Below are 72,089 nucleotides of genomic sequence, written 5' to 3' on the forward strand. Positions count from 1 at the left end.
GCCATCACTTTATAGCATAATGTCCCCCATAGGGTGACGAAAGTGGTCTTCTTTACATCTTCGGGTGCCATCTTTATTTGATTATACCCCGAGAAACCATCCATAAATGAGAAAAGGGCGAATTTGGCTGTATTATCTACCAATATATCAATGTGTGGCAGGGGAAAATTGTCTTTAGGACTCGCTCGATTCAAGTCCCGGTAGTCTACACATATTCGAACCTTGTCGTCCTTTTTCGAGACTGGGACAATGTTGGACACCCACTCCGGGTACCGCGCCACAGCTAAGAAACCTGCGTCAAACTGCTTCCTTACTTCTTCTTTAATTTTTAAAGACATCTCGGGTCTCATTCTTCGTAACTTTTGCTTAACCGGGGAAGACCCAGGATTCAAAGGCAACTTATGTTGCACAATGTCGGAATCCAGACCGGGCATGTCTTGATATGACCACGCAAAGACATCTTGATACTCTTCAAGAAGGGTTATCAAGCCTTGGCGGATAGGCGCGGTCATACCGGTTCCTACCTTTACTTCTTTCTTTTCCTCCGTGGTCCCCAAGTTTACCAATTTGGTTTCTTCTTGGTGAGGCTTCATTTCACGTTCTTACTGAGCGACCAACCTCTCCAACTCTGGTGACAGGACGTCCTCTTCCTCTTCCTCGTTTATCGTTTGGCTTATATCTCGATCGAAATCGATTGTCAAACCCTCATTGTTAGGATCCTCAAAGAATCGACCCTCATATCTATACCAAACAAGACAAAAGAAACAAAAACATGCAAAATGATATGAGAAAAGGTGGAACTGCAAGAACAGATGAAACAAGATCTCTTTGTTTATTTAATAAGGTAGGTTTCACAAAACAAAAGAGAAAGGAAATCTATAGGCTCTAATTACATTGAATCAGCGGTATAGACTTCTGACTGGCTTATCACGCGCCAGTTCCCCACTTGGGAATCAGGGTGGCATGGTTGCACAAAACTTGGTGGGTCTTGAGGGAACTCCTCTTCTATTGCGGCCACCTCTTCCTCGGACACCATTCCAGCGCTGGTGAAACACTGGCTAATACGGCCGGGCCATACCCTATCCGCCCGAAATCTTGATGGCACGTTCCTCCTCCCCGGCATCCCGGGTTCATACCCTAATCCATATTTGTATGGATTTCCCTTGATATTGACCACATCGGCATTTCCGAGGCCGTCCTTTCCTAGACCCATTCCCGGCTCAAATCCGTTCCTGAGCATAACACGCGCCACCATTATGGCCGCGTTGGAGAGAGAAGGCAGCAACGAACTTGGTTCCACAGAGGCGCAGCTCACCACTTCGAAGGATTGGAAAGCCATTTCCAATGATTCTTCTGCCGCTTCTACGTATGGGGCGGAGGAGGGGCAACTCACTAACATATCCTCTTCACCCAACACTATCACTAAAAGTCCACCCACTGCGAACTTCAATTTCTGGTGAAGCGTTGAAGGGACCACTCCCAGCGCATGAATCCAAGGTCTTCCCAAGAGACAGCTATAGGCGGGATTTATATCCATTACTTGAAACACCACATTGCAAGTGTGGGGGGCTATCTGAATGGGAATGTTGATTTCCCCCATCACTTCCCGCCGAGTACCATCAAAGGCTTGCACCACCATCGAGCTCGGTTTTAAATGTGACGCACTAAAAGGAAGCTTTTCCAAAGTGGTCTTCGGCATTACATTCAAACTTGATCCATTGTCGATAAGCACCTTTGCGACAACATGGTCCATACACTTTACCGACACATGAAGAGCCTTGTTGTGTCCTCTCCCCTCTACGGGAATCTCTTCTTCCGCAAACGCGATATAATTATTGGTGGTTATATGATTAACGATGCCTTCGAAACCCTCCACTAAGATATCGTGGGCTACATGGGCATCATTGAGGACTTTTATCAATAGCGTACGATGAGGCTCGGAGTTTATGAGCAGTTCAAGCAACGAGATCCTTGCTGGAGTTTTATTCAGTTGCTCGACTACCTTAAACTCGCTTTGTTGGATGAGGCGAAGGAACTCATGGGCCTCTTCCAAAGTCACTGTCTTACCTTGAAGACCTTCTTTCTTTTCAGCCCCTCTTACCACTGGAGGATCTACTTCTTTCGAGCGGGTGGCTACGTCTGTGGGCTCTTGGACCATGGGCGCTTTTCCCTTGGAGGGCAACTCCACCGGGTGAGGGGAAGCGAACACCTGACCACTGCGGGTTATGCCATTGAGGCCGGTGATGTTGGTCACCTTAGCTGACAGGGAGTCAACTTCGGTCGCAACTCTTTCACTGAACGCGGGAGGGGTATACTTCCACGGAACGGCCTTATTACTTTGATATGCAAATGGCATTGTCTTGGGCGCTGTCCGGGGATACATGGGTGTGGAGCCGGCCCCTTTCCTAGTAAAACATATCACTAGGGCCTTCGGGGTTAGAGGAACCTTCTTCTCTTCCGACTGCATGCAAATTTGTGGTTCTTCCCTCCCTCCTATGGACACTTCAAGCTGCCCGCAATCCATGAACCGCTGAAGCAATTCTTCCACCGCGGGGCAGGTTTCCATGTCATGCGACTCCCCGAGGTGAAACAAACATTCATCCCTTTCGTCTCCACCACGGGAGACCATGCACGCCGCTTGCAGTGATTGATAGATGAAGCGTCTAGAAGTAGCCACCTCTCTTAATCTCTTTGCCCGCGATGGCCCATCCTCTTTGACGACGTTCACGCTAGCCCCTCCATGACTAGCTAGCGGGTTGGTTTTAACATTTGGGCCTTCCTCCTGAAACGATAGCCAGCCGGCACTAATCAGGTGCTGCACCTTATACTTGAACGGGATGCAGGAGTCAATGTTGTGTCTGGGAACTCCACTATGGTACGCACACTTGGCACCCGGGTCATACCACTTGGGGTAGGGTGGCTGGAGGACCTTCCCGGGTATGGCCACCACCAAGTGATTCTCTAATAATGAAGGCCATAACTCGGAGTATGCCATGGGAATAGGAGAGAAGTTATCTTTCGGGGGCGGGAGCTGTGCATATTTATAGCTCGCGCCGGGGGCTGTATTATTAACTGGCCGGGGAGTGGCTGGAGCTGTGCGTTGGGTCGGCGCTCTTTCTGTTGCGGGTGGTCCTTTTACTTGAGTCGGGAGGGAATTCCCGGCTCGGATTAAAAAATTTTGGGGATTGGGCTGGTATGAGCTTTGGATATTTTGGGGTGCTTTCATCCACGTCAGGGCGGTGGTGACCGCGTGGGCATCTCCTTCCTTTTTCCTCGCGCCCACTACTGGGGCTCTTCTGTTGTTGTTGGGGGCCACATTGGAAGCATATTCAAACTTGCCTTTTCGTAGTCCAAATTCAATCCTTTCTCCGGCGAAGACGAGATCCGCAAAGTTAGCTGGCATGTAGCCTATCAGCTTTTCATAGTAGAACGTGGGTAACGTATCTACCATAATTGTGATCATCTCCCTTTCCGTCATGGGCAGTATGACTTGGGCTGCGAGATCTCTCCATCTTTGGGCATATTCCTTAATGGACTCATGCTCTCGCTTAGTCATACTCTGAAGCTGGTTCCGATCGGGAGCCATATCCGTATTGTACTGGTACTGCCTAATGAAGGCAGTTGCCAAGTCCTTCCATGATCGGATCTGGGAAGCTTCCAGATTGGTATACCATGCTACAGCTGCTCCGGCCAAGCTGTCTTGAAAGAAATGGACCAACAACTTTTCGTCCACAGAATACGCCCCCATTTTTCAGCAATACATCCGAAGATGCCCTTTCGGACATGTCGTCCCTTTGTACTTATCAAAGTCCGGTACTTTGAACTTGGGAGGAATGACGATATTGGGTACGAGACATAAGTCCGCTAGATCCGAGAATGGGTAATTGTCGAGGCCCTCGACTGCTCTTAACCTCTCTTCAAGCGCCTCAATCTTTCCCTAATCTTCCACGAAGGGAACAGATTCTTTTACGGGTGTGGGTGAAGTCGGGATATGGCGGATTATGTTTGGTTGGGGTAATTCATGGGGGGACGGATCTTTGAGGTGGAGCAGGGGACCGAGATGGGTATCTCCTTCCTCATCGTCTTGTCCGAGATAGTCGTCATAAGGTGGGAGCTGCCCCTCGAAAGTAGGGGCTTGGCTTAGATCTTCCAGGGTGGCACGGGGAGTGAAGTCCGGAGGCAAGCCATAAGGATAAGCTTGCGGGCTATACCTTCGACCAAACACTGTCGTGTTTCTGTCTCTGCCCGGATTTAAGGCGGGCTGCAGCACTGGCTCCGCTTCCCTAACTGTACTGGAGGCGGCTGTCGTGGCTTTATCCTCTATAGTTTTCTGGAGTTTTAACATGACCTCCAAGATGGAAGCTATTTGATCTTTTAAGGCCGATAGATCAGCCTTCATCTGTTCCTGCACGCCCTCTTCATTATCCATTTTTCTGGATCGAGTGTTATAGGGGTGCCTTGGTGTTTTCTTAGTTATGATAAAATTCCTAAAGAAATAAACAATGGTGAGTATGCCACCAAAACATGAATATGCAAATGAATGATCGGAGCACTTGGATCCACCCCAAGGGTTTTTTAGATATCATGATGAGTTCAAAACTTCTCATTTTATAAAAAGAACAAAGCTTTCATCTAGCCAAGATTATACAAAGGTGTTACAAGAGAACCTAACGGTTTCTAATTATGTGGGCCATCAAATCTATCATGTGTTGACAGTAATTGATTAGCCCATGAATCTCCTCGGGGGCCGTACACACTTCGGCCATGGCTTTTGCTTTGGCTAATAGACGTGGGAGGTCTTGACTTCCATTCAAAGTCAAGGCGAACCTATCCATCCACATAGTCGCTTCTTGATGCAATGCATCAATCACCCTCCCTCTTGCTTCTTTTTCGGCGTACACTTGTGCAAAATCCTCCACTAGCTTTTGTTCATGGGCCATAGACTGGTTCAACTCTTCCTTGTATTGCCCTATGATAGCTAGCATGCTTTGCTCCATGGCTTCCAAGTGTTGAGCCAAACTCCTCTTGGATCTTGCACACGCAGCTAACTCTTCTTTTAAGATCATGCCATGCACCCGTGACCGGTCTCTTTCCTCCCTTCGGAGCTTGAGCTCATTGTTGCTACCCCACAATGCTCCTCGGAATTTCTCTCGGCCATATTCCTCCTTGCGGGCCCTTTTAGTTTCTTGTTCAAGGGCTCTTGCAGTGGCCGCGTTTTCCTCTTGTAACTCGGTGCACTCTTTCCGGATGTGTGTAGCGGCTGATTTGAACTTCTCCTTGGCGAGTCTCGCCTTCCCTAGCTCTAATTTGAGAGCTTGGACTTCTTCATCTTCCTCCGGAGCTTCGAAGTTCTCCTCATTGATAACTTTCAATTTGGAGAGCCAATCTAACCCTCGCGTGTGAACTCTTAGCCATCCATGATAACCACCGATGACGCCATTTCGGATGCCTCTAAGCTCCTTGTCTTTCCTCGCGTGTGAACTCTTTGTATAACCTTGAGACCTTGCGCGCCTAAATCTTTCACAAGGAAAGGTGAGAGACTCCCTTCCATTGGCGCTCCCCTCATGGGGTACCCTAGCTGTCTTATGGCGAGAAAAGAACATTAGGGTAGTCCCCACACGAGAAAAGAACTCCTTCCTTGCCTTCCTTCCAACGAGGAAACCAATTGATTGTGTTGCCTCCTATTCCAGCCAAATGTTGGTCCCAATCGACTCTTCCTTTTTCGGCGCATGAGCGATAGCTTTGAAGCGGACACGGGTGTCTTGTGTCTTGTTGGAATAGGTGTGAAACCAACCACGCACAGAGAGCGGGTAAACAACAGACAATCCGTGCACCGTTTTTCTCACATCTCCGGTCAAAGGTATCAAACAAATCTGCCAAGATAGCCACCACTGGACTCTCCTTGCTACGGTGGTACGCGAGGAAAGCGTCAATGGCGGCTAAGTCCACCAAACCGTCCACGTTCGGAAAGAGGACAACCCCAAAAATCAATAAAGCTAGTATATCCGCAAACGGGCCCCACTTCTCTTGGCTCGCCATATCCCTTGCCTTGCCTTCCAAGTATTTCCGAGGTAGGCCCACTACGCCGTTCCGAGTTTGCTTCATGTGATCCAACTCTTTTGCTGAATCTCCAACCACAGCTGCAATCTTGCTCAAGGAAGGAAGAAAGCCGGAGAAAAAATACGGTTTTCTCCCCCCCAAGAGGGCATCCTAGTATCTCCTCAAACTCTTCAATAGTCGGTACTATTTGGAAGTCCCCAAACGTGAAGCACCTCAACGGTTGGTCATAGTATTGGGCGAGGGATATGACAGCCTCCATAAATACCTCTGTCGCGGTCAAATCTAGAATCTTTCCGTACACTTTGCGAAAGGCTTGCCTTTGGAGAGGTCCCATCAATCGTCCCAATTCCTTGAGGCTGGTGACATCTAGACTTTTAACCTTGACTTGATAAAACCTTTTGCCGTTTTGATTTGTCCCCGTCATTTACCTAAAAAAAAGGGGTGGATCAAGACTCCGACATGAATGATGCAATGCGTATGCATGAAACGGAAAGAAAACAACACAAAGGGGTAATTTACACATACGAGACTGCATGGATCCAATTATAATGCTACGTTTTGGGCATGATGGCGCCTCAACGTAGTATTAAAAAGGTCACGTATTACCCTAAAGAAACCAAACATCACTAGCAAAACTATAAACTGGTGCTATTTACCAAAAAAATGCATGAGAACGAATGGCACGGAACATGTTTGCTCTTTGCCCCTATTTGGGAACCTATAGGACAATATCTAGGGGTCTCTAATAACTATTCCCCAATAATTCATAACTCACACGGCTGTTTTCTAGAGGTATCATCACTCAAGATAACAATATTGTGGCGGTATGGAATACCAGCGACAACACATTATAAAAAGAGAAAGCTCTAGACGAGGTTTCACTATTATCAAGCAAGTCGGAGACCTAGCATGATAATAGATTCACCTCCACTCCTTAAATTCCCATGAACCCGGGTATAGGGCCCCTTTTTTACTCAAACCCGTGGGTGCTTAGAATGCAGTGTAAAGAATGCGAAATAGACAACAGTTATTTACATTTTACACAGTTCAACAAAATGCACACACAAAGTTTCACAATTCCACAATTCTTTAAAATAGGCCTAACTCACAAAAAGGTCCCTAGTGGAGTCGCCAACTGTCGCAAGGTGCCCTTCGCGGGCGAGCGAGGGCGAGGCTCACGGGTGCGCTTTCCAAAGAAGGAAAGATGCGCGGAGTCGCCACCAACGTTTATTTGTGGAAAACGTCGGAAAAACCGAAGGAAACCGGTCAAAATGAAAATTCTAAGTTCGGGAGTTGTATTTACGCTTGAGGAAGGTATTAGCACCTCTCACGTTTGTCTCAAAGGACAACAGCCTATTTTTTAGAATTGTGGAAATTGTGTTACCTTAACTTTATTTCTTTTTATTTTTTTAGAGGTCGACAAAAGCGGGGCTCATGCTCCTACGTATCCTCCATCAAAGAGTAAATCATACCTACGTAGTTCTTCCTTATACGTGAATCAAGTGATTCTTTTTACTTGAAAGGTGATCATTTTAAGGCGTTGGACTTTAAAAATGATCCATTTACTTGGTAAGAAACTGAAATGATAAACTATCAAAACCCTATTTTTGTGGACGAGCTTGACTACGCGAGTTGATTTTAGCCTTAGTTTCACTTTAGTTATTAGTCAATTCAATTAAGAATGAGAAATCCCAAAGAGAAAACCTTAGTTATTAGTTATTCTACTAAAAGGTATTTTTTCCGATTATTATATTATTATTTTACCTCTTTTTTTATTTCCGACGTGGTTATGGCACGACCGAACGGTCGGAATTCTTTTTAACAGAAATTAACAGATGATACAATTCAAATGATCGGTGGAAATTTATTTTATTTTTAGATTAGGCGAGAAACAACTTAAATAAATGATTGAAGCACGTCAAAAGGGGGTATAGAAAGCGAATGAAAACGAGAATAAAAATACATGAACCAAAATGTGGACCACCACGGGTACATAGAATGAATTGAAAAGCTCGGTTTGAGGTACTTACCCGTTGAAGACTGAAGAAAACGAAGAACGAACGATGAATGTTGAAGAACGGTCGAGAATCTTCGCGTAATTACTCACGGAAACGTTATGGAAACGTTACGGAAGCGCCTCGGCTTGGATTTTCTTCACGGAAATAATTTTCCTCAGCAATTTCGAGAGAATAAGAAGTGCCAAGAAGGCTGAACCCCTTCTCCCTTCACTCCTCCCCCTATTTATAGCAAAATAGGGGAGGAGCTTGCCACCCAGCTCGCCCAGACGAGCAAGGTTGCTTCCTCCAGAAGCAACAGCCTTCTGGAGGAATAATCTGGAAGGCCCAAGTGGGCCTGATTTCTATTTGTACCCCCTTTTTTACTAAATGCACCCCCCTTTACCTTTTTTGGTAATTCTTTTTCCGTAACGTTACGAAACTTTACGAATTTCGTAACGATACTTATTTTCCTTCCGCAAGGTTACGAATCCTTACGGATTATGTATTTACTCTTTTTTAGCTTTCGAAGAAGTTACGAAAACTCACGGATTGCGAAAAACACCTCTTTTCGATTTCCGTCACATTACGGAATTTTCACGGATCGCATAAGCCTGCTTCCTTTTGATTTTCGGCACGTCTCAGGACTTCACATATTGTGCACCAAAGGGTGCCAAGTATCTCGAAGCGGCCAATCAAATGTTGTATATCATCAAATAATAATCCCCAGACGAAATTAGGTTATGACACATGCTAAGTGCGCTGAAGCTATGCTTAGCGATAGATGTGCGCTGAGCCCATAGGGTCCGCTTAGCGCGACTGCTCCTTTTAGCACTTCAAGATTTTAGCCTCTTTTGACCTGAAATTGAACAAATTTAATCATTAAATCAAATGGAAAATATTCTAGAGATGCCTATAACAATAAAACAATATTTATTTACAAATCCCTACAAAATAACTATAAATTGGGGAAACTATACAAGTTTTGGAAAATGTTTTCTATACAAAAATTAGTCGTATAAGACGACTAACAAACTCCCCCAAATTTACAGTTTTGCTTGTCCTCAAGTAACAAAATACAGTGGTCAATCCTAATGGTGTTTGCTTCAAAGAGAAATCAATCATATGAAATGAATATCATGGAATGCTTCAATCAATTGCTTTTCACAAACATGCAACTTTTCAAAGATAGGAACATATGCATTAGAGTCACAACTGAAATAAGCTAGTGAGAATGGCAAATATCAAGGAAAGAATCATCAACCAAAGCCTCACAGTCATTGTTTCACTCAAGCTCAAGTTTTTAGGCTCATTCCATTATAAACAACTAACACAAGTCCCAAATTTTGCATTTCATCTCATACCATACAGAAATAAACACACAAAATGAATCCGAAGGACTTTCTAGGCTTGTAATAAGGTTAGGTTGCCAACAAATCATGGTTTTTCGAGGATTCAAAAGCTTAGATTCTAGGAGAGCATTCATCCATTGATAACCTTTACTTTTTTTTATTCATTCCTACCCTATACTTGCCTTTTATTTAAGCACTTAGCTTCATTTCATTACTTTGCAGCATACACACCTATTAAATTCATTTGAACTTACAGTTTTTTAGTGTTTTTTTTTGTGTGTATGCTATTTACTTTGACCATTTCAACTCTTACCCAGTATTTCTCCCAAATTTGGAACAAATTTACCTTGGCAATTACTCCCCCAAATTTGGGACAAATTTACTTTGAATCAAGCTTTCTGTGGATGATGCTCTCCTACAACCTAAAACAAGGTAGCAGGAGATAACACTGTATAGGCTCAAGGTTCAATCAATCAATAATTCATTCAACTCAAACTGGGTGCAAGGGATAAATCATTCAAGCACAAGGTCAGCTTTTTGGCTAAGTAGCTATCACAATCAAAGCATGGCCTTCATCATCCTCAATTCATGCATTCAGTCCATACTTCAGAGATTCATGCAAAAATTAGTACTAAATGATAGTCGTTTCTCTCAAAATTTAAGGATCACACTCTCACCAGGATACGATCAATGCATTTCTTCGCAATCAATCTGACAAACTGACTAACATTTTCAGTCATACTTCTAATCACATGTTCTTTTTCTTCTAATGGTTGCAAGCTTGATCAAAACAAACATCTAATCATTCCCGTCCACTCAATTCATACATTTGTTCATTCAAGTCATTCACAAACACTCATTTCATATCAAACAAACCACTGAAACATGATTCAATCATTTCATTGTTCAAACAAGCTTTTTGTACAAGCAATCAACACTCAAACAACAGAAATTTAAAAGACTGAAATTTAAAGATTAATAAAGCATAAACTAAATAATTGACATGAACTAAATAACTAATAAAATAAACTGTTCATAATTTGTAAAATTTTAAAAAACTATGCAGAATTTAAAACTCCTGATCATCCTGTTGTTGATCTTCTGCATGCTCGTTCAGATCCAGCACTAGAGCAGCTGGTGGATCCTGTGAACTAGGCTGCTCTTGCTCCAATGCTGGTGCAGATGGCAGGGTATCCTCAGAAATAGGTGCAGGAAGCTCTTGAGCTACTGCTTCCTCCTGAGCGATTGAATCAGTCTCATGAAAAGATGGCTCAAGAGGAACAAGCTCATCCTCTGCTTCTGGCACAGGCTCCTCTACTAGCACATACTCTTGGGCTGTGGAGGCCTCACCCCCTCTAGAAGGAGATGGCTAGACTCTTGGCCAAGCCACCTATGCAAGGAACTCCTCCACACTCATGGCTGGCTGCTGGCTAGAGCTCTGCAACCTCTGTATGATGATGATCTAGCCTCTGTGCAGGCTCTGCAGCATAGCAAATAATGTCTCAGAGGTGAATGAGGAAGGTCATGTAAGAGGAGCTGGAGCAGTAACTAGAGATGGTAAGGGAGTGGGAGCTGAAGCTGGTAACTGTGGAAGATGTGGAGACGAAGTGGCTGGTGCTGAAGGATCTGGTAAAGTAGATGAAGAAGGAGTAGAAGCATCTGGTGCTGCTGAAGTAGGGGGAGCCTCAGATCTCTTACCCCTGGCCTTCCTTAGCCCTCTGAATGTCACTATTGGATCATCTAGACTCCAACAGTTCTTCTTTATATATGCCAAGTTAATGGCAGGGCTAAGACTCTCCAAAGATCTGGAATCTGATGTGACTCCTCTAGCTTTACACAAAGCTATGATTAAGACTGAAAATCCAAGCCTAGAGGAGTCATGCTGGGCAATGATAAAAATCTGGTGGGAGATGAGGTAGCCCAGATTCATGTCCATCTTCATGATAATGCCATAAATCAACTTGGCCCGATCCAGTGTGATGTCAGAAGTGTGGGAGGTAGGGACCAAGTTGGAGTAAGAAATAACACTCCAAGTCTGAGCGAGTGTGGTCATGTTCTTCCTAAGGATCTTCAGAGGCTGACCATCAGCATTCAACTCAAATCCCCTCCCTGGGATGCAGAGCTTAGCAGCCAACTCTTGAGGATCAAGCCTCAAGATTGCAAATCTAGAGTAGGCAGGAAGCTCTTCCCCCTCCTCAATTATCACAGGGGTCTTCAAGAAAGTGTTCAGAGTGTCTACATCAAACTTCACCAAATGGCCTATCACCCTCACCTGCTTAGGTGATTTATCCTTGGGATCATAGAGGTTAGCATAAAACTCTTTTACAATTGCAACATCAATGTTGCCTTCATCAAAACTAGTCAATTCCTCATCCCATTTTCTTCTCTCTAGTTCTTCCTTGAACTCATCAAACTCAGTGTGGTAGATTACCACATTCCGCTCAGGCAGTATCTTCCTGGATCGGTCATATCAGACCTGGGAAGGTGTGCCAGGTGCCTTTCTCTTCTTTGATGCCATATGAAAGGATAAAATCAAACCACAGGGTTAAACAAGATTATTTCCATCAAAAACAGAAAATTAAAACTGAAAATTGAACTTGGCGCATAGCGCAGCAGGCTGGGCTTAGCGCACCCTATAAAATTTTACTGATGGGCTAAGTGCGACAGGCGCGCGCATAGCCTGAAGACATAGAAAACGTTTTTCTGTAGATTAGGCTTAGTGCAACATGCTGGGCTTAGCCTAAATCTACAATTTTCAAAACAGAAGAGGGTCTGAGCTTAGCACAGCATGTTGGGCTTAGCTCAGCCTCAGCAGAATAGGCTTAGCACATAGGGCACGCTTAGCCTAACCACAAAAGCTCAAAAATAGTGAGAGAGTTGAGCTTAGCTCAACCTCCTTGACACACAACAAGGGCTTAGCGCAGCAGCTGCGCTTAGCCTTATTCAAAGGACTGAAAAACAGAAGCATATTGGCGCTTAGCCTGACAGGTCAGGCTTAGTGTTGAACAAAAATTTCAAAAATCCTAATTTTCTGAAACACTAGTCCCGCTTAGCGCACAGACGCACTTAACAGGTTCATCGCTTTTGTTCATCAGCAAGGATGAACGCGCTTAGCGCGACATGGTCTACTTAGCGCCCTCATCTGGAAATCAAAAAATTTAACAGCTGTGATAAACAAGCTAAGCGTAGCAGGCGCACTTAGCGTGTCCATCGCAATTTCTAAATAGAAACACAGGGGTCTTCACCCCTTTTAGCAGCATTGCCCCTAATGGGCTTACAACTCAACCTAAATCCTAAAATAACAAACCCTAAAGCTAGAAACCCTAACCTAAACAGCAAGGCAAGCTAACAAAGCAAGAAATCGTCTATCCTAAGGTTCAAAGCATGAAAATGAAAATGGAAATGAAGCACTACTTACTTGGATTATGATGGAGTAAAGGATGTAAGATGAAAGCAAGAATGATGCAGGGATGACTTGAAATGCAGGCAGAAGAAAGCACAAAAGCACAAGGGCACAAGCACAGGACAAGCTTTGGTGTAAAGGTAACTACCATTGGCAGTTCTACTTTATTTTGGCATTTTTGTTTGGCGCGCTTAGCGTGCCAATGTGTTAGCCTAACCTCGCGCTAAGCCCAACTTGAAGTTTCAAATTCCAATGAACATCTGGGGCTTAGCGCAGCAGGTGGCGCTTAGCACTTTCTACAACACAAAATTTTTCTGCAATATGCGCTTAGCCTGAGATGTAAGGCTTAACGTGCAATCAAGCTTCAACTTACAGAGAGTATTTCAGGCTTAGCGCAACAAGCGCACTAAGCGCACTTCCAAGAATTTCAAAAACAGTAAGGGATTGGCGCTTAGTGCATCCTACCACTAAGCCCAACTCGTGAAAGTTCAATTCCAGAATGGGTATGGGGCTTAGCTTAGGACAGCATGCTTAGCGCTGCTACAATAAAATTTTTCCAGAGAAGAAGTGGTGCTTAGCACATCATCTCTGCGAAGCCCACGGCTTGAAGTTTACTTCCAGTGAAGATGTTGGGCTTAGCGTAGTGATGTGCGCTTAGCTGAACTATTCAGCCAACTAGCCAGGGGTCTAAGCGCTTAGCGCGAGCAAGTTAAGGCTTAGCGCGTGAAGACATGGCGCTTAGCGCAAGGGTTGCGCTTAGCGGATGGACAACTGAAAAATATTTTTCTGAGTCTTTTCTGTCCATCTCTTCACCTATGCTTAAAAACCCTTGTTCACTACTAAACAAGCTGCAAAATTAATCACAATCACAAGCAACTATCCTAACTACATGCAAGAGATACAAAATGAAAAGAAAAAAAAAGAAAAGGGAAAGAAAAGTTGGGTTGCCTCCCAGTAAGCGCTCTTTTAATGTCACTAGCTTGACGCATCATCCTGTTATCCTAGGTCCAACAAGGTTCCAACTTCCAGAACCTTCTTCTCTAGTCTTTTTTCCTCCATCACATTCATCTTCAAACAGACATTTTGGTCAGGAAAAGCTTTTTCTTCATGAAACATATCGAAACTGATTTGCTGGTCTTCTGTGGCCATTTGTAGTTTCCTCTTCCCCATGTCTACCACACAACTTACAGTGGACATAAAAGGTCTTCCAAGAATTAGGGGAATGTCAGGATCCTCCTCTAAATCCATAACCATATAATCTGCAGGGAATACAAACTACTTGACCTGAATCAACACATCCTCAATCACTCCATATGGTCTTGTGATGGAGCGATCTGCCAATTAAAGGGTCATGCATATGGGCATTATCTCTATCTCTCCAAGTTGTCGGCACATGGAGAGAGGCATTAAATTAATACTAGCTACCAAGTCTATGAGAGCTTTACCCACAACAACCTCGCCAATGGAACACGGTATAGTGACACTTCCGGGATCCTTAAGCTTCGGGGGAAGGATGCGTTGAATGACAGCACTACAATTTCCTTCCACAACTATGGTGTCACTGTGGATATACCAGTTCTTCTTTGTCAATATGTCTTTTAAAAATTTGGCATAGAGTGATATCTGTTGGATAGCTTCTCCAAAAGGCAGAGTGATCTCCAACTTCTTGAAGATGTCAAGAAATCTGGCTAAGTGTCGCTCTTTATCCTTCTTTGAAGATACCAATGGATATGGTACTTCCTTGCCTTCAGCTGAAGTAATCTCTCTCTTTTTCTCTCTTGGAACCTCACTCTTGCTCTTCTTTTTCTCATCATCAACCTTCTCTTTTTCTTTTTCATTTTTCTGATTTTTTTTCTTTTTCTATTTTTTCTTTTTCTTTTTCTTTTTCTTGTTCTTGTTCTTCCTTCATCTTTATTTCTTGTTGACTATCTTTTATTTGTGTCTCTCTCTCCTATTGGTCATCTTCATCTTCCACAACTTCCTCAAGTTCAACAAAGTCAGACACTGGTTCCAGTGCCGGCTCAACTGCCGACTGTTGTTTATATCCCTCTGCCTTCTTCTCAGCTTTTCCTTCATCGGCCTGAATTGTCATTTTCCTCCTTATCATTAAAGCTTTACATTCTTCCTTTGGATTCTTCTCAGTGTTTGCAGTAAAGCTGCTTGACAACCTATCCGCCAATTGTTTTGCCAGCTGTCCCACTTGGACTTCCAGATTCTTAATGGTTGACTCTGTGCTCTTATGGTTTGACATAGATACCTGCATAAATTGAGATAGAGTCTCTTCCAGCTTTGTTGTTCGGTCATAGAGACTAGGCCCTTATCGTTGTGGCCTGTTAGATGGACCACCCTGGTCTTTGTTGAATTGGTTACCAGGGTGATTTTTCCATTGTCTTTGTTGTGAATTATATGGCTGGCCATGCTGAAATTCGGAATATCCATCTGCATTGAAATTTTGTCTTGGCTGGTTCCCCATATAGTTGACTTCATGAGTTGGTTCTTCATTGGGGATACAGCAGCCATAATTGTGAGCTCCACCACAGATGGCACACCCAACAACCTATAAAACAGTAGATGGTAAAGATTGCGCAGAATGTATTTGAGTTGGCAACTTACTTAGTGTTTCGGTCAATGCTTCCAATTGCTTGGCCAACAACTTGTTCTGTGCCAACAACGCATCTTACGATGTAAGTTCCATAAGACTTTTCTTTGTTGGTACGTGGGTTCTATCTTTGAGAATAGCAATGTCACTTGCAGCCATATTTTCAATAAGATCCATGGCTTCTTCAGGGGTCTTCAACTTTATTTTTCCCCCAGTAGAAACGTTTAATAGCTGCTTGGACTGTGGCCTTAACCCATCAATAAAAATGTTGAGCTGAATTGGTTCTGAGAATCCGTGAGTGGGTGTCTTTCTCAATAGACCACGGAATCTTTCTAAGGCCTCACTTAGGGATTCATTTGGAAATTGGTGAAAAGAAGAGATGGCTGTTTTTCCTTCTGCGGTCTTAGACTTCAGGAAATACTTCTTCAGAAATTTCTCAACCACTTCATCCCAAGTCTTAAGACTGTTGCCTTTGAATGAGTGAAGCCACCTCTTAGCTTCTCCAGACAATGAGAATGAAAACAAGCTTAATCGAATTGCATCCTCAGGCACACCAGCCAATCGAATAGTATTGCATATTTCAATGTAAGTGGTCGGGTGTGCGTATGGGTCTTCATTTGGTAGACCATGAAACAGATTATTTTGAATCAGCTGTATCAAAGAAGGAGGATATGTGATTGTTTGTGCCTGAACCTCTGGTTGTGCAATGCTGGTGAAAAATTGTAGCACACTTGAACTTGAGTAATCTTCCAGGGTCACTCTTCTTGACTCTTTAGCCATAATAACTTTTTCCACAAATTCAGTATGTGATTTCCCTGCAATTGGAAAGCTAGAAGATGCCTTAGAAGATCGAGGTTCTTCTTCTGGAGTTGTTGTTGCTTCTAAGTCCTGCAAAAATTTCCTAATTCTCCCTGCGTTGCGCCTCCTGTAAGTAGCATTAATCTCCAAATCGATGGGGATCAAATAACCTACAGTAGATCTTCTTTGCATACAAGAGAAACAAAACAACAATTATCCAGTTCAAAAGAACAATAAATTTGTACAGTAACTAAAATATGAACAAAAAGAATCAATGAATCAAAGAGAAAAATATAAAGCAATGCCGTAAAACTGAACTGAACTCTTCTAATGAATTAAGTTCCCCGACAATGGCGCCATAAATACTTTGTTCATTTCCCTGGCAATGGCACCATAAATACTTTGTTCATTTTCCCATATGGTTCCTTTTTCTCCAATTTTTAACAAATATATTCAAGGGAAATGAAACATCGGAAAGTGCACTGGGTCGTCAAGTATTTAAAATTAAAACGGAGTGATCCAAGTATCGAACTCAGGGAACTTGCTTATTAGACAGAGTTTTATTTAGAAGTAAGGCATTGTTGGAACAACATTGATAATCGATGGTTAAAAACAAAAATAAACTACTTCTATAGTAAAAACAGTAAATGGAAGTAAGTAAAAGTTGACAGCAATAGGTATAAAGCATTGGGTCTTTCTAACAAACAAGTTGATGCATATGAGGATATTTCTCTAATTAATCATGTTCTTGTGTTCTATGTTGTAGCCTAAAGTACTAAACCTCGATCCCTCGTAAGTTTAGACTAATTTAACCTAAGTTTCGTCCGCAGATCCCTCTTGTAAGACTAGACTTAACTTTAACAACATTATCATCACAACATCTTTAGAAAACCAAAACCCCATAATCCATCCCTGGTAATATAGTTATTCAGTCCTGCTTCTATCAAGTTCTAAGGCAACAATACATTTCCCAATGCTAAAGTCACCTAACTGTACACACAACACACAAATGGGTGATCAGACCAAGAGCATGCAGAAATTAAGCATTAAACACATAAAACAACATTAATTAGATATTAAAGTAATTAGATCAGTTGTTCCTTAGAAATCCCCAACAAGGGTGTTTAGCCAGCCATTACAGAAAAACCCTAACACAAATGAGATTGAGAGTACAGAATAATTGTTCCTTACACAAGAAGGGGGATCCCTCCTCCTCTTCTCAACACTTCACAATCACTCTACAGCTCACTAATCTCTCTCTAATTGAAGAACCCTAGGCTTCTCTGCAAAGTTGCTCCTCTTGCTGCCTCCAGAGCTTCTATCTCGAAATTAGCACTCTGGTGTCCTTGCTTATCAATTTTGTACTGCTTGCTAAAATTGTGCACCATAATTCTGCACAAGACAGGCTTTAAATAGGCTCTGAATCCGCGACGTTGCGCTTAGCGCCACCTTCGTGCTTAGCGTGAGTTAGTGGATTTGGGCTTGGCACCAGTCGTGCACTGAGCCTGGCAAGAGACAGACGTCCCGCTTAGCGAGATGATCTCGCGCTTAGTGTGTGGCCTTGATCCTTGTGCTCTTCCAAATTCCCTTATCACGCTAAGCACGTTGAAGCTGCACTTAGCGATAGATGCTCGCTGAGCCCACAGGGTCTACTTAGCGCATCTGCTCCTTTTAGCACTTCAAGATTTTAGCCTCTTTTGACCTAAAATTGAGCAGATTTCATCATTTAATCAAATGGAAAATATTCTAGAGACAGCTATAACAATAAAACATGATTTATTTACAAATCCCTACAAAATAACTATAAATTGGGGGAAACTATACAAGTTTTGGAAAATGTTTTCTATACAATAGTTAGTTGTATAAGATGACTAACAACGGTTTTATATTTCACAAGGTATGCTATTTTGATTGTCATCGCCAATTTCTTTCGCTTAATCATGCATATAGAAGGAATAAAAAAATCATTCAAGAAGGGTCGGGTTGAGACCTCACCCCCTCCTCCACTTCTGTCTAGTCTTGACATTTGGAATATGGTTGCACATTTACTGCTTTTCCTTGAGTCGCAAGAAGAAAAAGATTTTCTTGGTTATGGTGTTGAACATAATTGGAAGAAACAAAATATATTTTGGTTGTTACCATATTGGAAAACATAGCTTCTGCATCATAACATTGATGCCATGCACACAAAGAGAAATGTGTTTATGAATGTCTTTAACATTGTGATGGACATCAATGGAAAAAGTAAGGATACACACAATGCTCAAATAGATTTAGCAGAAATATGTAATCGGAAAGAGCTTGAGTTGGTAGATGTTGGTCGTGGCAAGTTCTTTAAACCAAAGGCAACTTATGCAATGACTAAATCCTAGAGACTCGTTATTCTTAAATGGGTCAGAGAACTAAAATTACCAGATGATTATGCCTCCAATTTAGGTCGGTGTGTGGATCTTAACAAGGGAAAAATTCTTGGAATGAAAAGTCATGATTGTCATGTTTTCATTCAACAGTTGCTTTCAATTGCATTTGACTCATTTCCAAAACCTATTTGGAAGCCACTTGTTGAACTTAGCCAATTTTCCAGAGAACTAACTTCGACAATATTAAATGTTGACAACTAAGAGTTATGGAAAATAACATACTTGTTTTATTGTGTAAGTTAGAACAAATATTCCCACCAAGCATATTTGATTCAATGGAGCATCTTCAGTTCATTTACCTTATGAGGCAAGACTTGGTGGTTCGGTCCAATATCGTTGGATGCTTTGAAAGGTATAAAATGAGTAATCATTTATACACCATTGTATTATATAGTCATTTTTTAAAAAAATACTTATTCATATTAATTTTAGGTTTTTACACTCCCTAAAAAATAAAGTCAAGAATAAGGCTAGAGTCGAGGGATCGATTTGTGAAGAGTACTTAGTGGAGGAGACATCTACCTTTGCCTCATTTTACTATCCCGATCAAATTGCAACAAGAAGAACTAGGATGCCTTAGAATGTTGATGCAGATGAAGGTTCTTCATCTTCTCCTCCTATATCAATTTTCAGTTACCCAGGAAGAGCGAGTGATAAATCCAAAACATATTTTTTGGACCAATTTGATCTTCATGTTGCTCACTTGTACATTCTTCAAAATTGTCCAGAGGTTGAGCCATATTTAGAGTAAGATGATTTTAATAATTGTATAACTCTAATTATTAATTTAGTGATGTTATGTTGTGTACTTTGAGTAATTTTTTTTCTCCTTTCCAATATTTATGTGAATTTTTTGAGGGAGCTAAATCCCATTGCTTTGAATGCTCAACTTAACCAAGACATTTCATCCAACTTTCCTACATGGTTCAAGCAATATGTAGGTTAACACCTTATATATTATTCAAATAATATTTCTTCCATAATGATATGGTTTTATATACGATGTTAATTGTTAAATTTTTTAGGTTCTAAATCCAGAAAATAATATTCAAGATTCAATATTGGTTAATTTGGCATGAGGACCTAAGAGAAAAGTTGAATCATGGCCTATCTACGTTATAAATGGATACAAATTTCAAACAGTTAGCTGGAATGAAGACATGAATTCTTCTAATTATGGTGTTTACGTACGGGAAACTGATGGCCAACTAGAATCTGATTTTTATGGAATGTTGTCTGATATTATTCAATTGGAGTATATGGACATCCCATTGATGATGTTAGTTCTATTCAAGTGTGATTGGTTTGATAATACTCCTTATATAGGGACATGAGTAGATAAAATGTATAAGATTGTTGAAGTAAGGCAATCAAAAAGATATAATAAAGCATACGACCTATTCATATTTGCACAACAAGAAGAACAAGTTTATTACACAACATATCCTGAGGGACATCAAGGATGGTCAGCCGTAATGAAGACAAAAACTCGCAGCAGAATCACTGACAATATAGTAAGTAAAACTCAACAAGAGGCTCCATACTAAGATGATGAGTTTGTAGGGCTTCAAGAAGTGTTGGAAGTTGACCCTGATGTCATTAATGAATCTCTTGCGGATGTGGAGAAGAGATAGATGCAGATTTACTTAAAGAAGTAGACTTGGTTGAACCAGACGAGGATGAATGCATATTAAGTGAGAATGACATTGAGAGTGATTTTGATGATACAAATACTTCTTAGGTAATTCATACATTAAAGTTGATTGCATGCCTTATGTTCAGTATATATAGACACACACACACACACACACACATTTGTATGAATGTGGTTTGGAATAATTATTACTTTTACTCTTGTAGTGAATATGAAAGAGAAGATAAGTGACCTATTTTGGTGTAGAAAACATGTTTATGTGAGTTTTCATTAACAAGTTGGATTTATTTGTTACTAAAGTGTATTGCTTGTGGTACTTCACTTTTTATTTATTTGTTCTCAAATATCATATATATATATATATGTGTGTGTGTGTGTGTGTGTGTGTATGTGTGTGTGTGTGTGTGTGTGTGTATGTACATGTGTAACAAAATCAAACATGTAAATGGTAGACAGAGGTAGAGGTGGTGGTCGCAAATCATTTAATCATGGTAGAAGATGTGGTGTTAGTTTGAGAGCTCCAATTACAACCAACCCTTTCACCTCTTCCATTCACATATCAACCTCAGAGTTGATGATTCAAGTCATTGCGTTGGCACCAAACACACTTCCTATAGCTCAAGACCAACCAAATTCGACCTTTGTAAGGGAGTTAATTCCCACTACCCCTATTGGAGATGCTTCACCTTCAACATCAAATGATTCTCTTACACTTGAGTATCCACCTAATCCAAATTATGAACATACTGTTGATCATAGGCCTTTCATTTGTGCATATAAAGGAGAGTAAGTGCATTTTATTTAACTATTAATTTTTTTAAAAATGTTTTTTAAATGTGGTATTGACAATGTCTTTGTACATAGGTTTCAACCAACATATGGATGTTCTAATATCATATTAGATATCATTAGGGAAAAATTTGATGAACTAGTTGCAAGTTGGTTGAAGGTATCAATTGACCTTTGCGATAGGTGGTTTGGAGATTTTAAGGACATTTGAATTATGGTTTCATTTAAAATGGATTGTTTCTTGTATTATTTCTAATTTAGTTCTTGTTTCCATTTTATGTAGAAAGAGTATAGGTGGTTCCTAGCAAAAGAGCGAGCCATTAGAGCTATTTTTGAGACAAAAGGTTCACACATTTTGAAAAGTGAAATGAACAAGATCAAAAATGGTCAAGATAAAGGAAAGTGGATAACAACCAATGTTCGAGCAGCCTTGGGCGAACGTTGGGGTTCTACAGATTTCCTAAACAAGAGCTCCATTGCCAAGACAAATTGATTTGTTGATAGAGGAGTCTTAGCATACTGTGGGGGTTCCATATCTATTGTAGCTCACTTTGAAAAGCTGGTAATTTCAATACACACACACACACTTCATTGATTATCAATTCAATGTAATTAATTAAATGTTTTACAATTTTAAATTTATGTAGTCAAAGAGTTTCAAAGACCACCAACTGCTTGGGAGGTGATGTAGAAAACTAAGAAATTGAAGTTGAGATAAAGGGTCAATGATAAGTCCCGCGAATTTGCTGTAAGTTGTTTTTTCTATTTCTATCACTTTATTTGGTATATAGTGGCTGGTATTATAAATGAACTTTTACCTTTGGTTAATATCTCTTAAACTTATTTACACATCTTGATTTTCTTTTCTTTAGCTAGTGTTAAGTGTTTGTGATTGGCTAGTATAACTTTGAAGCCTACTATAGTAGATTAAAGTCAATTTGTTTTCCTGTATTAGTGGTAATTTTCTTGAATATTAATCCTTATATATGTCTACACATTTAAAAATTTATCTTTATACCTCACTTTATATTGAAGGAGAAATATCAACATCATTGAGAGGAAATCTTACAAAATTCGACAGAGGAAGGTACATCTATACAAGATTCCCCTAACATTGCTACTCTTGTTAATGATAATGAAATATATTTGAATGTTGTTGGAGGTCCAAATTACAAAGGGAACGTGTACAAGCTAAGTACTTTGAGCAAAAGGTTTAATTCCTCAAAATCAGCTCCATCTACTTCTATTGGTCTTGTGAAAATGTGTGAGATAATTAATAAATTGAATGTTGAACTTTTGGCAAAGGCAGATAAGGAGAAGACACTTGAGGAAAAGATGCTGCAGCTGATGGAGAATTATGAGCACCAAAGTCAAGAGATGCGACAACAAGTGCAAGAACAAAATGAGCAAATGCAGCGTATATTACAACACTTGTATATTCAGTGTATCATGTCAGCTCCTAGTCCATCAATTACCATAGCAGATGAAATTGAGCACCATGTTGATGATGCTCAGGTTGATCGTTCTCATGACATGTCAAAGGACCATTGACTCCTGGTTATTGTTTATTTTAGTTTGATTATGTCATGTTAGTTATGAATTTGAACTTTATTAAACTTTGACATTGTATTTTATTAAACTTTGAATTTACACTATATCAATCTTTAAAATTAGAACTTTGCTATTAGATACATTAACTCATTATGAATGTTCACTTTTATTTATAAGTTTGATTATACAATTTAACTAAAAATTATATTTATAGTCAATAACTATTCAGTAGGTCAAAATGTAACAGATGGAAAAACAAAAAATACAACATATTTTCATTTAGCTATCACATTTGCGATCGAATTATATTTTTAATTATTTTATATTTAAAAATTAAATAGTGACCACATTAGCAATCGTACATTTCATTCTAAAATTAATTATTAACTAGCGACTAAACTAGAAACTGAAAGAAATTTTTAAAAAAATTTATTTTAAAATTAATTATTCTTTAGCACCCGAAATACCGACCTAATATTATTTTAATTTATTTTATATTTTAAATTAATTATTCAATAGTGAACGAATGTTATTTTAATTTATTTTAAATTTAAAATTTTATTATTTATTAGTGACTCACAATTTGGGTTGCTGAATTGGTCCCAAGACAAATAGAAACCATATATGTAGTGATCGAATTTTATTATCTTGCGATTGACTTATGCAGTCGCTAAATAGCGACCAAATTGAAATTTGATGACTAAGGACTAAGCTTTAGCGACCGAACAGAAATTTGATGACTAAGGACTAAGCTTTAGCGGTAAAGAATTCAATCGCTATTTTGGTTACTAACACTTTTAGCGACCGAATGTTTCTGTCGGTAAGTCGTTTTTTTGTGTGTTAATTTTGAGAAAGACGATGTTAAATTGCCTTTAACAACAAACTGATATTGAACTACCTGTAACAACATCAGTTTTAGGAAAATAGATATTAAAAATATATTTTATTTAAAAAAGGTCATTGCACATTGGTTAACAACTACTTTCTTAAAATCGACGTTAAATGGCTGCATTGAATTTATATTTTCCAGTAGTGACATCACCACACATCTCTTAACGTTTTTCTCATTTTAGGGATACTGTTCTGATTAATTAACAGGATATGCACACTCCAAATGAAGGACGAATTTTCTTTTCAAAAATAAATTAGCATTCTAGCAAGTGATCGTAAATTTAAATATCACATTGCTACAATTGTATTAAAAACAAATAGGAATATTATCTACTTAGAAATTAAAGCAAACAACCAAATCGCGGTAGTTCATGATAGAGACCGTAAAGAAAATTAACAACTATAATATATTAATACACAATGCAATTGATCTACTTCTTTTGCACACACATGCAAGAAGGGCTTGCGTATCATCTTACAATTTATGGAACAGGCAAAAACTAATTTATGCTATGCATTCATTTATTTGTTAATATACTACTCACAATACTGCAATTAGTAACGCCGTACATGCTATATATTTGATTTTAGAAATGGATGCATCTGATATCACTTTTGAAATTTCTAAAAGCTTAAGATTAAAGTTGACTATATAGAAAAACAAGAAACTTCAATTAAAACCGGTAGACTTTTAATACCTTGGCACCTCCTATATATTCATCAAGCATGACACAAAGACAATGTACACCTCAACTAATTAATTTAGTACATGTGTTCAAACTTTTACTAATAAATTACTATCCACAACCTCATTTATTGTCATATTTTTAGAAGTCTTTACAATCATATTGCGATTATAATTAATTAATGTAACTGTAACCACAATTTAAAGCTTTAGTTGTAATAAAATCTTGCCCCTAGCCCAAGGTTTTAAGAAAGGGTGTTGCTATGGTACCCTTACAATAATCTAAAGCTATGTGTGGATAAAAGTTGAAAAAGTATTTTTGATGGAAAAAAATCGACAAAATTATTGCTTTCAGAGCGAAAAAACTTTTGTACTTTCCAACCAAATTCCAAACATGTCCTAGGGTTTTGGTATTGAACTAATTACTGGATCAGTTTGAACATACCAAAGAAGTAAGAACTCTAGTAGAAATTTCCAATAACATTATCAAAACCCTTCGATTTCCCAGAGTGCCATAAAATCTCTTTAAGAAAATGATCTTCAAAAAGAAATACGACTGTGAAGTCATGCTTATATAGTCATAGAGTTTCTAAAACTAGCCAGAAATAGAGTGAGCCAAGTCCATCATATATGAAGTTTAAAAACACACTTTACTACTCATCAACACTACCACCAAGAAAATCATAGAAAGGAACTTCTTTGCATCCACCATAATCTGCATGCTCTTTCTCCAAGGAAGAAGTAGTCCTCGACTCCGTGAATGAGTTATCAAACAAACTCCTTTTCGTCCTTCCGTCACTGGCACCATTAAATGATCCAAAGTGGTCCCTCTACAACACTTTATTTTTTTCTATTATATTATACATGCTTCTATGTCTCATACTGCGTTGAATTTTTATAAATTTTTTAAAAGACTTGGATGCTTTCGACACATATAGATGAAGTATATCGGTACTGGATGCGGATAAGTGATGCAAGTTGAAATACCGGTGCGTCATAGCTGACAATCCTTCAATTACTTACATACATGCTACATTTTGACTTTTGAAATGGATGCATCTATATCACTTTTGATCTTTCTAAAAGCTTAAGATCAAAGCTGACGATACAGAAGAAACAAGAAACTTAAGTACCTAAAGGCTGTAGACATTCAATACCTCAGCACCTATATACACCACAGACATGGCAAAATTACACCTCCAACTAGTGGAGTAGATGTATATATATAAGTTTTAAAATACTGTCCACAATCATTCATTGCTTTATCATAATTTTAAAAGTCTTTAAAATCATATTGCAATTACAATTAATGTACACTACTACAAAAAGTAGTTTTAACATCGGCTTATTAACATCGGTTTTGTACAAAACCGATGTTAAGTTAAACGCGATGGCATATTTGTAAATAAAGTATCATTCTTAACATCGGTTTTTTGAAAAACCGATGTTAATGCATACACGTTAACATCGGTTTTTGAAAAACCGATGTTAACTAATGATGTTAACATCGGTTTTCCAAAAAACCGATGTTAATATAAACTTTTTTTTAATTATTTATATATTTTTTAAAAAAATCATATATTGCGTTATTAATTATATTTTAATTAAAAAAATATAATAATTAAGAAACAATTATAAATTCAAAAGGTAAACATTTAAAAATTAAACTAAATTTTTAAAATAATTTCATAATTTTAATTTTATTATTATTTAATCAACAAAATTTGATCAGACTTCGCCATATTTTTTGTCATTTGATTAAGCAAAGTTTTTTCTTCAGTGCTTAAATGACCAACATACAAATGGAGGTGAAATTTAATATTTTGGTTATTACCAAATGCATTGTGTTAAGAGTAAATAGTGGATGCTACTAAAAAAAAAAAGTAAATAGTGTATGTTAATAATTTAATTTTTTACACTAATATTTAATAATAAATTATTATGTACAATTTTTTTTTCATGTTAGTTATCCTAAAAATTGTAGTAATAATAAATTTTAACTAATGAATGATATAAAAAAATTATATGGTTTCTTTATAGAAATTAAAATCTTGCGTAACTTTTTTTTGTCAAAGATCGATCTACTACAAATGTCCAAATGTAGTGTGTGACTACTATCCAAGTAAGTGTAGGGTCGGATTGATTAATTTTTTTTATTCGTAAAAATTAAACATAAAAATATATAATAACTATTCAACCAAGAAAAGACAAAAAAAAAATTGTTTAGTCAGATCTCTTTGACCGATAAAATAATTTATTTCAATGGATATATTTCAGAATAAATATAAAATCATTGTTATTTATAAAAAATTCTAAAAATTAATTTAAGATATGATTCTTGCATAATATTAAATACATGCCGTTAAAAAGATACATATTTTAAAAAATGTGATTATATCCCATGAAAATTAATCAACATTATAATGATTTGCTCAAAAAGATCCAAATTTTTAAAATTATATTGAGCTTTATAGAGTCAAAAACTTTAATTATGATGATTATTTAAAATAGAAAAAATTTACAATTTATTATATAAAAATAATTGTTAATAATTAAAATGCACTATGCATGATTATTGAAAAACATAAGTATCCATGTATTCCTGATTTTTTTTAATTTTTATTTGAAAACTTTGATTATAGAAAAATAAATCAAATATTAAGTTGTATTTCGATAAATTGTTGGTCCAAATAGTAGTGGGTTAAAGTAAGATTTTGGATTTGGATCTCGTAGATGAAAAAAAACATTGTTAAGTAGTTTAAGACCATCACGTCATCCATGATTCCGATCAATAATCATAATAAGTGAATAATAATTATTGTATTATTCATTGATCTAAGGGATTTTAATTAATTTAAAATATTAAATTATCTATATGTCACATAATTATTGATTAGGATCATAGATAATATGATAGTCCGAATCACTTAATAATTTCTTGATTGAGAGGGAAGAACATATGAAATCATATTATTTGAAAAGTCAGGTAATCAAGTTCATATGTAGGATCTTTAAGCATTTTATCTTCAACCATTTTATTTGATTAATCTAGAATATTTCATCTAATTGATTGAGATGATAAAAATTATTTCGGTTATCATCAAACATGTGTCTAAAGCCACTATGAAGCATTGTAACATCATAAAAAAAATATTTTAATCCATATATTCACTACAAAGAATCATTCATCAAAAAATAAAAAAATATGACACAACAATATTCCAATACAAAAATACAAAGAAACAACACAATAGAATTTGATATGGGAGGATATTCAGGTATTTGAGTATAAAACACAATAGAATTTTTTATATTTTTTATACCAATTCGTCACGCATATCACTTCCACTCTAATATGCTTCATCATTGGACCAATTTGTTTAAACCAAAAAAAATAAAATATATATATATATATATATATATATATATATATATAAATTTTTTTTTTAAAAATAGATAAAATTTATTATTTTAAATAATGATTTATATTTTAAACAAATTAATTAGAAAACCAAAAAATTATTTATTTTATCTTAAAAAATATTTCTTTAAAAATAAACTTAAACAAACTGATATATTATTTTTAGAGTATACAACTTTGTTTATGTAAAAAGTAGTTAACTGTAAGAAACTTTAACAAAAAATTAAATACTGCATTTTTTTAATATAAAAATTTGTCATTTTAAATATTTATAATCAATATATTATTATGTTCATTTTATATAAGATGATATGAAAAAATGTATTAAGAATTTATGTCGATAGTTGTAGAATGTAATATTTAAATTACTATGTGTTTTGGCTGACATGCAAGGTGTCACATTTATTAGAATTTATAACCTTGTTTGTTTTCTTCTTTCCTTCGTACCATTCTGACATATCCAAATAAAGTGTTTAGAAAAAAACGTTAAAGAACATAAAATACCACGTCAATTGGTTAAAAATTAAAATAAAATAAAATCAATTAACAGTTTCACTGCAATCGTGGATTTCACATTAGGAGATGCTAAACCGAATATAAACTTAAAAACAACTAATTAATAAGTATTTATAATAAAATTAAATAAAAATTATACTGGTAGTAGTATTCAATATAATAAAAAGTAAAACCTTTAGTGATTATATAAAGAAAGAAAGACTCGTGTGCGTGAGTGTCAGTTTAAATAATTTTAATTTAAAATATTTTTATTAATTAATTTTCTTTGTTAATGGAATTATTAGTTTATAATTTTTTTTATAAATTTTAATTAGATGAAAATGGCAATAATGCTCCCGTATTGAAAATGAAAGATGAATTAAATTAAATAGACAGCAGAATGACGTGATTGCTCATTAAAGAATTTGGTGTTGAACATACAATAATTAAATGATCCTTGGAATTTGGAAACAGAAATATCATTCCTTCCCCTTAGAATTTTTAATTTATCATTAAAAAATAAATAAAGATAGACTCTTGGAATAAAGTAATTTTTTCAGATAAAAAAATTACTAATGACTTTACAAGAATTTAACCAACTACCAGTAGGAAATTCTGAAACCGATTTTTTAATCACTGTTTTACCAGTTTTTTATATTTACTGAAATATAAAAAATATAATAATTTTTTAAAATTCAAATAGAGTATAAAAAATATAAAATTTCTCTGCAGTATTATTTTTTTTCTTCTTAAAAACAAACTCAGCTTAAAGAATGATACTAGTAGGAAATTACTAATCACTGTTTTACCAGTTTTTTATATTTACTGAAATATAAAAAATATAATAATTTTTTAAAATTCAAATAGAGTATAAAAAATATAAAATTTCTCTGCAGTATTATTTTTTTTTCTTCTTAAAAACAAACCCAGCTTAAAGAATGAAAGGAAACAACGCTTTATAAAGAGAGGTATAAGATTGTTTTCTTTTCTTTTAAAAAAAAGTGGAGGGGAGCAGGTGAGAATAATACGGACGGCAGTGATAGTTGAAACCGATTTTCTTCTCTGGAGTTGAGTTCCGTAAAGTGAAAGGAAGCAACTCTTTTGTTTTGTTTCCTTCCCCACTCTCACTCACTCACTCACCTTCCTTTGTTACCCTTCACTTGCACGTTCAGCACAAACCAGGCACATCATTAACGCACGACACAAACAACCTCACTACTCTTCCACCTCAGGGCTCGAGAAGAACCAGGTAATCTCATGTGAATGTAACCTTAGAGATTTATGCTAAACAATTTTTCCGAATATTGGTAAATCTCAATGGAGTTTACATTTGATTTTATTTTTTGCGTAAAGTTTTTATGCCGTTTTTTTGGGCAGTTTTTATGCTGCTATTAAACTATGTATTATTATTCTTCTGTTTATGAATGATAAAATGTATAAGAGGGAGTCATTTGGTTTTCGTTGTCTTTGTTAGGTAAGAAATATCAAACAGTACTGCTCCATTATTCGGAATACTACTCTTGCAGCAGCTATGGTTGGTTCACGTTGTTTTTGTTTTACGCTTTTTTACCTTCGTTATAGAATGCTAAATAATTTGATGGGTGGAAAGAGAAAAGAGGAGTAAAAAGTTATTAATGGGTGTACAAAATTAACAAAAATTGTTATTTGACACCCCCAACAACTTGTTCAACGACACCTGTTAGAGAGAAAATAAAATAAAAAATGGAGACAATTAATGAAGGGTATCGTGAGCAGATTCTGAAAATTTCAACCTTTCTAGAGTTTTGTATCTTCTTAAAGACCAATAATCCCCGAACAACCTATAAACAATCGATTTTTCTTTTGTTCTCTTCTCAAACCAATTGGCTAACTATTAGTATTCAACATGTTCAGGAAACGTAACGCAGAAAATAAAGACTTGGAATACAACTCTCGTTTCTCATTATTATTAGGTTGGAGTTTCTAATTGTCGTGAGTTACAGTTCAAAATAAGTAATTATTTCTTGTCTATGCTAACAACTATTTTTACATCATTAATTAATGAGAAGAAAATATTTATTGTAAAAATTATATGAGAATGTAAAAAAAAAAAATCATGAATAATATAATTTTATATATTTTAAAAAAATTCCATTTAATTTCTTAATAAAAAATGTTAGTGATTAACATTTGTCTTATTTTTAATTTGTTTATCCATATCATTGATGATTAATAATTAATTTGCTTAGTAGACAGTCGCTCTTGCTTCACTTTCAACTTGAAGATTGCTTAAGAGACATCAACAACTCTCTAACATTCAACTTGAGGGCACGTACTCCCTAATTCAGCTGAAGGGCCACTGAAAATTATCGAAACGTACTACCAGGTATATATCTAATTGTAATCACTTTTCTAGAGCTAATTGGAAACAATTAATTAGTTTATTGGATTAGTGCAGTAGTATTTAAGTTTAGGATTAGTTGCCCTCTGCTTATTTAATTCATCCAATAAACATATTGGACTCAAACTCGTGTTGAAATAAATTTATCTAATAATTTTGGGCTAATAACGTCCGGAAGCAGGCTAATTAATTTTAAAGATTTTTTTATTTGAAAATAACCATATATAAATTAAGACAAACAAACAAAGGCATGGGAGGAGTAAAAATTTTCCACAGATATATGCCTTCTCTTTTCTTTCTAATAAATAAGCAGAGAGTAATGAGATTTGATTTGTCCAATTAGAGAACACACACAAAACTCAGCGCAGTCGTGTTTGAATCCCCACCTCCCACATCTCTCGTACATATAATCACATATACTCTCTCTTTACTTATTATCTGGTCCTATAGTTGTCTACTCATCTTAGTATTTTATATTTTATAGTTGTATTCCATATATAATTATTTCTTTACTTAGATTATGTCTTTTCTATGAGTTGGAGACAAAATTAAACTATATGCAAAATTGTTCTCACCTCCCACAATGCAGTTCTGTGATCTTGTGAGAGGTAATAGAAGTTGTGTGCGTGTGTATATATATATATATCCGAAAAGAGAAAGAAGTAAGACATTTTTTTGATATAATTTAGAATAAATTGTTCTCGTATCTTCTGAGCGCTTGTTATACTTAATCTTACTCTCTTTTTTTTATCATACACAAGATTGTCTTATGTAGGTGTTCATTCAGTTATTTCTTTGATTCTTGCTTTCATTTTGGACCGTGCTGCTCATCATCACTGGTACAAATGTTTGTTACCAATGAATATTTTTATTACGTGTTCACTGCCATTAATGACAATTGATATATGCTATACAAATTGTGTTCATGATGAGTGAACCTTAGATTCCCGTTTGAGATTGGATGCAATGATTCTTGCGGACAGTTTGCATTAATCATTGTATTCAATCTTGAATTGTCCGTTTGGACAGTTTGGGGAGACTGATATTTTTATGGTAGATTCATGTGTTAAGGTTAAAATTATTTTGTTTAATTTGATGAAATTTTGGTAATGCATTTCTAGTTGTTCTCTGAGTGCATACTTGATTATCGGGAAATTAATTTCACCGATTTCATGTCGTGTACTTAGAGACCAATGCGAAATGCTGCCAAAATTTTGTCAAATTTAACAAAATAGAATTAACCCTGATGTATGAAGCTACCATAAAAGACGGTCTTGCCGAATGGGATAGGGCCACACCTTTAATAAAAAAGTGAGATTTTCATGCATCGAATAACTTTGAGAGTATGACCGAGTTATTACTTAGATGGATCGAAGTTGGATGAATGAAAGTCGCATCAGCCCAGAATATGAGGAAGGCGTCGAGCAATTCTTACAATTTGCTTCACAAAGAGGTCAACCGGATGAAGATGGAAAATACTATTTTCCTTGCATCAATTGTTTGAACGGAAGACGACAAATACTGGATGACATACAAGAGCATCTGTTGTGTGATGGAATTAAGAGAAATTATACGACGTGAATATGGCATGGTGAAATGACAGACATGCAGAGTGGGCAACAATCCAAACCGTTTGATGTAGAAATGGGAGATCACTTGGAGGATATGATTCGTGACCTTGGACAAGAGTCTTTCCAGCAAGCACATGCCCCTGTGTATGAAAGATTGCAGGGTGACTCAAAGAAGCCTTTGTATCCGGGGTTTAACAATTCCTTGACGCTATTGTCGGCGGTGTTAAGTCTGGTTAATGTCAAGGCCAGATATGAATGGAGTGACAAAAGCTTTACTTCATTGCTTCAAATAGTGCACGATCTGCTTCCACAGGATAACACATTGCCTAAAAGCTACTATCAGGCAAAGAAGATATTGTGTCCGATGGGTATGGAGTATCAGAAGATTCATGCTTGCCCTAATGATTGCATACTGTACAGACATGAATTTGAAGAAATGTCGAAATGCCCTAGGTGTGGGGCGTCACGGTACAAGGTGAAGGATGATGAGGACTGTAGTTCTGATGAAAACTCAAAGAAGGGCCCTCCAGCGAAAGTGTTGTGGTATCTTCCCATCATTCCAAGGTTTAAGCGTTTATTTGCTAATGAGGACGACGCAAAAGATCTTACCTGGCATGCAAATGGGAGAAAATCTGATGGAATGGTCTGTCATCCAGCTGATTGCTCCCAGTGGAAGAAGATTGATAGTTTGTATCCGGATTTCGGCAAAGAATCAAGAAATCTTAGACTTGGACTAGCCAGTGATGGAATGAATCCATATGGCAATTTAAGCACTCAACACAGTTCATGGCCAGTTCTACTAGTAATTTACAATTTTCCGCCTTGGTTGTGCATGAAGCGAAAATACATGATGTTGTCTATGATGATATCGGGCCCAAGACAACCAGGAAATGACATTGATGTTTATCTAAGTCCGTTGATTGAAGACTTGAGAAAGTTGTGGGATGAAGGAGTTGTAGTGTTTGATGGGTTTCACAAGGAGACTTTTCAAATGCGTGCAATGCTTTTTTGTACCATTAATGACTTTCCAGCATACGGGAATCTCAGCGATTACAGTGTTAAGGGTCATCATGCATGCCCCATCTGTGAAGAAGACACAAGCTACATACAATTGAAACATGGTAGAAAAACAGTGTACACTAGACATCGCTGTTTTCTAAAAGCTCATCACCCTTACAGAAGATTGAAAAAAGCTTTTAATGGAAGTCAAGAGCACGAAATTGCGCAGACACCGTTAACTGGTGAGCAGGTCTTCCAGCGGGTTGAACACCTTAATACTGTATTTGGAAAGACCCAAAAGAAGGATAAAAGTAAGAGTTGCATATGGAAGAAGAGGTCCATTTTCTTTGATCTTCCGTACTGGTCTGATCTAGATGTTAGACATTGTATTGATGTTATGCATGTAGAGAAAAATGTATGTGACAGTGTCATTGGGACACTCCTTAACATTCAGGGCAAGACGAAAGATGGTCTAAATACCCGTCAAGATCTAGCTGACATGGGCATACGATCGCAGTTGCATCCAAGGTCTGATGGTAAAAAAATATACTTGCCTCCAGCTTGTCATACTTTATCTAGAAAGGAGAATATCAGTTTGTGCCAGTGTCTACGCCGGGTTAAAGTTCCACAAGGATACTCTTCAAATATTAAGAGCCTTGTGCAGTTCAAGGAGCTTAAGCTGGTGGGGTTAAAGTCTCATGATTGTCACGTGTTGATACAACAATTGTTAGCCGTGGCCATACGAGACATTTTGCCTAACAAAGTCAGGTTAGCCATAACTCGCCTGTGCTTTTTCTTCAATGCCATATGTAGCAAAGTCCTTGATTCGGTCAAGTTTGATGACTTGGAAAACGAGGCTATAATTATACTGTGCCAGTTGGAGATGTATTTTCCTCCTGCTTTCTTTGACATCATGGTCCACTTAATTATTCACCTGGTCAGAGAAATCAAATGTTGTGGTCCTGTTTATCTGCGCTGGATGTACCCGGTTGAGCGCTACATGAAGATCTTAAAAGGGTATACCAAGAATCTACATCGTCCAGAAGCATCTATTGTTGAAAGGTACGTCGCAGAAGAAGCCGTTGAATTTTGTTCAGAGTACATTGAAAAGGCTAAACTTGTTGGCCTTCTTGAGTCTCGCCATAACGACAGAGTGGGCGGTAAGGGTTCAAGAGGACTGCATGTTATCACTCCAAGTGTAGAAGATTTGTTACAAGCTCACTTGTATGTGTTGAACAACAGTAATGAAGTTTTGCCATACATAGTTCAGCATGAACGTTTAGTCAAACAAAGTAATCCAAAAATGTCAAAGAACTGGGTCTTGAAAAATCATAACAAGACTTTCTCTGATTGGTTTAAAGATACAATCTTTGCTGACGAAAATGCTTCTAAAACATTAAGAAAGCTAGCTCATGGGCCTAAAAGAAATGTTATAACTTGGCAAGGATATGACATAAGCAAGTATTCCTTTTACACAAAAGCACAAGACGACAAAAGTACAATGCAAAACAGTGGGGTCACCCTAAGGGCTGAATCTCAACACTTTGCAACTGTACATGATGACAATCCCTGTGTAGCTTCAATCCCTTACTTTGGCTTTATTGATGAAATATGGGAGCTTAACTATGTCAAATTTACTGTTTGTGTTTTCAAATGTAAGTGGGTTGACAGCAACACCGGTGTGCGGACTGATGATGTAGGATTTACATTGGTAGATCTAAAGAAACTAGCTTACCAGAATGACCCTTTCATCATGGCAGAACAAGCTAAGCAAGTATTTTATGTGCAAGACCCTTGTGATGAAAGGTGGTCTGTGGTTCTACACGGGAAAACAATTGGTGTTAATGTAGAAGATGATGATTCATACATGGACACTTATGTTAGTCCTTTGTCTACACAAATGACTTCTAACAGCGTCGGAGAAGAAGAAGCTGACGACGTTCATGCTAATCGTAATGATCATGATGAAGGAGAATTAATTAACATCGTCTAACGTAATTTTCTAATATAATATTTCATTTCGGTACATTCATTTACATAACTCATACAGTGTTTTTTGATAATATTAACTAACTCAACTTTTTCTCTTTAAAGGACCATGGCTACTCCACCTGCCTCGCCTCCTCCTCCTCTTCCTCCTCCTCCTGCAGACACATCAGCGTCTCCATCTACGTTGAAGCGGACACGCAAGGCGTGTCGGCTACAATCATTGGCCACTAGACCACCTGGGGCAGAAAGACCTGTGGTCAACATCGATCCTGCTACTGGCAAGGCCAACGGTCCCCACAAGAAGAAATTAAGAACATATTTGGGGATTGTCGCTCGTGATAAGGTCGACGTGACATATGACACCTGGAAGGAAGTCCCTACTGCTCAGAAGGATTTGATATGGGAGGATATTCAGGTATTTGAGTTTTCTTCATTGATTTTCTTTCTTTCTTTGTACCCCATTGCCCAGAGGTTCTTCGCTATGCGAAGGTATGGGGGAGGGATGTTGTACGCAGCCTTACCCTTGCATATGCAAAGAGGCTGTTTCCGGATTCGAACCCATGACCAACAAGTCACCAAGGCACAACTTTACCGCTGCACCAGGGCTCGCCCTCTTCTTCATTGATTTTCTTTAATAGTCTAAATTTGTTATTTACTTACAATAAAACCTAATTTATTGTTTGCCAGGCGGAATTTGAAATACCTGAAGCTTCTGACAGTAGGACAAAGAAGAAAATTATTCAGATTGTCGGCGAGCGCTGGAGGCAGTTTAAATCTGACTTGACTAGAAAATGGGCACTTGGAGCCGACAAGGACGGTGCGGACAACATTGTCTGTGAAAAATATGGCATTAGCAAGGAGAAATGGACCCAGTTTTGTCAGACCCGCAGAGACCCCTCATGGGGGGTATGTACTTTGTCATTTTAGTTGTTTTCCACAACAAAATCACTTTGTATAATTTATTGTAATAATCATTTTCATTAATGTTAAACTTTTGCAGGATGTGCAGAAAAAGGCACAGGCCTCCCAAAAGCAAAACACTACCCCCCACGTATTGTCTCGTGGAGGTTATGAATATTTAGAAGAAAAGCTCATGGCTGAGAAGACAAAGAAAAGACTGGAAGAAGCTACCCAATCTGGAAGCACTGAGGGCATCATTGACCCTCCATCTCCCATCAGACGCCACGTGAAATGGAAGATGGCCCGCACAAAGAAAACTGGACAGATGACATCTGAGGCAGCAAAAGAAATAGCTGACAGAATTGTAAGTCATTTTTAATTAATAATTGTAATTATCTTTGTGTATTTTGTGAATTCCTTGGACAAATATGTGTTCGGTACAGGATTCTTTGGACGAGCAGGCGTCACAGGGATCGTTCATCCCCCATGGACGTCAGGATATCCTGACTGCTGCCATTGGGCGACCAGAGCACCCTGGCCGTGTTCGTGCTATTGGAGCCGGTGTCACCATAAAGCAATACTTTGGATCGGCTTCACGAACGTCCCGCAGTTCTTCCTCCATGCCTCCTGAAGACCTAGAACAGTTGACCCAACAAATCAGAGACCAACTGGAGGAGTCAATTACAGAAAAAGTGACTCGAAAGATGATGGAATCCTTCAGCCAGATGCAGTCCCAGTTTTAGTCTCAGATGCAATCACAGGGACTTGCACTACCTCCAGAGCCAGAGGTTGGTCCCTCAGGTCCTCGTGTCAGCACAAAGGAGAGTTGTGTTGTTCACTCAGGGAACAATCCAGGGACGGGTGACTCAAACAAATGCGGGCTATATATTGAAGAAAATCCTTCCCGGCTGGTTGCCCTAGGAAGACTTTATGAGGGATCCACAATAGTTCACAACATCCCTTTGTTGCATGGTTAAGTCAAGGTTGGTGTTGAGGAGGTTAAAGATGCAGAGGCTCTCGTTCCTGTACCCACTGACGAGGTTACCTCAGTGGGGCAGGCACTTAACACCTTTCTTGCTTGGCCAACACATCTTGTGAAGTGTTTATCAGAACAGGTATTTTACTCTGATTATATGTTTATTTTTTTCAATTATTTTGTTCACTGTAATCAAAACTTGCTAATTAACTATGTTTTATCAACAGGCAGCTGTGTCTCCAGCAAAATCTCTAGAAAGCCCGGATGAAGAAGTCGACGATCCCCTGTACCTGATGACATTAACCATCCCACAACTGTTTTTGAAGCCGCTCCAGGTTATGTGGGATGCTACCATATTCGGGGTGTTTAATCAAAACTTCCCGTTGTATATAAAGCACGAAGATCTCTCTGAAATTGCACACGGTGGTCAATGTCTCAGCATATCTGTTATACAGTAGTGGATTCTGTAAGTCATTTTAGATTACTATTAATTACCAAAGTAATTGTTTTAAATTCATACATAATTAACTTTGACTTAACAACACAGCCATCTGACCGAGACAAGTGTGCGAGCGGGGAATTCTGATGTGTATGGATTCCTCGAGCCATAGTCCATTCAGAGATCTGGGCAATCACAATTTGAATCTGAAAGTTACATCAAGAGTTGGATACAGAGTTCAAAACGAAATGTTTACCTTGGAGCCTATCTGAATGGGTAAGTCAAACACAATAATTGAATTTAAATAATCTATACTACTACAATAACCCATATTCGTCTCTACTGCAGCGGACACTGGCAAATGGTCATCATTCTGCCTAAGGAAAACCTAGTTGTCTGGTTTTGTTCTTTACATAACAGGCCAGACAACTACCTTAAGGGAATAATTAACAGGTCAATATTGTTTTCAATACATTTTCATTGGCATAACTCAACAACATCAATATTTTAATGTTCCTCATATTCAACACTAGTGCTTTGAAAGGACTTGATGATACTCCACAACCGAAATCCAAGGCTGCTGCTAGGTGGATTGTTGTTAAGGTACGTGATTTAAATAAAAGTTCTACTTATATATATTTTATGTGTGTGTACACTAATTGTAGTTAACGTTTAATTAATATCCAAATTTCATTATGTATTTAGTGTAATAGACAAAAAGGAATCACTGAATGTGGCTACTACGTGATGCACTGGATGTCCACGATAATCTTAGGATCTTTCAGGAATAATTGGGAGACGGTAATTGTTTATTACAAACAAATTTGGTTTTTTTATAATTGTTATTACATCATTAATTTATTTTTTTATTTGATCATGCAGTATTTTAATGAAGTTAGACCATTGGAAGCAGAGAGATTCAAGGCACTTCGCATACAGTGGGCACAGTATTATCTAAAAGTTAGAAATCAAACATAGGATGTTAGGCAACTATGTAACTTTAGGTTAATTAATTAGTTTATGTACTTTGCATTACATTTTTTACAATTGTTGTTTCATCTTAACATTGAACAACCTTTGTTGATAGCTAGTTTTTTGCTAAAATCTATTTGAAAACTGAATGCAAATGATATATGTTGTGTGCTGTGTGGTCTGATTTTAAATTTACAGGTTAAATTTTGGTATTTTTGTAAAAACAGAGACATTATTTAAAAAAAATTCCTGAAAATAACATCGGTTTTTACAAAAAACCGATGTTAACGTGGGTTAACATCGGTTTTTTTATAAAAATAACCGATGTTAACTGTCAATAGCAACACATTCATTAACATCGGTTTTCTGTAAAAAACCGATGTTAACGTGGGTTAACATCGATTTTTTATAAAAACCGATGTTAACTGTCAATAGTAACACATTCGTTAACATCGGTTTTTTATAAAAACTGATGTTAATTATCAATAGTAACACATCCGTTAACATCGGTTTTTTGAAAAACCCGATGTTAACTTGGTTAACATCGGTTTTTTATAACAACCGATGTTAACTGTCAATAGTAACAGATTCGTTAACATCGGTTTTTTATAAAAACCGATGTTAACTGTCAATAATAACACATCCGTTAACATCGGTTTTTTGAAAAAACCGATGTTAACTTGGTTAACATCGGTTTTTAATAACAATCGATGTTAACTGTCAATAGTAACACATTCGTTAACATCGGTTTTTTTGAAAAAACCGATTTTAACTCTCAATAGTAACACATTCGTTAACATCGGTTTTTTATAAAAACCGATGTTAACTTGGTTAACATCGGTTTTTTATAACAATCGATGTTAACTGTCAATAGTAACACATTCGTTAACATCGATTTTTTGAAAAAACCGATGTTAACTGTCAATAATAACACATTCGTTAACATCGGTTTTTTATAAAAACCGATGTTAACGTGGGTTAACATCGGTTTTTACAGAAAACCGATGTTAACTGTCAACAGTAACACATTCGTTAACATCAGTTTTTTTTGTAAAAACCGATGTTAACTGTCAACAGTAACACATTCGTTAACATCGGTTTTTTTGTAAAAACCGATGTTAACTTTCAACATTAATATACATTTTTTGGGTGTAATTCATATTAGCAACATCGGTTATTTATATAACCGATGTTGGTAATTTTACATTAACATCGGTTTTTCAAAAACCGATGTTACCGATAATACTATCAACGTCGGTACTTTCAACATCGGTTCAAAAACCGATGTAGAAAGCATATTTTCTAATGGTGGTAACATTAGCCATAACTTTAAACTTTAGTTGTAATAAAAATATTGCCTCTTGCTAGCTGAAGGTTATAAAAAAGAGTTGATATATGGTACCTAAAAATCGAAGGGTTTTGATACTAGAACAGCAGTTGAATGAGTTTTAACACACCAAAGAGAAGAGAGTTTTCACAATAACATTACCTAAACCTTAAATTTCCAAGGGTGCCATAAGATATCTTTAAAACATGATTGGCAACCATAATAGAGGACTGTGATGTCAAGGTCTTTGAAACCTATGCAGCCATATTGCAACTTCAATTAGGTTGCATCAGCTGCATTTATTCATAATTTTCCATAACACCAAGGATTGGGATGAAACTGAATTGTAATGGTAATTTCAATTCAAAACCTTGGTTCTATTCACAATCAACAAAGGAATAGCATGACTAGTAAGAACCAAAGAGACTGAAAAACAAATAAATAGTAAAATAGCAGAATGGAATCTTAGTTATAAGTATAATTCTCAAAGGCTAAAAGGTTATGAGCCTCACGCAGTGACGCACATAAAGGGAGTTCATAAAACGTTTTAAAAGAGTGAAAAAAACAAGCCAGAAAAAGAGAGAGAGACAAATCACACATGAAGTTTAAAAAAAACTTCACTGGTCATCACCAACACCAAGAAAATCAAAGAAAGGAACTTCTTTTTGTCCACTACCATTTGACTCCTCATCTGCTTGCACTTGCACTGACGAAGAAGAAGACCCGAACTCCGCGAACGAGTTATCGAACAAACTCCTTTGAAGCATTGCATCATCAGCACCATTGAATAGTCCAAAATGATCACTCCCATTCACAGGAGTAGAGTCTGCGAAGGATGGTATCGTTCCAAACTTGGCAGAGCTCGAAGAACCATTACTGGGGCACACCATGTCATGAGGGTTTGGTCCATTTGGATGGAGAACAGTGTTGCTGGAGGATGAAGCGTATGAATCCTGAAATACCCCTGGCCAGTTTTTCTGCTTAGATTCCCTTCTCTTTCTCGCCCTCATAACATGCCAGTGATTCTTCACAGCATTATCCGTCCTGCCGTTGAAGAGCTTGGATATGAGCGCCCATCTCGCTCCATACACTTCGTGCGCTGCAAGCAGCCTCTCCTCTTCCTCTCCAGTGAAAGGGTTTCTGTTCACTCGAGGGTCGAGATGATTGCGCCATCTCAATCTGCAGCTTTTGGCTAGACAAAGTACAATGATATTTGAACACCGGTTTAATATGTTACAAAAAGAAAAATAGAAAAAATATGAGATGGTGTGCACTATTTTATTATATATATATATATATATATATATATATATATATATATATATATTAATCTTCTATACTAAAACAATGGTTTCTCTAGTAAAACAAAAAATAAAAACTGGAGTCTAACTAAAGAATCATATATAACTTGATTATGATTAAAATAAATATATATAAAATCAATCTTTACCACTTTGTATAGTTGTGTTTAGTTAAGATTTATCCTTCTCATTTTTCAAAAATATATGTTTGTCAATGGTTTTTTTCCAATATACCAAATTGTTTGCATTTTTCATGCTCTCAATATTAATTTCTATAGTAAAGATACCTCTTTTAATATAACAGATTATACTCTTTAGAAAAATATGCAATGTTTGTTATAAAATAGACTTAATTATATTTTTAGTCCCTAAAATTGGAATAAATCTGATTTTGATCTTCCAAATTAAAAATATCATTTTAATCGCTCAAATTTTACAAAGTAAATTTTTAGTCTCTAAACATTCAATTTGAGAAACAAATGATTTTTTTAAAGTTGTTTTTAATCCTCAACAACAAATTTAAGAGACTAAAATCATTTTTTTTTAAATTTGAAAGATCAAAATCAGATTTATCTCAAATTTTAGGAATTAAAAACATAATTAATTCTATAAAATATTTTAATTTGCTGTGAACATAACCTAAAAGAAGAAAAATACACTTTAACTATTAGTACATATATGATTTTTTTTATATAGCAATATGCACATAAAAAAATCGACTATGATTAACTATAATTAAAGTGGCAAGAATTTTATGCAACTAATGAAAATAAATATATGATAAAATGTCTAGTAAGAACATGAAAAAAAGAACATAATCCTAACTAAATAGTCATGAAGATGTTGACCATGAAATAAAATCAGTCTTTAGTTTATATAAAAATAAAAAGATCAGTCTTTACCACTCCTGTATAGTTTTTAATTAAGATTTTTCTTATCATTTTCAAAAAAAGAAAACGAAAAAGAGAAACTCATATTTTCAGTCAAAAACTAAACTATTGTCATTTTTCATGTTCAAATAATGTACCACTAGATATCATTACCGGATAACATGATTTTATACCCAATTTAGTTATAGATCCAGTAAAAATTAAAATAACATTTGAATTAGATCTCCCCATAACATAACCAAATTTATTAATTACTACATCTAACTCAGATTTACCAGTTCTTCCTTCTAGATGAGAAGCAATTGATCTCCAGTTTTGTGGACCATGTTCTCGAACCTGTTGCAAGAGCTTTACATCCTCATCTTTCTTCCAGTAATTAACACGAAGACGATTGGTTATGTCCTCAGCAGCTGCCGAAGAATTGGCCATGACTATGGATTCGACAATTGAAAATGAAGCACGGCAGAGAGAAGCCACAAAGAAGACGAAAGTTGAGAGAGAGGCACACAGATTGAGTGGCTGTTTAGGGTTGTTCTAGGAGGGAAGTTACACTAGTTGTCTTCACACAATTTTATACATCCTTCCAATGTAACTGAACATGGAAATTAAGTCATATTTGGTATGTCATTGGTCATTATTAAATATTCAATTTTTTTCTCCTAATAAAAACAAAATCATAAAGGAGTACCAGCAACACATTTTTTCATATATGTAACACATACTCTATCATTAATTAGAATTTATTGAAAAATATAAAAAAAGAATATTAGCGACCCTCTATGTAACACTTTTTGTAATACTCTTAATTAAAATTTATTTAAAATCATTTAATAACTTTCTCTTCTGACTTAAAATTGGGGCCATCAAAATTAATTATTTCTAATAAACTCCAACCAATCCTAGAGAATATTAGGGGGGAGTGTATAGAAAGAGTGACGCTAACATTCCTTAACTATAAAATAAGAAGAGGGACTCATTAATATTAGATATCAAGTACCACCATCTCTCACCAAAATTAACAATTTCTAAAAAGTTCAGCCAATCCTATAGAGTATTAGAAAGAAAGTGTGGAAAGAGCATTATTAGCATTCCTTAACTACTCTCATCGTTTCATAATATATAACGTTTAAGGTTTTGGTACAGAAATCAAGGAATGTAATTAATTTGTTGAATTTCTTAAAAAATACTCCCTCCATTTCTTTTTATGTGTTGTTTAAGGCTATTATGTAAAAACCAAGAAAAATAATATTTTTTTATTCTAATAAAATAGTCATGGGATTTCTTTTTTTTACCCCATTTTCTTCTCACTCCACAATAAAATGCATCTGTAAATAATTAAATATTAGAAAACAAGAAATGCTATAATTGAATAATTAAAGATTAATTAATGTGATCATGACTTTTACAAATGACAGATAAATAAATAAATAAATAATTCAAAAATCCGATACTTAGAAAGAAACAGATGGAATATTAGGTAACAACCAAATATATATTTTTATCTCTCTCATTAATTACTCATTTATTCTTACTACTCACTACTCCTACTAATTATTGATTAAGGGTAATTTGTAAAAAAAAAAAATTTAATACAACATTAATTTTTGTAAAATGACATTTATTTTGTAACAATTTGTTTAAAACGTCATATAATTGGGTATGGAGGGAACATAAAATAAGCATAGAGACTCATTAGATATCAAGTGCCATTCACATAAATTTGTGATTTTTAATAAATTCAGTCCATCACAACAAATGTTCAAATAAGTTTGTTAGAAAGTATGTTCATATTTCTCAAAAAAAAAATCATTCTGATTATTTTTATAAGAAAAAAATGAGGGTTTTACAAGAAACAGATGATAGTGTATTGTATCAATTGTTTCTATTAAAAAGGATCATAGGAAGTAATATTCAATTTCTTCTGTGATTCCCTTTTATTATTGTTAGGGAAAACAAGAGTATATATCAACTATTAGAATTAGCCTAGTTGTGGAAAGTTTGGATAGTCACTTTGTAGAAGGTCATCTTAAGTTCTAACTGTATTGTTGTCATTGTACACCAAAAAAGGAGAAATAAAAAGTGACAGTATGCAGATAATTTTATAGTATGAGAGAAAGTAAAATGAAAAATAAAATGTGGAGAAGCATCATATATAGTTACTTAATAAAAATAAAAGATAAAAGTATCTAACAAAATGTGACATCTAAACAATAACAATAATAATAATTGATCCTTCATCCTTTTTTTTAGTTTAGTTTGAATTTTTTAAGTTTGAAATATTTCACTTTATTTTTTTTTGTCTAAAAATACAAAAATGAAAATCATATTATAATTATGAACCTCTGCATAAGGTCTATGTGAAGTATGGAAAATGTTAAATACATACATCGTACCAAAATATAAAACCACTCCAATCCATGTGGCATCTACTAATGGAATTGTAATTTTTGGGTTGCGTTGGTTGTGTGCATGTATATTATAAATTAAATATGCGTAAAAGTAATTGATTTCAAAATGAATAATAGATTATATGTGAAAAAAATGAAACATTTATAGTATAATGAAACAATATAAAAAATACACTTAAATAAATTTTATAAATTAGAAAAAAAGAATTTAATGTAAGTATTAAAAAATAAGATATAATTCAGAAATCATCATCAAATTGACAGTTTGTGGATGAAGATTATCAGACTGAATTTTGTCGAGCATAACAACCTAGCCCTTCTATTTGTTGATAGGATTCAACTAATCTAAATTATATATAATGAAGTAAAAATTAAAATTAACTATAAATTAAGTACTGCAAAAATGAATTTATAATTAAATTTAGGTTTAAAAATATCATTTGAAATAAACTATAATGTGTAATGAATAATAACTTATAGATAGGGATGATCTTAGCAAATAAATTTGTTATGGATAATGACAATATCCACTGAATTAATGTGTCTGTGGATACATTTGTAAAGCCGAATAAAATTTAGAAGAAAATAAACTATTGTTTCGAAGATCCCTTTATTTGGGGAAAAAATATAAATGAATATTCTTTAACAAAATTAAAGAAGTAAATTAACTGACACAAAAAATCTTATTCTCGATCATTAAAAAAAAGAACCACATACAAAATCATGGAACACATTTCTTAATGTTTGGCTTAAATTTAGTGAATGTAAGATAAATTAAAAAAAATAAAAAGCAACATTATCCAAAGTTATACAAACTACATACATTCACAAGACTAAATTAACTGACGTTGAATTTCAATTGAGAGAATGAAAGTGAAGATAATCATAAACAAAAAGCAAATAGAAACAGCATAATAAAGCTAATTGAGGAGATAATGAAGTGAAGCATTGAAAGGAGAAAAGTGTTGAGAGAAAAGAATGAAAATAAAGTACCTAAGAAATCAACAATATATGACATGGCCATGACAGTAATGGCTAGCAGGGTGATGGAAGAAGGACTCTGCATGAGGAGGACCAACTTGTCTAAAGGCAACAGAGAGGCCTCCAATGTCTGAATTGGAGTCACCAAAGTTGAATATGGCAGGGAAACGACACTGCTTTGAAGCAGCTAGTGAGTTTGTGATGGAACAAAAATATACCACAACCGAAAGGGTGATCTAGCTGCTCTTAGTATCCTTGTTCATATTCATGTTCATGTTGTTGTTTAATGTGTAGCAACACTGTTACTTAAAATTCAAAAGGGTAAGGAAAGAAAAAGATAGATTATTTGACAGCCTTTTATTTGGCAAGCATGAATTAACTATTTTGTACTTTATTGTATGTTACCTAGATCAATCTTTTGTTATGTAACTAAATTCTCGATGATTTGCTGGTAGCTAAAACAAACATTAGCAAAATAAAGCAAAACAAGTGACTTGAAACCATGAGACATAGTGCATTTAAATTGTGAACTACAAAACTAAGTCATATAAATAGAAGTTTGTACTATCATTTGTATGGATATGTTGTATTAGCTCAAGTTAGGCAATCTTGAACTAAGTAAATAAAATCTCACTCTGCAGTAAATTACTAAGTATAGATTGTTGTTGATGAAAGCGGAGAAGCAAGTATTGTCATATGAAATGAATAAAATAAGAAGCTGAATAGTTTGTTTTCAATGGTGAATTAAACAAAAATTAATCATTAAATGCAATAGCATCAGACATGAATACAACATTCCAGCAATCCAAGTCAAAAGTGACATATAAAGCTTAATAAAGAAGCTTGTGCAGTAGTATATTGTGTAGCCACAAAGTCTAAGCATAATTAACTAAATTTTTGTGCAGCTACATTAACTATGTAGGATTCCACTTCTTCTCTTAAAACAGAATGGAAAGGATAATCTTGTGCAAATTATTTATTAAACCAATGCTACTTACAAAAGTAGCACCAATGTTAGTTACAAAAGTTGGTTATAGATTATTTGCAACAAGATTTAGTTTAAATAAACCATAATCACATACTTGACAAAATCTTTTAAGTAAGTAAAGACCAAAATATGATAACCATAATATCCTCACCAATCTAACAAAATATTGTAATCGTCACACCGGTCTTCTATCTTCATTTCAGAATATAGTAAAATATTAGTTTTTTCGTTTTCATATCAGATATAAATTAGACCTAGTTTAGGAGTGATTCAATCAATTAGTAAATTGATTCTTATGTCATAAAATAAGCATGTTGTTGTCATTCATTTAATGACAATTAGTATTCATACCAAGTTAAAAAATTATCAGTCATGGTTCAATCTGTATTTCATTCTAAAATAAATTTATTATGAAGTATTTCTGCCCTTGAATAAGCAACCCCATCATAAAACCTAAACAGAATTTTATATGTTGTTTAAAAACTATGTCCATGATGCTCCCGTCTAATTTTGGTTTAACACCTTTTAAATTATCACAATTGTTGATGACATTAAATAATTTAGCTTAACAAAGAAGAAATAAAGGCTATTTTCTTTTTCTAACAGCTAAAACACAAGACAAATGTAGTAGAAAATTGATAGTCAAATTCATTGTGAATAAACAAATTGTAGGTAGGAAAATAGGATTTAATCAGTAAGTAATTTAGAACAGCACTCCAACTTAATACTACGAATACCTAGAGGGCCTATGAGCAAGGTTATCAAACTTGAGAGTTTACGTAAACTCGTGATAGTTACATAGACTCGACTCGTAGACTCGTAAGAATTCACTTCATATAAAAATAATAACAAAATATTTATAAATGACATACCAATTAAATATTTCAACAAGATAATAAAATAAAATAGTAAATCATGAATTTTACAATACTTAAATAACCAAGTATAGTAATGCATTACTACTAGATAATAACTTGCAGATGTTAAGTGGTAGATCATTCTCATCGAGGGTTTGATGTTATTAGAAAATAATGGTTTGATGTTATTAAAGGTGAAATTTTTTTTATTCAGAAACGACACACTAAATGAAGGTATGTTGAACACTAAACATACATAAAACAACCTAACATGACTTACATTTTGGTCTAATTTTTTTAACTTGTTGATTCGGTGGTAAACTCGAAAGTTTACCAAGTTTACAAAGAGTTTATAGAGTCTATCCAGAGTCTACTAAAAAAATAGTTTATACACGAGTCGACTCGTAGAGGATAAGTAAACTCGTAAGAGTTAGGAAGTTAACTCGAGAGTTTGATAACCATGCCTATGAGTTCTCAACCATGGTTCAATCTACATTTCACTCAAAAGATATTTTAAAATATCTACTAAATAGAAAATTTAAGGGCCTACTAACCATGTTTTTCAGTTTTGAAAGAAAATTTGTATCTTTAATACAACTTAAACATATATGCTAGACCGCTAAATTAGTGTTCAAACTAAGTAAAAAATTATTAGTCATGGTTCAATCTCCCTCTCACTCAAAAGTTGTTTGAAAGATAATAAGTTAATAAGTAGGAAATATAAATCTTAAAGGCCTATCAGTTCTCAATCATGGGTGAATCTCTATTTCACTCAAAAGATAGTCTAAAATCGATAGTAAATTCAAAATTTAAGGGTCTATCAGCCATTGTTTTTTAGTTTAAAAGCAAATGAATAATCCTTAACTATAACTTAAACATATATTCCACATCCCCAATTTAGTGTTCAAATTAGTCATGGTTTTTACTCATGGTTTAATCTGTATCTGATATTGTTTTTGCATTATTCCAGTAGTTCACTATGTTGAGGACCATGATATCTACATTTGTGTACATACGAAAGGGGAGAAATTGTAACTTAGGCCAAGGACCAAAATTTATTAATGTAGTCACTCCAAAATGAAACCTACATATAAGATGTAAAAATGATTATTGTAAATGAAATGATTGTTGATGTAAACAAATTTAGAATGAGTTACGAAGATATGATAATGATGTTGAATCGTTCCAAAAACAAATAAAACTAAGAATTTTTATAGCACGGGACTAACCTAGGTCGACTCAGAGATATGATTCAATTTGGTTCCTACATTCATTCACTTATAAACAGCAAGGAGAGATTTCATCGAACAGTTTGTAAGTGACTATACAAAAATGTGAAAAAATAAAAACATATATGAAGAAACAAAACAAAAAAAAAACAAAATACAATTCAAGTTTAATAGCACCAATCCAATTCACCAAACCAATGCAAATTGAATTATCACAGTTACTACAAATGATGTTCAGTGTGAAAGTTCAGTCAAATGCATTAGAGAAAATTCAATCGAATCAATCTCTATATTATGAGATCGCAAATTATGTTGGAAATCATCCAAAAAATATGTGATTAAATTTTGAAATTAGTAAATGAATCTATAAACTAATACATTTTCAATCCTAAGCATAATCATAATCATGAAAATCAAAAAATAGGATTAGAGAGAAAGATGGACATTCATAAAGATTAGAAATGCTAAACCAGAACTCAAATTTAGCCTTGCTTAGAGTGGATCCTTGGATTAATGAAGTTTTTAGCCTTCCACGATCATCACCAATGGAAAAGCCATGAAATTTTGTGCAAGAAAATGAAAGAACAAAAATGAAAAAGGAAGAAGAATGAAGAACAGTTGAAAGAAAAAGAGAGAAAAGAGAAAGTTTGCACAACAAGTAACTAATTTCATTTTTCACAAAAGTGAAGTAACTAACCAACTAACTTTCACTAATATATAGAGTGACTACTCATAAGGAAGTGATGAGCCTTGATTAGGCCCATCTAATCTACCTAATTAAACTAATTACACAAAATAAAGCCCAAACTCGTAGTCCAATCATTCAAGTGTAGAGGTTCTAACTTCCAAGTTCAATTTGACCCTCAAAATGCCAAATATTGGCAAAAGCTTATTTGTAATAAAATGGAGTATCTTTTTCTCAGCTTTCTAGGCACTACTCACACATTTCATTTGAAGTTTTGTTGTGTCCTCTAGGTGATGCACAAGGCAGATAGGTCAAGTAAGCACAAAACCTAAAAATTAGCTACAATTCTCAATTAAGCTCAATCATTTGCCTAAGACCAAAACTGAGTTAAGGTGAGAAAATAAGTGTCAAAGAGATATCAATTGAGCTAAGAAGAATATAAAAATATTAAACTACAAATACTCAATCAAATTCCCCCACACTTTATCTTTTGCACTCCTGACAAAACTTAAAGAAAGACTAAGAAACAAAAATCAAACTAAAAATAACTACAACTAAAAGAAAGGTATGAACAAGGCACATACAATTTTTAATGGATCCTAACAATGCACAAAAATGAGAGAGATGGAAAATGGAAGAATGGTCTCAAGGTAACAAGCAATCCATGAACACATGATCACAAAATACAAAGTGGACAAGTAGTCAAGTCAAAATTAAGAATGTAACATGGTGATATAACAAGAACTTACAAGAATGAAAATGAACCACAACACATTTTTTCCATTCATTTTTCTTGTTTTTTTTTCTTCTTATCTTGGTTTGTACCATTTTTTTTTCTTTTTGAACTTTTGCTTTTTATACTCGCATTTTTTTCTTTTCTTTTATTATGTTTTTTCTTTTCTTTTCTTTTCTTTTCTTCTTCTTCTTTTTCTTTCCTTTTCAACAAGTCACAAGAAAATGAAATCACGAAAACAAAGGAACTTTCATAAAACAAAGTATAAATCCCCCACACTTGTTTGAAACCCACTCTCAAAACAATTCCAATGCCCTTTTTCTTACTAAAGTTTAGGACAACATGGTTTTCCACTTTTTGGCTTGTAATGAGCTACAAAATGAAAGAAGGGGTTAAAGGTTTAAAGAGGGTGACAATAGATATCAATGCAAGGTAGGCTTATTTGGCTAGTGGCTAAAAGAAAGAAGGCCTAAATCATCTCAATCAATGCATGTGCAACAAGGAATGACGAGAGAAGCAAGGCAAAACCTAGAGTAATCTAGCACAAGGGTGAAATCACACATGAAAGAGCATGAATGGAATAATGCAATCCATCCACAAAATCCCAAAAACTTGCAAGGCATAATTCTCACACACGATTCACCTCAATTTTTTCAAGCCTACTTACCACTTCCACAATTGCAACAATGGTTCACATCAAGCATGAAACCTCTCAACTAAAAATGATACATATATCACAAATTATACAAGTTAGAAATCCTACGAAAAACATGAGAAAGTACCTAAATTCAACAAAAACATTAGAAAACAATAGTTGCATAATTTATATTTATATTTTTTGTATGTAAAAACAATAAAACTAGCAAAAAAATAAAACAAAACAAATACAACAAGACAAAAACAACATGCAACTACAAATACAAAAAAACAAACAGAACATAATATAGCTGAACAAAAATAGAAAATAGATACAAACACAGCCTGAAATAGAATACAGAAACAAAAATAACAACAAAAATAGTAAAAATAGAAAATAGAGAAAACAAAAATCAGAAAAAATGAATTTTCTAAACCCTCCCCCACACTTCAAATTCACATTATCCTCAATTTGAGCATGTAATGACATGCAAACAAAGAGACGACATATAAAAGAAAAGGGAAGGAAACTCCTCAAGTGCCATTCGAGGCACATCATCATATAAAATTGGGAAGACCAAAGAGAGGTCCGCCACAAATTCCTCCTCCATTTGAGGGATCTCATGAAAAAGCTTGAGTTGGTGATCGTTCACTTTGAAGACTTTGCCAGTAAATTCATTTTTAATCTCAACTACATCATGGGAAAAAACATTAGTAATAACAATAGGTTCATCCCATCTAGATCGAAGTTTACCGGAAATAAGCTTAAGGCGAGAGTTAAACATGAGCACTTTTTGGCCAATATAGAACTCCTTCCTAAGAGTACTAGAGTCATGAAACCTCTTCATTTTCTCCTTGTAAATCTTGGAGTTCTTATAGGCTTCTAAGCGAATCTCCTCAAGTTCTTGCAATTGAAGCTTCCTTTCCATACTCGTTTCATCAAGTGCCATGTTACAACTCTTCACCGCCCAATAAGCACGATGCTCAATCTCCACTAGAAGATGGCAAGTCTTACCAGAAACCACCCTATAGGGAGATATCCCCAAAGTTGGTTGGTAAGTGGTCTGGTAAGCCCATAGAGCATCCTCAAGTAGCTTGCTCCAATCCTTCTTGTTGGGTTGGAATTGTTGTTGTTGTCTGAAAGGAGGAGCTTGATATTTGCTGGTGGAAGGTTGAAACTGTTGTTGTCTGAATGGCTGTTGTGTGTGCTGCTATTGCTGTTGTGGACCAGGACCATACCTCAAGTTTATATGATCTCTCCAACTAGGATTATAGGTGTTAAAGTAAGGATTATATTGTTGTTGTTGAGGTCTGAATGGTTGTCTAGGTTTCATGGTAGAAACATCAACAACTTGTTCTGTTTATTGGAGTGTGGAACATACATCTGTGTTGGATCAAGTGGCCTCAGAATAATTAAGAAGGGGGGGGGGGTTGAATTAATTATTAATGAGCCTTGATTAATTAAAAACTTGTCCTTCTTAATATTACTAGATTCAATTAGGCTTTACTACTAAGTTATTAGAAAGTAAAGAACAAAAGCAATAACTTAGACAAAAGTAAAGCGGAAATAAAAAGTACACAACGAAAATTAAAGAGCGTAGGGAAGAAGAAGACAAACACAAGATTTATACTAGTTCGGCAACAACCTGTGCCTACATCTAGTCCCCAAGCAACCACCGGTTCTTGAGATTTCCAATAACCTTGTAAAAACCTTTACAAGCAAAGATCCACAAGGGATGTACCCTCCCTTGTTCTCTTTGAACAACCAAGTAGATGTACGCTCCACTTGAACTGATCCACAAGAGATGTACCCTCTCTTGTTCTCAGTATCACAACCTAAGTAGATGTACGCTCTACTTGTGCCACAAAGGATGTACGCTTACTTGTACCCCAAAGGATGTACGCTCCAATGTGTAAGACAAAGAATTCTTAGGAAGTTAGTCCCTCGAATCTTTGTAAGGGGAAACAAAAGATATCTCAGGCGGTTAGTCCTTTGAAATCTTTTGTAAGAAACAGAAGATATCTCAGGCAGTTAGTCCTTTGAAATCTTTTGTCAAGAGGGAGAAGGGAAGAAACAAAAGAATTCTCAGGCAATTAGTCCTTTGAATCTTTTGAAAAGAGAAAGAAGGGAATGAAGAAAAAGAATAGCACAAGTTTTTTGTCAATGAACTTTTCTTGAAAGAGAAAGTATTGAACAAAAACTTTTAGAAAGATGAAGGAAATCTATTATGCATGAAAGGAATCGGTCTCATTAAATTCGTGCCATGGTCACATATTTATAATCATTTGATGACTCAAGTTAAAGTTTGTGACTCTTGGCAATTTCTTTAAAACTAGTCACTTTTTAAAAATTGTAACTCTTTTGAAAACTAGTCACTTTAAAAGTTGTGACTCTTTTTAAAAAAAAAACTCTTTAGAAACAAGTCACTTTAAGAATTGTGACTTTTGGAAATTTATTTTTTGAAATCAGTCACTGGTAATCGATTACCATCATAGTGTAATCGATTACACATCAACAGATGTGACTCTTCATGTTTAAATTTGAAAATCAAAATGTTTAGAAACACTGGTAATCGATTACAAGTATTGTGCAATCGATTACACAAGTTTGAAATGATTTGAAAAAGTTTTATCACAAGTTGTCACTCTTGAAATTTGAAATCTAACGTTTTAAAACATTGGTAATCGATTACATGATTATGGTAATCGATTATAGCTTTGTAAATCAATTTTGAAAAGAATGCTAGCTACTGGTAATCGATTACTTCCTTCTGGTAATCGATTACCAAAGAGTAAAACTCTTTGGTAAAAGATTTTTTTCTTTTTGAAAAATTCTTGTGCTATTCAATGTTTTGAAAAACTCTTTTAATACTTATCTTGATTGAGTCTTCTCTTGACTTGTATCTTGATCTTGATTATTCTTGAATCTTGAATCTTGATCTTGATTATTCTTGAATCTTGAATCTTGATCTTGATTCTTGAAACTTGTTTGACTCTAGATTCTTTGGCATCATCAAAATAATCTTGGAAGACATTGCTTCCACAATCTGTTGGATGATCAAGAGCACAAATATACCACACAGCCTTGGTTGATTGGCTACCATCACATTCTATTGTTGACCAATGGCTAGCCGCGTCACAAGGGATGTCAACTCTGTAAGTTTATTCTCCAGCCTTTGATTATCAACAACCAAAGACATAAAAACTTCACTTGCAACAATCCATGGTGTAGCAACTCTAGTACCAAATGTGGGAAATCAATTGTCCGGCAACAATAAGAGTCTTTTCCATTAAAGCGCCTCCACCGGTTGCATCAATCATACTTCTGCCCATTAACATCAACCCCTCATAGAGATACTGGATCAAAAATTTCTCATTGATTTGATGGTGAGGACAGGAAGCACACAACTTGATGAATCTCTCCCATTACTCTTATAATGTCTCTTCAAGTTGTTGCCTTATGCCACAAATTTCTTTTTGGATGGATGTTGTTCTAGATGCAGGAAAGAATTTCTCTAAGAATCTTCTATGCATATATGTGCAGGTGTTGATAGTATCTAGTTGAAGGTACAACTAGTCCTTAGCCACACCATCCAGAAAGAATGAAATGCCTTCATCTTCACATAATCTTCATGAATGTCATGTGGTCGTATGATGGAACACACTACACAAAACTCCTTCATATGCATGTGTGGATCTTCACCTACAAGACCATGAAACTTTGGCAGCAAATGGATTAGTCCAGACTTTAGTTCATAACTAACTTCAGTCTCAGGATATTGAATACACCAAGGTTGATAGACAACATCTAGTGTAGCCAATTCCTTAAGAGTTCGATTGTTATCAACCATTATATCAACACTATTTTTTCAGAATCTAAAGCAATAAAAACAAACTCAGAAACATAATAAAAAATGAAATCAGTATGCACTACACTATTATCTAAAACTACACTATCATGCATAGCTCACTATCATGCACAACTACAATTCTACTCCTACTATTTCTACTCATGCACAGATAAGCTCATTAGTGACAGCACAAATAGAAATACAAATAGCTACCCTACACAGAACACTATTCACATAATATGCTGAAATGCTACAAAAAATGGAAAATTGCCTCAATTTTTTTAAAAAAATCCAAAACACCACAATAAATGTATCAAAATCATTTTTGATCTTTACTAATTTTTTGGTTATTTTGAAAAATCATGAAAATAGAAAAAAAATTTCAAAAGTAGTCCAGATCAATGAAATTGGCCAAAATGACTCCCAATGCCCGTGTTTGTCCCCTACATGAGCTCCTAGATATATGAATTTTTTCTACATTTTGGCAAATTTTAGCCCATTTTGAGATAGTTGCCTCTAAAATGACCAAATTGCCCCTGCCACTAAAACTCATAGTTAGAGGCAAAATTTTCCAAATTTAACTCAAATCTAACCCCAAAAGGGTTTCTTTTGCTCAAAATAAGGGATAAACTTTTGACACCAAGTTGAGCAAACAAACTCCATAGGACAGTTCACTTATGTGACACAAAATACACTACACAGTGCATATAATACTCTCTACTCTACTACTATGTTTTCTCTACACTACTTCACAGTTTTTTACCACTACTATGTTCTACTGCTAACACTTATTCTATATAACAACATTAGCAAGACTAATGCAATATGTCAAATAGTTAGTGTGTGAAGAATGATAATGCAAAATGCACAAAAGAAAGAACCTACAATATAATGCAGAACATGCACAGGTGTATACTTTTTTTTCTTTTTCCAATAGACAAATGCAAAACTATGCTACTATACTAATGTCAGTTATGAGTGAGTCAAGCATTGCACACAATGAATCATATCCTCGACAATGGTGCCAATTTTGATAACGACGTCGAATTGTTCCAAAAACAAATAAAACCAGGAAATTCTGTAGCATAGAATTAACCTAGGTCGACTTAGATATATGAATCAATTTGGTTCCTACATTCATTCACTTATAACAACAAGGAGGGATTTCATCAAATAGTTTGTAAGCGACTATAAAGGAATGTAAAAATATAAAAAGAGAGATGAAGAAATAGAATAGAACAAAAACAAAATACAATTCAAGTTTAATAGCGCCAATTCAATTCACCAAACCAATGCAAATCAAATTATCACAGTTATTATGAATGATATGATTTTCAATGTGAAAGTTCAGTCAAATGCATTAGAGAAAATTCAATCAAATAAATCTTAAATTGTTTGAGATCGCAAATTAGGTAGGAAAATCATCCAAACAATCTGTGAATAAATTTCAAAATTAGGAAATGAATCCATAGCCTAATCCATTTTCAATCCTAAGCATAATCATAATCATTAAAATCGAAAATAGGATTGAAGAGAAAGATGAACATTCACAAAGATCAGAAATACTTAACTAGAACTCAAATTCAACCTTGCTTGGAGTGGATCCTTGGATTAATGAAGTGTTTTGCCTTCCATGATCATCACCAATGGAAAAGCCATGAAATTTTGTGCAAGAAAATGAAAGAACAGAAGTGAAAAGAGGAAGAAGAATGAAGAACATTTGGAAGACAAAGAGAGAAAAGAGAAAGCTTGCACAACAAGTAACTAATTCTGTTTTTACAAAATGAACTAACTAACTAACTAACTTACACTAATATATAGTGTGACTACTTAGAAGGAAGTGATGGGCATTGATTAGGCCCATCTAATCTACCCAATTAAGCTAATTACACAAAACAAAGCCCAAACTCGTAGCCTAATTATTCAAGTGTAGAGGTTCTGACTTCCAAGTTCAATTTGATCCTCAAAATGGCAGAATTGGCCAAATCCCAAAAAAATTGAAGATCTTTTTCTCATCTTTCCAGGGAATACTCACTCGTTCCATTTAGAGATCTGTAGTGTCCTCTACACCTGCACAAGGCATATAGGTCAAGTAAGTACAAAATTTGAAAATTAGCTAAAATTCTCAATTATTGCATAAGACCAAAACTGAGTTAAGGTAAGAAAATAAGGGTCAAAGGGATGTCAATTGAGATAAGAAGAATATAAAAATATTAAAATGCAAATGCTCAATCAAGATATCTATTATAATGTTAATTTGTATCATAATTAATTTCTTTACAATGAAAAATGATAACTTGTATTATCATTATGATATGAAATATGATACATCAATGATTTATTATCATTTTTATTTATATGATATTCAGGCCTAACAAAGAATTCAAGAGTCATTGATATATTAACTTATTTCTTTCTAATAAAGAACCCTAGGGCCTTCTCTTTCATCTCTGACCCAATCTTCTTGGAGTCTTCTATCCAATGCCCTTAAGGGATAGGATTGTATCATCATTTCTCCCTTGAAATGGATTTAAACTCAAATCTAGAGGTTCTTGAAACTCTGGACTTCTTCCCTCAACACTTGTAAAAAGAATAAAAACATATATATTAATGGTGTTGGGTATGTTACAGTAGGGTAAGGTCTGAAAACCCCTTTCTCGGGCATCTTCCCTAGAAGGAGCATGGTTCCTCACCAACTCAATGAGTGGTGCTACAAGTATAGAAAAATATGAGTAAGACATTTTGTAAGAGTTTGTTAAGTCATGGAAGCCCCAAATTTCCCTTATACTTGGTGGAGTAGGTCACTCAAGAATGACCTTTATTCACTTAGGGTCTGTGGGAACCCCTTGATCACTATTTAAAAAATTAAGGAAATTAATGCAAAAATATATATATTTTTTATATTTTCATGTTGATTACTCCTACCAAAAAGTACGACAAATCTAAGGTGTCCCATATGAGCACCTAGGTTTGTATTGAAACCAAAATAAGAACAAACCTACCTAATGAGTCCCTATGTTTGGGAATCATGAAGATGTTGGGTGCATGAGTGATTTTGCAAAAGAGGGTCACCACTCAACACATTCATCATACCACATATCTTAAGGATTTGATTCCTAATAATACCTATTTTGGGCACCAACAAAGCACAAGGATTTAAGCTCTTACAAACCAAACCCTCATCCAACAACTCCTTTACTTGAGGAATAACATAAAACTCAAGAGGTATGACATTTCTAACAAGTGTCCTTTTACAAAGGAAAAGATGTGGAGGTTGTCTAAGAAGTGAAGTTTCTTTAATGTTTGTCTTTATTGAAAAATGACTTTCCTTCTTAGATAACGTCTTAGAGGAGACACTTATCTCCTTGCACTCCTCCTTAACCATTAAATGTTGTTCTTCTTTTCTTTTTCTATTCTTTTCCTCATCCCATTTGAGTTTTATTTGTACTTGATCCTTAGCTACATGTGAAGGTGTTTGAGAATGCAACACAAATTTAGTGCCAAGATGGGTGAGGGTAATCTCATTAGTTAGGCCATTGTAAATGATCTTCCAATCAAATTGCCATGGCCTTCCTAAGAGAATATGTCCTGCCTCCATAGGAACTATATCATAACTAACTTCATCCTAATATGCCCCAATGGAGAAAGGTACCTTCACTTGTTGGTTAACTATCATTTCCCGTTGCTCATTGAGCCATTGAAGTTTATAAGGTTTTAGGTGGGGAATGATAGTGAGGTTCAACTTGGAAACTAATCTTGTGCTACAACAATTGCAACAAGATCCATTATCTAATGAGAGAACAAGTTTTATCTAAAGTTTTTCATCTTGTATGAAAGATGTTCTTCTCTCTTTGGGATTGGGATAGATCACAAGATTGACCTCCAAGAAGCCTTCTAACCATTAGGAGGTCACCTTCTTCATGGGGGTAGACTTCCTCACTAGACTCTTCACCCCTTACTTCATCTTCACTTCCACTAGAGGAAAGGGAAGTAGTCTCCTTTTGACTACTATAAATGTCTTGAGCCTTCATAATCATGGTTTTCTTTATGGGGCATTGAGAGGCAATGTGACCTATCCCAAGACTTTTGAAGCATTTAATGTTGCTAGTCCTTGCTTGGGAAATAGTCTTAGGGGTGGATTTCTCTATGGTCTTACCCTTATCTTCCTTGGGTTTTAAAGGTGCAGCCCCCAAAATTCCTTGGGCTTGGTCCTTCCTTGGATAAAAGTGAAAGCCATAAGATTTTGAAGAAGGCTTTCTTTTAAGTTGTAGCTCCACTCTTATACAAAGTTGGACTAGCTCATCTAGGTCCCTATATGGAAGGAGTTCAACCTTGTCTCTCACTTCCACATTAAGCCCACTAAGGAACCTAGCTATGCTTGTTCTTTCCTCCTCCCTATGTCTAGCTCTTAAAAGGAGTAGTTCCATTTTGTTGTCTATATTCTTCAACACTCATGCTCCCTTGTCTAAGCCTTTGGAGCTTGTCCATAAGCTATCTCTCATAATAGAATGGAATGTTCCTATTCCTAAGGGCACTCTTAAGATCATTCCAACACTCTACTGAAGGATCCCCATGAATCCATCTTTCCCAAACAATTCACCAATAAAGGGCATACCCTTGAAAGCTAAGGGTACCCAATGAAACTATTCTCTCTTCACTAATATGATGTCAAGCAAAGAGTTGTTCAACCTTCATTTCCCAATCTAGGTAGGCCTCAACATTATCTTTTCCATGGAAATATGGGAGGCTAATGTTAACCTCTTGAGGCCTTCTATCATTTTGTCTTCTTTGGGAGTGATGTTTAGTATGTGACTATACTACCCTCCATAATAGTCGCTAAGTTCTTCACTTAAACTCTTGCAAGAGTCATGACTACTATAGGAGGCATGTTTTTCTCTTTTCATGACAACTCAAAATAATGAAGAATTTTCAAGCAAATAAAGTATACACTTTTTTTATGTTTTGGATGTGTATTTTGACGTTAATCTTTATCACCTTTTCTTTCTCATTTCCTTTTTGTTTTTGTTCATTCTTTTTCCATTATTTTCGTCCAGATGTCTATTTTATTCACTTAAAATTCCAGCTCAAAAATCGAAGTATTCAAATTATAGAGGAGTTAAGAAGACAGTGTGCCAAAACTGACAACAACCAGAAGTTCAACTTATAAATCAAGAGTAGTGTTTATGTTGCTTGAGACTGTGATAGTTACAATTTGTGTTTGCTTATGCTCAATTTTCTTGGATAACATAATTCATGAGAGCTTAAGACATATTTTAATTCATAAATCCATCCACAACTCAGCACCACAACTCAATTTCTCCATAGGCATCATATAGGAAACTTAGAAAACAATAAAAAAAAAGTTCAACAACAAGACTACTTCTAGGAATTGATTTAGAACATGTTATGAACTAAATAACATGCATGAATTAGACTCAAAATTAAAATGATAGGCTAAGAATTTCAAGAATATATGAACAAATGTATCTAGAACTCAATCAACTAAATCAAAATTCAACACAAACTTAGAACATAATGTGACAATTACTATGACTAAACATGACTCTAAGACAACTTGAATGAAGTGATTTACCCTTATATTTTTGTATTTTCATTTCTAATCAATATTTTTCAAGAAAATTAAGATCTAAAGGTTCAACACATTAAGATTATGAATGAAAAATGATAGAACCTAAAATCAACACAAAAACATGATTCAAGAGTATATCTATAAAATTTGAACCATTGAAATGCAAGAACAAGTGTAGATCGATTTTTTTTTAATCTACTCTAAACAACATCAAACCACAAGACAATGGAGAAGACAATGAAGAACAAGGAATTAAAGTGAATGGAACGAACAAAAGATAGAGGAAGCAAAAGAACATCACCTAGATGAACATGCTTTGCTACCACATGATGTAGCCCCATGTAAAGCTTGTAGGCCTTGGATCTTCTTCATCAATGGAGTCCTCTGCTTCTTCAAGATCAATGGCAGTGGAATGGAGAAGGAGGAAAGGTGATTGGAGATGCCACTTCAAGGAGAAGATGAGTCGAGAACAAACTCACCACCATATGAAGCCATGGATAAGAGCTTGAAAGTAGGAGAAGATGAGTGGAGGGAGAGGGAGAGAAGAGGGCACGAAATTTATGCCTCAAATTAGGTCAAAACATTAAAGTCTAATTTCTTAAATGATCAAACTTGAAAAAATGCACACACAAGGCCTCTATTTATAGCCTAAGTGTCACACAAAATTGGAGGCAAATTTGAATTTCTATTCAAATTTCACTTGAATTAGAATTTGAATTTGTGGATCCAAATTTGGAGCCAAAATTTTACTAACTATGAGTAATGAATTTCAGCTATGGTTCAGCCCACTAATCCAAGATCAAATCCAAGATTCTCCATTAAGTGTGCTTAGGTGTCATGAGGCATGTAAAACATGAAGGACATGCACAAAGTGTGACTATAAGATGTGGCAAGCAAATGCTCACCTCCCCTTAGGCTGGTCCGAAATTTAATTGGATTGTGCTTCTTCTAATTCAATTAAATTTCTCTCCCAACACACACATCAAATAATGCACTTAATGCATATGAAATTACAAAACAACCCCTAATACAAAAATACTAGTCTAGGTGCCCTAAAATACAAAGGCTAAAAAATCCTACATTACTAGGGTACCCTCCCTACACTATGGATCCCTAAATACAAGGCCCAAAAATAATGAAACCCTAATCAAATATGTACAAATATAAGTGGGCTTATACTTAGTTCATTGGCCCATAATCTACCCTAAGGCTCATGAGAACCCTAGGGCCTTCTCCTGCATCTCTAGCCCAATCTTCTTGGAGTCTTCTATCCAATGCCCTTGGGGGGGGGGGGGTAGGATTGCATCAATAAGTTTACCGAAGGGTTAGGGATTTTCCAAAATTCACAGAAACTGGTCTACCACCACCAACAGTACACAAATATGAGGAGTGGCATAAGTATCTTTTGGAATCTTCTGAATTGGAAAGATAATTTGTTGCACCACAATCTTGATGTTATGCACAAAGAGAAAATTTTCTTTGACAACATATTCAACATTGTGATGAATGTCAGTGGTAAGACATAGACAATGGGAAGGCTAGGATTGACTTAGCTTTGCATCGAAGACGGAAAGACTTAGAGCCAAAGTTAGGGCCCAATGGGAAGTTGTTAAAGCCAAAAGCAAATTACACTCTAATTGCAAAACAAACAAAGTTAGTCTGTCAATGGATAAAAGAACTAAGAATGTTAGATGGTTATTCTTCCAACTTGGCAAGATGTGTCAATGTTGATAAGAGAACCATGCATGGGATGAAAAACCATGATTGTCATGTATTCATGGTGTGTTTACTTCCTATTGCTTTTAGCTCAGTGTCACCACATGACTTAAATCCACTTATTAAAGTAAGTCATTTCTTCAAAGATTTGTGTTCTACATCTTTGATGGAGGATGACCTAAGTAGAATGGAACAAAATATGTCATTCATTCTATGCAAGTTGGAGAGAATATTCCCCCTTCGCCCCCAATTTTTTCGATTCAATGGAACATCTACCTATTCATCTAGCATATGAAGCTAGACTTGGTGGACTAGTTCAATATATATATATATGAATGTATCCATTTGAAAGGTAATAAAATCATCATTGTATTTTATTTAAAATTCATTTTTTAATGCTCATTAATCATGACTTGGTTATGCAAATTTGTAGATTCATGGGCGATTCTAAACGAGCAATGGAAAATAAGGTCAGGGTTGAAGGATCAATTTGAGCGTCTTACTTACATTGCAAGGCTACTCATTTTTGTTCCCATTATGTCAACAACTTCATGTTGTCACCACGCAATATTAGGAATCAAATTGAAAGGCGCCCACCAATGTTATCAGTGTTTGACCAACAAGGTCGTCCTTCTGGGAAGAAGTTCATTCATTGGTTAACTGATCAAGAGAAAAACTCAGCCCATGTTCATGTGTTGATTAACTATGCCGAAGTTAAGCCATACCTTGAGTAAGTTGGAGAGATTATGCCTTTGGGGTTTCAATAAGTACTGTTGTCAATTGCATTATACTCCAAATATTAACCCCTCATACATTATATTTAGACAATTCATTCTTGCAATCCCAACAAATTAGTGAATCAAATGGCTCTACTTGTAATATACATGCATATTTTCCTACTTGGTTCCAAGAACAAGTATGCATGTTGTAGTTATTTTATTTTTCTATTTTATGCTAAATAAAATATAACTTTTCATGCTCTTTATATTCGTAGGTTATAAATGAGCCTATAAATGTGAGAAATCAACACTTAAAGGATTTATCGTATGGTCCTATAAGTTACGTTAAAGAATTACACACATACTTTTTCAATGAGTACAAATTCCATACTTAAGCATGGATTGAGGGGAAGAAAATGATAAATAGTGGGGTTCACGCAAAGGGTCTTATAGAAGGAGGCGCAAATGATTTCTATGTGTTCATTCAACATATATATGAGCTAAAGTATAATACTACAAGTTATCCTAAATGAGTAGTATTATTTTATTATGACTGCTTTGATCCAATGAGTAAAGGATTAAGAGTTAATCCTAAATATGGCACTCTGGAAATTTGAATGGATAAAAGATATAATCTGTTTGACCTATTCATCATTGCACTTAATGTAAGGGAAGTGTATTATGTGTCTATCCAACAATAAGAAGGAACAAGCGTGGTTGGTGTATTGCAATTAAAACGAAGCCAAGGGTTACATAGAATCCGATAATGTGGAAGATGATGTGCCTTACCAAGTAAAGGAAATATCACTTGTTAATAAAATCATTGAAGTTGAAAAGTATTTCTAGATTGCAAGATTTCAAAGGTGGTGTTGAAGAAGTGGACCCTGTCAATTTGTTGCTAAACGAAGGAAATTTTGAATGGATAATCAAATAATTTTGAAGAAGACAATGAAGGGGAATTAGAAGATGACTTTGAAGTTTACAATTCTGAAGAGGATTAGACATTGATGTTTGTTAGTGAGTCTTAATGTTTATCATTAGTGTCATCTTTGTTTGGTTCTGATAGTTGAACACTTTATTAGTGTATTTCTTTTTATGTGAAATGAAACTATGTTAGTTATCTAATTTTAATTCGTCCCATTCTATTTGATTCATTATTTGTAATATTATTTTTCTATATCTAGATATGTCATCAGGAGGTTCTGACCCTCCCCAAGTGACAGAGGTTTTCTTCAAGTGATTATGATGTGGTTGTTCCTTCCACATATTGAACATCATTAATGGCTAATCAATTTATAAGTGGGAAGAAAAAATATTACATTCATTTGTGCTCTATATTTAATATCTTTCATTTGTGCTAGAAAATCAATAATAAGTAATTGATGTGGTTGTTCCTTCCACATATTGAACATCATTAATGGCTAATCAATTTATAAGTGGGAAGAAAAAATATTACATTCATTTGTGCTCTATATTTAATATCTTTCATTTGTGCTAGAAAATCAATAATAAGTAATGCAAATTTTGTTTTATTTCATTTCAAATTGTAAAGTTGGTATTTTGTTAATTGTGTGCCATTTCATAATTTTGTGATACTTTACTGAAAATTGGTATGTAGACCCAAGGAAGAGAATGAAATTAAGAAAGCTTTTAACTTGGAAGCCTTCATAGACTTTTTGAGATGTTTGAGGATGTGCGAAACTAAGATAAAAGGCCATATTGGATTAGAGATCATGTCTAGAATGATTTGTTATCACATTGGAATGCACATGGTTATCGTTCCAAGTGTGCACATGTCAAAAAAATCGGGCATCTAAAAAGGGTGGGTGTATGCACACAAGTGGTTCTATTAGCTTGCAGGATCAAGCCATTTTCTTGGTATGTACATTAAAATTATAATCACACTTCTTTGTACTTGTTTAATTTACCACTTAACGTTTACTTTATAATGTTTATAAATAGTCAAAGGAGCTTGGTCGATCTGCATATGTTGATGAGGTCTTTCAGTAGACTCATTTACGAAAGGATACTGGTCAATTTGTCAATGATAGATTTAGGCACACACATATGAAACCATTATCTTGCATGCTCTTTTATTTTTTATACTGTTTATTATATTTATGAACATATGAAACATATGAAACAATTTGTCAATGAATGTTTATGAATGACAAAAAGATTTTGAGGCTAGACTATCTCAAGTTAGGTCTGATGTTGCATTAAGTATTGATGAATCGCAAATCACTCCTTTAGACCCTACTGAAGAACACAGACTTAGGACTCGTTGTTGGGTTGCAGTTGCAAGACCAAAGCATAAAAGATGCCTTTACAGTACTGGAGATCTTGCTCATAGTTATAAATTGGAGATGATAGCTTCATGCAGCATATGCAAGGATCTTACAGTCGCGCTGAAGATTCAACAAAGATTAATCGACTAAGGGAGGAGCTTCATCAATCAAAGGAGGAGATGTGTGTATTTCAATCAGTTGTACTTTAGTTCCTACCTCCTAAAGTGTGGAACATTATTCATCAGCATCAACAACCTAACCAACAACAACAACAAAACAATAGTCAACCAAATGACCAACAACAACAAGACAATGATCAATCAGATGACCAGTAGTAACAAAATGATGACCAACTAGATGACCAACAGAGGCACTCTACCATTGGATATTTTGATTACTGACTTAGCAAAACTTGTTACTATTAACATATTAGACATTCTACTATTATTTTATATTTATTTAGAATTTAAGTGAATTTTTTTTACAATTTGTTTTGCATTTATGAATTTGAGTATTCCACTAATTACATGTATGTGTTAATTTAAATATTGACGTTAAATAATATAAATGAAAAAATATATTCCTAAATTACTGATGTAAATTGAAATAATAAATTCTTGAAAAAAGTTACCAACGGACAATAAAATTTCGTCTGTCGGTATTTCCTACGAGCATTTTACGGATGAATTTTGGTCCGTCGGAAATATTAAATTACCAACAGATTTTGGAGATTACCAACCGATAAAATTCTATATATAACATATTAATAAAAAAAATATTTTTTCTTTTTTCTTTTTGTCTGATCTTTGCATTTTATCAATACTTTTTTTAAACTCTATATATATATATATATATATATATATATATATATATATATATATATATATATATATATATATATATATATATATTCAAATGTTTTTTTAAGAACATTTATTTTAATTATTTAACAAATGTTTCACATTATATAAGTAGAAACTTGTTTACTTTTTACTTCTATTAGAATTGACTTATGCCATTATGTCAAAGCATACTTCGAATTTTTTTTTTTTCAAAATTGACTCTAGTAATTAAGAAAAAATCAAGAGAGGCTTATAAAAAGCCTTCTTCATCACTTGCCCTGGTATGCAGCACAGCCAACTCTCCCTTCTATGTGCAGCAAACATCAGCACCGACTCACCGAGAAGTTGGTTCGCGCTACTGTTCGTCGCAGCCTCCACCACTTCGTTAGCTACAGTGCCCTTCCCTTCTTTTAGCAGGTGGAAGCCTTCGTGAATGCCATTGTTGATGAGAATCACCCTGTTGTATATGCTGGATCGATAAACGCGCCAAAGGTCCTCGCAAACATCCTTCAATCCATTGTCGCGTTCTCTATGTCGACCAAAACTTCAACCTTCAAACACTATGGCCACTGTGTACGTTGATCACTTCATCAAAGTGATAATGAATTATATTATTACAAATATTTTTTAGATTTCATTGCAATCAATTCATCCTAATGATAATGAATGATAAGTATTATGAATGATTAATAATTAAGGTTTTAAATTGAACTCAAGATGATGAAAAAGTGTTTTGTCATATATGGTTATGGCAAGTGTAATTAGAAGTGTTTTGGAGCCAATGGTGACACCAGATGATTTGCAGCAACAACCTCAGTCGGTGACCAAATTACTTTAGATATGTCAAAAGAAGAGGAAGCAGGTTGAAATAAAGCAGTGGAGGGATGTAGACATAAGTATTGCTAATGTCTTTATAGTCAAGAGTTTTCTGCTCATAAGTATATTTTATATATAGCTCCAAGCTTCAAACATTGACTTGAATAAACTTGGATGTTCAGTACCCTCAATTAATATGATGTCGACCACTAATATGGAGATAAGCATCCATACTGATAAGGATGGTACCTAGATTGTCAAAGAAGCAAATCATAAATTTTATGAGCTTTGTCGCACCAAAAGATGCCCAAAACCAGAGTACATTTACGTACCTTTTCTTAAAGAGGATATATATATTGAATGAATAGCATTTATTTTCTTTCAGTTTAGTTACATGTGTGCAACTTTAGCTCTTCCTAATTGACTAACTCGATAATTGCTCCTCTGCAATGGCTCACAGCATTGACAGGGTTTCAGGTCCTACTCACCAAAAGAGATGTCTATGTCGTTGAGATAACAACTCTAAATTGCATCCTTCAAATGTTAGGAGATGAAATATCTCATGTGAATTATGCAAAGAATTATGTTGCATCCTTGATGCTTCTTGCCTTATAGGAGCGTAATATTTAATTTGTGAGTAAGAATGGTGTTGCGATTTGCTAAATCACCTGCTGTTGTAGCTGGTTTTTGTTTGGACAGTAGTGCAACGCTTGTTATATGAAATCACAGGGTTTGATCTACTTGATTAGTTTGGCAATTTGTTCGTGAAATTGAAAGAGGTCATCTTATTCGTAATATCTATACAAATATCTAAAATCAACAACGAATATAAAGAGATTTCGAAGTTACCTAAATTCTACTTCAGTTTGTTGCAAACAAATTAATCCAACTAGACATTAAAAATACATGTAAAAATTAAAGATTAATTAGAAAGAAAGCATCATTGGGGCTAAGGTCAATTTAGAATGCATGTCGTTCAAAAGGTTTAAATATTGGAAGTCTTGCTGATATTGGCTTTAAAAAATTATGCATTTTAATAAACTTGCAATATATTATATATGTTGATTGTCAGTGGATGATGGTTAAAATATAAGATATAATCGTCTTCGGATTTTTTGCACTACTTCCCTCTCATTAAAAATATCAACTATACATCAAGTTATCTCTTACCTTTATTTACTATACATTAATGAATTCATTCATTGGCTCAAATCTTTGGATGTCATTGCACTAACCATGAAAGAAAGGAGTTGAGCTGATTAAAATGTTGTGAAACTTAGAAAACAAAATTTTGGCTATCCTACACAACTAGAAAATAGGGACTCTAAGTTAGTTCGGTAGCGCATTCCATGATTGTTCTAAAATCATCTTTGAAGCCACTGTCGTCAAAAGTCAATACTTTCCACGATGATTTTTAAACTATCTTAGAATCTCGATTTCTAAGACAGTTCCCTTCAAACCCATCTAAGAATATGTTTTTTTTATAAAAAATGTTAAAAAAAATGATGCTCCTAAGACGATTATAAAAAAATCGTCTTAGAAAGTAGACTTTTGGAGGATTTTTTGGAACAACCATCTTAAAAAATAAAGACTTTCTTGATGAGAATCATGAAACTGGCCAAATACAGGCTAAAGGCCCAAGTGGAGAAGAACGAAGGCCCAAGTGGAGAAGGACAAAGCCCCCGAGTGGAGAAGGATGAAGGCCCAAGTGGAGAAGGATGAAGGCCCAGAGGCAGAGACACTATCAAGACTATTAATTGTTGCTGAAGGCCCAAATTAAATATATTTTTTAGTTATAATTTTTATTTATTGTAATTTTGGCCCAAACTATTTAGAAGGCCCATGTCTATTTTTATCTTTTAGTTCAGATACACTATAAGTATTGGTTTTTGTTTTGAATAAAAAAAAACTTTTGGCATTTGATAAAATTTTGTGAGAGTTTCTCTCTGGGTTCCTTGTTGAACCAATTATCAGACTTATCAAGGTAATCCTTGTGGCGTCTACCCAGACTTATCTTCCTTCACTGGAAGTGGCGTCTACCCAGACTTATCTTCCTTCACCGGAAGTGGCGTCTACCCTGACTTATCTTCCTTCACCGGAAGTGGCGTCATCCAAAAGCTCTACAGCCTGTATCAAGCGTTCCGCCCCGTAAGATTCACATCATCTGGTATCAGAGCTTTGGCTCTTGATACAGGTTCTATCCTATCCTATTATTTTCCTTTGTAATTTGTCCAGGTTCGTGTTTTGTCCTTGTTTTGTTATTTGTTTTCTTGTTTGCGTCTTGTTGCGTTGTTGTTTGTGTCTTTGTTTGGTTCTTGTTCTTGTTCTTGTCACGTTTTTGTTCTTGTTCTTGTTTCTTGTGTCTTTCAAACTTTGTGTCAAAAAAAAAAATTGTTTGAGTTCTTGTTTCTTGTTCTTGTGCCTATCATATTGTATTCTGTCTTTTGTTCATAACTTTTGTTTCAGCCTATTCGAATTCTGTTTGGGGTAAAAATTGCCTAATTGCTGAATTGCTAAATTGTCAAATTTGCCTAATGATGATTGCCTATTGAACGAATTCTAATAGCTGGACGTCTGAAAAAAAAAAAACAAAAAAAAATAGAGAGAAAAAAAAAAGAAACGAAAAAAAAAAGAGAAAGAAAGAAAGAAAAAAAAAGGAAACAGTTGCAAAAAAAAAAAAAAAAAGTTGCAAAAATTTTGAAAAAAAAAAAAGTGGGTGTTTGATCTTTGAACACGAAATTGAGGCATTTAGACAATTTTTTTGCGTTCTTGTTTACATCTTGTTTCGTTTTTGTTTGCGTCTTGTGTTCTGTTATTTGCGTTCTTGTTCTTGTCACGTCCTTGTTCTTGTTTCTTGTGTCTTTCACACTGTGTCAAAAAAAAATTGCAAAAAAAATTTGAAAAAAAAGTGGGTGTTTGATCTTTGAACACGAAATTGAGGCATTTAGAGGTGTTTTTTTTGAAAGAAAATCGTGGAACAAATCCCCTTATCTAGATTCTCCTCTGAATTCTGAGCGTTTTGATATATAGTGGGCCTCAAACAGACAACCGTAGCAAAAGTTATGAGCATTTGAAGTTTAGTTGTCATATCTGTTATCTTATCTGTTATCCTATCTGTAATCTTATTTGTTATCATATCTGTTATCCAAATTAAATCTAATTTGTTATCCCAAATCTGATCTATTATCCAAATCAAATCAAATCAAAAAAATTTATCCAAATCAGATTTGTTATCCAAATCTAATCTGTTATCCAAATCAAATCCAATCTGCTATCCAAATCAAGTCCAAGTTGTTATCCCAAATCAAATCTGTTACTCTGATAATTAAACTGTCTTTCCTGTTATATACCTTGTGTGTCTAATTTGATTCATCCAGGAACTTAAGAGGGAGTGAGTGGTAAAAGGCAAGAGTGAAAACATCACACAAAAGCCTATATTGAGAGCATCAAACACGAGTGAACTACCATCAAAGAGAGAAACACGTGAGTAGAGTGTGGTGAGGTTCTGAATTTTTATTTTTTTTTAATTTACTGCAAAATTCTTTGTTCCTTAATCATGGCAAGAGCTGGTGACAATGGTGGTGTATATCATCAACTGGACAAATCTCAGCGCTTATTTCTGGACGCGTGGACTACACAAATGCAACGTTTGTTGAACCGTAACAAAGAAGAGCCCTACAGACGAATAGCCAAATCTTCCTCGTTTACTCTTAAACCTCTATCCCCTAGAGAAGTGTGCGATGACCAAATCAGAATGAGAGAAAAGAGAGAACAAGAGAAAGAAAATAGTGAGGCACCACAAAGGAATATGAAAAAGAAGAGTGATACACCCGAGGAAAAGAGTGATACACATAAGAGAGAGAGTGATACACATGAGAGAAAATTTAATTATTTTGCAGAGGCGAGTGAAGTGAGGAAAGTGTTACCTGCTCATGAACCACTCAATCTACAGTATTGCAAAGACAGTAAAATTTCTACTGATAATTCTAATGAGTTTACTATTTCTATTTCTCCTAGTGTTCAACCATTATTGCAGGAATTTAAAAATGTCTTTCCTAAGGAGATTCCTCATGGACTACCACCTTCAAGAGGCATAGAACATCAAGTTGATCTCCTCCCCGGAGCTTCATTGCCTAACAGACCAACTTACAAAAGCAATCCCCAAGAGACTCAACGTAAGGATGCACATGCCAAAGTTGAGTATGTGAAAAGATTGTATGACCAAGTGAAGGTGCAAATTGCAAAAAAGAATGAAAACTATGCCAAGCAAGCCAACAAGAAAAGGAAGGAAGTGGTACTTGAACCCGGTGATGATCCTGGACATTTGAGGACAAATGTTTTCCAAGAAGGAGGGAATGATGAGAATCATGAAACTGGCCAAATACAGGCTAAAGGCCCAAGTGGAGAAGAACGAAGGCCCAAGTGGAGAAGGACAAAGCCCCCGAGTGGAGAAGGATGAAGGCCCAAGTGGAGAAGGATGAAGGCCCAGAGGCAGAGACACTATCAAGACTATTAATTGTTGCTGAAGGCCCAAGTTAAATATATTTTTTAGTTATAATTTTTATTTATTGTAATTTTGGCCCAAACTATTTAGAAGGCCCATGTCTATTTTTATCTTTTAGTTCAGATACACTATAAGTATTGGTTTTTGTTTTGAATAAAAAAAAACTTTTGGCATTTGATAAAATTTTGTGAGAGTTTCTCTCTGGGTTCCTTGTTGAACCAATTATCAGACTTATCAAGGTAATCCTTGTGGCGTCTACCCAGACTTATCTTCCTTCACTGGAAGTGGCGTCTACCCAGACTTATCTTCCTTCACCGGAAGTGGCGTCTACCCCGACTTATCTTCCTTCACCGGAAGTGGCGTCATCCAAAAGCTCTACAGCCTGTATCAAGCGTTCCGCCCCGTAAGATTCACATCATTTCTAAGACGATTTTTAACACCTTAGAAAGCGTGGTTTTTTTCCACCACACCAATTCCAACCTCCACTGCAAAGGAAAGTTAGCTAACACAGTAGCGACAAAGATCTCCCTTCTAGTTGCCTTCAGGCATCATATATATCTGAAGTTACTAACAACAAAAAAAAAAAAGAATATTAATTTATACTACAAAAAATGGGAAAGACAGATTTTATTGAATTGAATGGAAAGAACAAAAAATGAAAAGATATCTCTCCTTCAAGGGTTTCCCCTTCACAATATCAAGGTATCAATCTATTACTTATTGGTTTGTAGACTGTCATGCCAGTCAACTTTCAAACAAGATGTTCTCATGAGTTAATTTTCACAATCTTTTAATTTCTTTGTCAGCTTTTTTAATAGTATTAATAAAATAAAGTCATAATACTAGAAAATAAATAAACTTTATTAGACACATTGAAGATGCACCTGCCCTATATATAATATTTTTTACAATTCAAAACTTTTGATAAATCAGGCACACACAACAAACTTATGGCCACCAATATTGACAAGTTATATGAATTCTATAATCCTAGCTAGTAGCTACATCCAAGTTCAAAATAAATACTTAAAAACAAGAATTACATGAAGCCTATATTTGTGTCTGCAGAACGTTGAAGATACATTATTTCTCTATCTCCTAGGCACAAAGCTTCTCGACTTGGTAATACAAATGCAGCTGGGGGTAGAAAAATTATACTTTAGAATACATGTAAGACTACAAATTCATAGCTACATTTTTTCTATATTAAAAAAATCATTTAGGACGAACAATGATGCAAGGTACAAGAAAACAACAAAGTTAAACAATCTTCAAAAGGGTAGGTAACATAACCAAACTAGAAACTTAAACAAATAAATAGCATTAAGTCTTTTAATTAAATTACCACTAAGAAGAATACACATTAAAGAGTAATCAAGTTGTCTATAAG

The 72,089-nt window shown here is 35.2% G+C and overlaps 3 protein-coding genes and 2 long non-coding RNA genes across 5 annotated transcripts; 3 read left to right on the forward strand and 2 right to left on the reverse strand.

Annotated features, from left to right (window-relative positions):
• The first annotated feature begins 35,649 nt into the window (after positions 1-35,649).
• LOC114383127 lies at positions 35,650-36,954 on the forward strand. The gene is made up of 3 exons (XM_028342727.1): positions 35,650-35,957; positions 36,052-36,315; positions 36,413-36,954. Exons 2-3 carry the CDS (start codon positions 36,145-36,147, stop codon positions 36,692-36,694), a joined length of 453 nt encoding a protein of 150 aa, XP_028198528.1. The 5' UTR covers positions 35,650-35,957; positions 36,052-36,144; the 3' UTR covers positions 36,695-36,954.
• A 54-nt stretch (positions 36,955-37,008) lies between these two features.
• Positions 37,009-37,754, forward strand: LOC114383128. Its single transcript, XR_003660409.1, has 4 exons — positions 37,009-37,066; positions 37,155-37,393; positions 37,475-37,642; positions 37,715-37,754. It is a non-coding gene; the product is annotated as an uncharacterized LOC114383128 (long non-coding RNA).
• Positions 37,755-38,121: 367 nt separating this feature from the next.
• On the forward strand, positions 38,122-38,510 carry LOC114383704. Its single transcript, XR_003660571.1, has 2 exons — positions 38,122-38,167; positions 38,249-38,510. It is a non-coding gene; the product is annotated as an uncharacterized LOC114383704 (long non-coding RNA).
• A 1,582-nt stretch (positions 38,511-40,092) lies between these two features.
• LOC114383283 (transcription factor MYB54-like) lies at positions 40,093-42,399 on the reverse strand. The gene is made up of 2 exons (XM_028342914.1): positions 42,132-42,399; positions 40,093-40,857 (listed from the first exon to the last, which is right to left on the reverse strand). Exons 1-2 carry the CDS (start codon positions 42,283-42,285, stop codon positions 40,283-40,285), a joined length of 729 nt encoding a protein of 242 aa, XP_028198715.1. The 5' UTR covers positions 42,286-42,399; the 3' UTR covers positions 40,093-40,282.
• An 8,441-nt stretch (positions 42,400-50,840) lies between these two features.
• LOC114384009 lies at positions 50,841-51,707 on the reverse strand. Its single transcript, XM_028343691.1, has 2 exons — positions 51,613-51,707; positions 50,841-51,510 (listed from the first exon to the last, which is right to left on the reverse strand). Exons 1-2 carry the CDS (start codon positions 51,705-51,707, stop codon positions 50,841-50,843), a joined length of 765 nt encoding a protein of 254 aa, XP_028199492.1.
• Positions 51,708-72,089: the final 20,382 nt, after the last annotated feature.

Source organism: Glycine soja, chromosome 14 (genome assembly GCF_004193775.1).
Source record: "Glycine soja cultivar W05 chromosome 14, ASM419377v2, whole genome shotgun sequence".
Taxonomy (NCBI): domain Eukaryota; kingdom Viridiplantae; phylum Streptophyta; class Magnoliopsida; order Fabales; family Fabaceae; genus Glycine; species Glycine soja.

Excerpts from the sequence above, each read along its gene's own strand:
- LOC114383127 (XM_028342727.1), top strand. The coding sequence starts at position 36,145 with ATGGCTGAGAAGACAAAGAAAAGACTGGAAGAAGCTACCCAATCTGGA. Across the intron at positions 36,316-36,412 it reads AAGAAATAGCTGACAGAATT|GCGTCACAGGGATCGTTCAT; the intron begins GTAAGTCATTTT and ends TTGGACGAGCAG.
- LOC114383283 (XM_028342914.1), bottom strand. The coding sequence starts at position 42,285 with ATGGCCAATTCTTCGGCAGCTGCTGAGGACATAACCAATCGTCTTCGT. Across the intron at positions 40,858-42,131 it reads TCATCTAGAAGGAAGAACTG|CCAAAAGCTGCAGATTGAGA; the intron begins GTAAATCTGAGT and ends TACTTTGTCTAG.
- LOC114384009 (XM_028343691.1), bottom strand. The coding sequence starts at position 51,707 with ATGAAACCTAGACAACCATTCAGACCTCAACAACAACAATATAATCCT. Across the intron at positions 51,511-51,612 it reads AGAGATCATATAAACTTGAG|ACAACAACAACAATTCCAAC; the intron begins GTATGGTCCTGG and ends TCCTCCTTTCAG.